Source organism: Cavia porcellus, unplaced genomic scaffold, assembly GCF_034190915.1.
Source record: "Cavia porcellus strain 051 isolate PalLab524CR breed Dunkin Hartley unplaced genomic scaffold, mCavPor4.1 scaffold_23, whole genome shotgun sequence".
In the NCBI taxonomy this organism is placed as follows: Eukaryota; Metazoa; Chordata; class Mammalia; order Rodentia; family Caviidae; genus Cavia; species Cavia porcellus.
The window spans coordinates 26602753-26669393 of NW_026947506.1; the positions used below are offsets into that span (position 1 = coordinate 26602753).

Here is a 66641-nt window from a genome sequence, read left to right on the forward strand (position 1 = left end):
TCATGGCCATATTGAGAAGCTTAGCCTCAGCCAAGGTCTCAGTCTCCCTCCTTAACTTGGAATATTTTATCCTCTTGCGATGAGACCCCTAGAGGACAGAGAAGGAAGGAGGCCACGCACTCTCAATTCCTTATAAGGATTACAGAATCAATAAATGAAACCATGTGTAACTGAGTTCAAAATACAGTATTGTAGAAGTCAGGACCAAGCCAAGAACCCACCTTTAGTCTTGGCTTCAAATCTTTGTTGTCTGGGTAACCCCTTCCCTGGCTCTGAGCCTTAGCACCTGCCTCATGTCCTGTGAAAGGCATGCCAGTCTTTGATGTAACAGGAAAGGAGCAGACAGTCACCAGCTGTGTCCCCATGATGCCAGTTCCTAGATCCACAGTGGCATTATGCAGTTTCCTTCTGATCCTGGTTTCTGTGTGGGAACTGTGGAGAACATGCTGAGTGAATCAGGCACCGTCAGTATTTAGATAGAAACCTCTAAAACTGTGGGTGCCATGTATATAATCCAGAGTTTTTCAGTAAAGGGAGGGTATGCTGGGTCCTTGAAAGGGTGACTCTGCCTTGCATGCTTGTTACCACATACACATATGTATGCACACGTCCTCTTGCATACACACAATCCACACCTGCTGGGCTCTCAAGGTCTAGGGTGAAGCATCTGGCAGCAATAGCAATACAGAGGATCTGGGGAGTTCCAACTTGGCTGTGGCAGCTCCCAGCGCCCCACTGGCTGCTCTGACTCTCTCAGGCAGTGGCCTCGGCCAGTGTCTCTCTTTTCCTCTCTTGATACCTTGAACATGCACCAGTGAGGGAGAGGAGAGAGTCTTTCTAGTGGTGATCATGCCAGGGTTCTTCTGTCTGCTGGATCCACCTCCTCTGCCTTCAGCTTTTCAGTGTTGAATACCTAGACACCATATTTACTGGAAGCAACGGAAAGCAGAGAAGCAGGCTTAGAAGAAAAACCCAGCCCTCTGACCTAGCCTTTTCCTGTCCTCTCTCCTGCAAAGAGCCCAGCCAGTCTGGCACACCTTCCCCAAAACTGTGGCACAGGGCTGGATACAAGGTCAGTGAACCATTCTTAAGGAGCTCAAGAGATCTGATGCACCCTGGATGCAGAAAAAACGATACTGAAATAAAGGGATCCAAGTGAAGAAGCTTGACTAAAGAAAGAACAGAGGAGGACAGCTTCTTAATGTGGAAAGGGAAACAGACCAGTAAGCACATTGGACTGATTCTCTTTAACCTTACTCAAGTCACTATTTCCATACAGATACCAAAACATTTTAACAAGAAACCTGGGGGAAAATGAAAAGTTGACTAGAGAGAGGAATTACTTTTTAAACATGTGGTGGTAGCAGCAATATGTTAATAATCACTAAAAATGTACTATGTTACAAGACTATTCTAGCTTTGCTTAGTTCATTACTGTGGGATGAAATTTCTATGTAGTTATTCCTTTGATAGTTAAACAAGAACCTTTAGGCATAAAGTGGTAAAGAATTTTGTTCAAGGTCAGGGAGCTTCCAAGATACAGGTTAAAAGCTGCAGAAATAAAAAAATATGGCACTGTGGGAACTTGCTCAGAACATAAAGTGAATAACACACTGTGCCTACACATATTTTGGAAGTGATGTTATTTTCCATGTATCTGCAAACGAAAAATCTACAAGTTCACACAGCATAATGATGAAGGAAGGCTTTTCGTCTTGGTTACTTGATTGTGAATATTTTTAATTTGCCTTTGTGCAATTTCTCTGAGTTTTCATTTTGACCATCGTGTTTGAAAACATACATTCAATTTCTTAATATTTTATTTTTTATTTGCATAAGTTTGTTCATTGTGATGATCAAAAAGTTGAAAAATAGAAAAAGCCTAATCTATAGAAAATTCTTATTAATATTTGCTGTTGTACAGGTTGTAATTATAAAACATGCTGGAAAAAAAAGCTGAGAGACCTTTCCATAGAAGGTAGGCACCTTTCTGACCTCCTCACATTCCTGCCAATAACACTCTGGGGAGCACAGCCCTATCCTCCTATGTGCAGAGCTGTCTGAAGCCTGAAATGAAGACTTTGGTCACCCAATCCTCACTTACTTCCTCTGCTACTTCTGGCCACACCCTCCTGTCACTGTCCTAAGGAGTGCCGCAAACAGCTCCCCACTATTCTGCCTGCTCTTCAGGGACACGGTCAGATATTCAGGATGTCACTGCTGCAAACAGTCACCTTCTTCTCCTTCTGGGCTTGTGAGTCATTTTCTGCCCACTCCTCATGAGTTACCAAAGCAATTTTTCTATCATTTCTTCTTACAGGCTTAGAAATTCATTGAGAATTTTCCTCTTGTATTTGCAGTGGGACTTGGAGTGACAAAACTGGAGCAGTCCCAGGTATCTGTTTCCACACAGGTAACAAAAAGTGTGGACATACACTGCAGGATATCAAGCTCCCAGTTTGAACCTGAAACCATTCACTGGTACCTGCAGAAACCAAATCAAACTTTGGAGCATCTGATTCAAATAACCTCCACAAGAGCTCCAGCTCAAACAAAGGAAAGAGTGATGGCAAAGAAAGATGCTTCAACTGTCTCCTCAATCCTTACCATAAATCGCATACAAAAAGAAGATGAGGCTGTTTACTACTGTGCCGGGTGGGGCGCACAGTGTCTGGATTGTGCAGTGGAGCCACACAAGATCCTCTCTCTGGATCTGTGCCCACCCACATCCTTTACAACACAGGTGCCCAGCCAGCTCCCCAGCTGGGCTCCCAGACTCAGGCCCCTCCTCACAGTTTCCCTGGGCTGTCCAGGAACCCATCATGACTGGTGCTGTCACCCCTGCATGTGATTCCAGAGCTCCATCTGATGCTCCTGTCTACTGAGATGCAGCCCTGTCTGTGAGTTGAGAGGGCATTGGCTGTGACACTCTAGCATCCAGAGATGCTGGGTAAGTGATCAGGGGCAGCACAGAGAGGGACTCATGACCACATAACATACACAATGAGTACATCACACACAATTCCTTTGCAGTACAAGTATCTCTGGTCAAGGATACAAATAAAGACATTAAAGCTAAGAGAAGAGAAGCTTGGTGAGAAGAAGTTATGCCTTGCCAAGAGGACTGTGTGGGAACATTGAAAAGTTCCCAGATTTCAAGTCTGTGAGTGCTAGGATATGTGGAGCACACTGAGGACAAAACAGGCACCATTTCCGTGGACCAGTAGGGGAGGAGGATTCTTTCAGCATGAGGTCATCAGAACAGAAGTGATTGGAGCCATTGAGACCATTGCCCCAAACCCTGGAATAATCCTTAATTCTGACTTTCAACAAATGAAAGAATCTGGCCAAGCAAGGAGAGTTAAGTGTGTGTTTGTGAGAAAACGAGGGGAGGAAGGGAAAATAGGAGAGCCAGAGAGAGAGAGAGAGAGAGAGAGAGAGAGAGAGAGAGAGAATATGGAGGAAAGAGTTCCTCTGAACTCATAATATAAATATTTCCTCCAAAGTTCTCTAGGTTAAAATGGTAGAAGAGGATATACAATTGTCTTTGGTCCTTAAAAATAAGGTTTGCATAAGTTATTCAATAACTCACACCAGTGCAAGCATTAAGATAGCAGAGATGTATCTTATAGGAGATAATATAATATAATAATATATTATATATTAATATATTAAGATATCTTATATTAATATTAATATTAATATAAGATAATAAAAAGTCAAATGTGAAATCCCACTCAAAAATTTATGTATGTAAATAATATCAGAAGTCCTATTTCTTTTTTAATTTTTTTATTTTAAAAGAAAACAAAATAGAATAAAGAAAATCAGAACAGAACAATGCAAGCAACATAGCCCTTCACAACAAGACAACAGGACATCAACAGTGGCTACCATAACATCTCTTGTTTTCTTCAAAATAGCTGTCCATACCTTCACACACAATAATAGAAAACATACCAAAATAGTATAAAACCATTCAAAAGAATGAAGGCATTACAGGACTTCAAAACCACATAACAGGAAATGAACAATGGGTACTACAATGTCTCATTTTCCTCAAAAAAGTTGTCTATATCATAACACATGATAAAATCAAATAAAACACAACAGGATACAATCAATCTATCTATCAAAATAGAAGAACAAAAGCATGATAGGACTTCAAAGCAAGATGATAGGAAATCAGTAATGGCTACTATAATGTGTTTTTCTTCAAAATAGCTGTTCATATCATCATACAAAATAAAATTAAAACAGAATAAAACCAATTAAACAAATGAATGAAAGCATTATAAGACTTTAAAGCAATATAATAGAAAACCAAGATTCCCACTCTATATCCCATTATATTCAAAATAGCTGCCCTTACCATCAGACAGAGTAAAATCTAACAAAACAAGACAGAACAAAGCCAAATCTAACAAAATTGTGAAACCAATACAAGAGTTCAAGACAACACAATAAGAAATTAACAGTAATTACCACTTTCCCTCCTGGATGTTTTCTCCTCTATCACTGTTACAATAACTATTTTGCTTTTGGATCCCATTAACTTTCTGTTTCTTATGTTAGGGCTCACACATATGAGTCTGAACTGTTTCATCCATGAACATGATCTCCAGTTGGGTCCATTTAACAACTGCAGGAGACTTGAGATTATTCTACTGTATAGCTGGGTAGCTTTCCACTGCATGAAAATACCATATCTTCCTTATCCATTCTGCAGTTGATGGATAAGTTACTCTTGCTTTTTTTTTCTGGTCTCCTGTCCCATGGAATAATTGTTTTTCTTCTTTGATTTTCAGTTTATGAATTTTCTTTTTAGTTAAATGTGTTTCTTGTACACAGTATATCAATGGATCTTGTTTCTTGATCCACTCTCCCTGTGTTTCTTTTTATTGCTGAATTTAAGCTATTTACATTGATGGTTACAACCAGCATACATTGGTTTGTCTCTGCCCTGCTATCATTCTGTTGTTGGCCCTCCACTTTTTGCCTTCATTCAGGTGCCTGTTTTGTTTGGTGATCCTCCTCTGCTGCTGTTCCTGGAACCATGATCATCTTTGTCTCTCTCTAGAATATCCTTTAGCACTCTCTGTAGGGTTGGTTTGGTGGTCATGAATTCCTTTAGTTGTTCTTTATCATGGAAGTGCCTTATTTTTCCATCAATTTTGAAAGATAATTTTTCAGGGTACATCAATCTGGGTTGGAAGTTGTGTTCTTTAAGGGTTTGAAACATTTTACTCCAAAGTCTTCTTGACTTGATGGTTTGTATTGATAAGTCTGCTGTGATTCTGATTGGTCTTCCTTTAGAGGTGATCTGTTTCTTTTCTCTAACAGCTTTTAATATTCCATTCTTGTGCTGAATTTCTGTGATCCTGACTACCATATGTCTGGGTGTGGATTTACTTTAGTTATGGCTAGTTGGAGTCTTATATGCCACATTTACCTGCATGCCAGATCCATTTCCCATGTTTGGGAATTTTTTTTTACTTCTATAAATATCCTTTTCATTTCATTTGGGTTGACCCCTGCTTCTTCCCACCTATCACTCTTAAATTATGCTTCTTTGTATCGTCTCAGAGCTATTGAGTTATTTCCTGATTCCATGTTGTTTTTAAGAGATCTTTCCTTTCACGATCACTAGCTGCAATCCTGTATTCAAGGTCTGAAAGTCTATCTTCAGTCTCTTTCAAATTTTTTTTGCCAGCTTTTGATTGACCTTTTAATTTCCTGCGTCTCTTTGAATCTGTTTTGTGCATTGTAATTCCTTTCTACATCCATTCAAGGTTTCCATCATTTTCCTATGCTCCTCTTTCTATGTCTTCTTTAGACCTGCTGAGCAATTCTTTCAGTCTGTTTGTGATTTCTTCTTTTACCTGAGACATTAGTTCTGATTTGACTGCTTTAACAATCTCATGAAGTTGTTTCCTTACTTCAGTGGCTATCCTCTCAGATTTCAGGTGTGTGACTTCCATTTTGTTCCATGACTGTATCTCCCAGACTTGTTCTATGTGGGCTCGTGGTCTGCAATTGCCTTTTGCTCCTTCATCTTGACACTCTCTTGGGTTCCTCCAAACAAGCTGGTTGTGGAGCCCCAGGCACTTCCCAAGTTGGCTTCCTGTCCATAGTGTAGGAGGATGAGACAGGCACCCAGGTACCTATAACCCCAAATTTACAGGGAGGAAGCAGGGCATAAAGCAGGCTTCTCCAGATCTTTTGCAGCTACACCGAGGCTTCCCTAATGATCTGAGATGCACAGAGATGGGGCTGCATCTCTCAGCCTGGGACTCTCATGATGGTGGCAGACACACAGGGGTGTATTTGTCTGAATCTATTATTGGCTGATGGCTGCCTGAAGGAACCAAGGGCCTCCAATGGTGTTTTACAGGTGGACAAAGATTACCTGGTGGGTGTGTCCCTGTTCCTACTGGCCACTTGTAGGAAGGAGCCTTCAGATGGGAGCTCTCTGCATTCAGGGACAGATCTACTGGTTTTCTCTGCCTGCACTGGCCATCCTGGGAAAGGGCCTTCTGGTGGTGGCACCTGGCAGGCAGAGGCAGATTTGTCTGACTCTCTCTGCCTGTGCTTAAGGAGTCCTATTTCTATTCATAGATATATTGAATAATTCATGGACTCTTTCAGTTAACCTCTGCCATGAACCTATGTTACAAAATGAGGATGATCATTATGCACACCGGAAACGTTGTTGAGAGGGCTAAATGAGATTATCTAAGTAAACATCTTGAAGAACTCTCAGAAATAGCAAGTCCTCAATAGCTATTGGAAGCTTGGCTACTCTTACAGCTATCCTTTCATATGAAACATAGCATTGATTTGAGCTCACTTTCCCATGTGACATATGTTCATGAGATGATCCCATGTTCATGAGATGGTCCAGGATGAGTAGAAAACAATTTCCAACCTTGCTTAGTCTCATCTGCTTTCAACTACAGTCTAGTTTTTCATTCAGTGGAACTCTCATTATACATGAATTATAATTTCTCTGAGTCACAATCTGCGTTGTAATACTTGACTTAAAAAACAGAAACAATTCCAGTAGCATGCATTGGGAATGTTAAATGATATCAATAAATATTTCAGCATCTGACTTGTTAAAGTATTATGAAAAAATGAAGCCCAGACTTCTTATCCAAGATCTGAATCAACAGCAATTCACAGAGAGATAACCATGGGGACGAAACACAGCTGGTGTGTATTCACAGTTCCAAAGCAAAATTTCTGTGGTATGAAATTGCAAGAGGAAATGATGAGTGAGTCATAGCACTATGCCTGCCACACCTCGGATGTACTGTGCATTCCAGGAATATATGTGCAGACAGTTAATCCACTAACCTGACTTGCCCAGCTCCCATGGGGCAGGAAACCTCAAACTATTCCTTACTGCAGTGGATCAAAAAGAACCCCAGGAAATCACGTGACACCCCTTCCTCATTTTTGTCTGCACTCCAGGCCAGCTCTACCTTCCTGCCACCAATCTGAGAAAACATTCAAAATCATTCTTCCAGCTTTTTGAAATCAGCTATACGTATTTATTATCTATACATAGCTTGCTGCAAACTATATTAAAAGTACTGGGTACCAGTACACTGCCTTTTTTAGAATATGCAAATAAAGCATTTCTTCTTCTGTTTGTTTAGTTCCATAATCCCTGTATTCCCCTGAAAGTACCAACCAACTCCAAACACTATCATTAGAGATGTAGATGCTCTGTCTGTACAGACTTGGAAATTGTCCCTGCCACGCCATCTTTGCTGCTCCATGCAATATGAAGCAGTTGAATGAACTGAGTCTGAATCTTCCAAACTTGAACTCAATTCCCCCCTCAATCTGAATTTTGTAACACAATTTCCTGTTTAATCATCAATGATTATACAAATTTATAGGTGGAGTTGAGAGACAAATATATAGGAGGTATCTCATTCGTGGTAGATCCTCTAGTATAAATTTTCTTCCCTTTCATATGCAGGAAGTCTTAGCTTAGGGCTTGTCATCCTGGTACAGGGAGAAAAGAAATGGGAAAGAGATTTTAGAGTAAAGGGCAGTGTGGTAATTCCTTAAGAGAGATTCTTCACTCAGAAGTGCCTGTATCTCTGTTCTTATTTGCCAAAAAAAACCATGAGCCCCACCAGGCATAATTTGCTTGTGGGTGCTGCATAAATCAAGAAGTATTTGTAACACTTGTAAAGACATGTCAAGCACCCGAAGTGCAGAAGTCCCTTGAAACTAGAATATTGTCAAATTCAGAACAGATGATAAAATAACTGAAGAGAAAAGCCTACTTGGAAGTTAACTTTCCTGGCTACTGTCATATACTGCTCTTCTGTTTTTACAAGCAGATAAATGGTACTTTCCAATAACCCATGATACCAGTTGCGGCAAAAACACGGCACATATTCTGCAGCAGACATACAAAGTCATCTCTGTGGGCACACAACGGAAGCCCTCCCTGCAGCCGTGCATCGGATAACAGTTGTTTTCTTCTAAACTAAAACATCATTATTCAGATTTAATTACAGTGTTGATACTTTATGATAGAAAATTGGGTTTGGGGTTGCAGTTAATGCACGCAGTCTAAAAAAGGTTTGCTATCACTGCACTATAGTATGAAAAATTATATCTGATATTATTTAAGGAATAGCACTGTAAATCAAAATTAAGCCAGGTTGGGAATGCGATCTGTTTATAGAAGTATATGAGTTTCATATCGTTAGTATGTTAATGTTTTTATTTTCTTTACAACGATGTCTGCTGACATTATTTACTGGAGTTATCTGTAAGTTATGTACAGGATTTCATTAAAATCCATCAGTATTTCCAGAATACAAGGTAAGATAAAAAAGATTGCATTACTATTTTGTTTCAAGATGTTAAGCTAACCTTCAAATGAGCAATACCTTCAGACATTTTGATAATCTAACACTTTTGGTTGAATTTTTTATTAATGAAAATGTTAGAAGAAAAGGGAGGGGCTGGGGATTTAGCTCAGCGGCATAAGCACCTGCCCTGCAAGTGTGCAGTCATGAGTTCAATTCCTGGTACCGATAAAAACGAAGAAGACAAAAAAAAAGAAAGAAAAGAAAAGAAAATGTTATGATAGGGCTGGGGATTTAGCTCAGTGACATAGGTACCAGCTTGGCAAGCACAAGGTCCTGAGTTTGATCCCTGGTACAAAAAAAATCATCATCAAGCTTGAAAAAGTGTTGTAGAACTCCACACAATCAGTTCCACACTTGTGCTATAAGTCATTTGACCTTGTCTTCTATGCAATTTTTATGAAATCCTCCCATTTGTAGTAGAATTTACTTGCTGATGCTGGGCATCTCAGGACTTGCTGATTGGGATGTGTATGTTTATTACTACAAAAAACCTGGTGAGAATTGAAATTACTAATTTTTATACACATTGCTATGATTCTCTCATTCTTACCTAAAATGCCAATCCTCTGTGTTTGAATTTTTATATTAATTATTATCTTAGACTTTCCTTGTCACTGGGACTCAATACCCAAAATCCATAAATTGAAGAAAGCTTTAGTTTGGCTCACATTTCTGAAGTTTTCAGTCCATGTTCTATAGGCTCAACTGCAGAAGCCATATAGCAGAACTCTTAGATGGAGGAGAGCATCTTACATCATGGTGGGTCAGGAAGCAGAGAAAGAAGGGAAGCTGTGCCCTTTCATATCAGCCTCCAGTGACCCACCTGTAACCATGCTGCATCTCTTAAATACACATCACTTGTAGTACTTCCATAACTCAACCCCCTTCAAGAAACCTGCCTCTGAGTGCGTGAGACTCTTACAGGATGACCAGTACTATCACTTCTGCACCCAGGTCTCAAAAGAATCATGTACGCCTCTTTTTACAAAATGCTTTTGGTCCACCCCTAAGAGTCACCAAAGTCTTAATAGTTTCAGCATTGCTGAAAAGTCCAGTTCCAAAGATTCCTCTGAGACTCAAGACAAATTCTTAACTCAGAGTCCCTGTAAACAAACTAAAACAACAACAACAAAAAATAGAAACAAACAAAAAAATCAAAAGTAAAGTTGGACACTTCTAAAAGGTACAGGATGAACATTCTTATTCCAGAAGGGAGGAAGATGAGATACTATGGACTAGGACCAGACCAAGTGCAAAACCTAGTAAGCAAACAATAAATTCTATGGCTCTGTGTCGAGCACTCAGGGAAAGTTATGGCAAAATGAATATTCCAAAGGTTTGGCTGTCCCTGCCTCATGACACTGCCTGCTGCAACCTTCCTGGTTTCTCTTCTGGGTCAGACTCCACTCACTGTGTGTGGTCTTTCTCAGCAGATTCTATGTTCTTGGCTTCTACCATTTCCTGAGGTCTCCGCTGTCCTTTTGGCTTCAGTCTCTTAGAGGCACGCTGCCTGGCTTCCCAGGTGTTGTTCTATTTGATGGAAAGCCTGCTTGGATTCCACAGCTCTTGCAGTCTGTGTGCATGTAAAGTGAGTATCACATGGCTAATGCCAAAGATTGACACCAGCTGGAGACACAGCTAGGCCCACGTGGATTACAGTTGCAGAGGAATTCAAAGCGCTGGAATGGCTAATCTCTGGTAAACTCTTTACTGCATGAGCTGGACTTCCCAGAGCTCTCTTTTCAAATGAAAGTGATGGATTCTGCCCATATGAAGGGCCACTAGGTTTAGCATGGCGCTTGCCCAACATGGTGCTGGATACTGCCTGCCTTCAACACTGACTTCTGCATTCTTTTTCCAAACCTAAAAATTGAACTCCCAGATTTTTGTGCAATCACCAGCATTCCCCCCAATCAGCTGTCATTACATCCTTCTGCCTGCCCGTTCAAAGTCCACCCCTTGTCAAAGCAAATAAATTTTTCACCCCTCCCATGCTCACAATAAAAGCCTTTTTCTTTTTTCCTTTCTTTGCTTTTATTTTCCTATCATGCTGAGGAAAAACCCATCTGAAATCTTTATAGCTTTGTACTCAGTTTGGAGAGGTCTTAATTTCTGCATGTCTGACAAGGCATCTTTCCTGTTGTCTTTATGCAAAGTACTTGCCTTCTTTTTATTCCAAACTTTTCAGCAATCAAGTTTTTCTTGGTCAAAACTTTATAGGCCCTATCTTTACAGGTGAGTTCTTTATCATGAAACACAAACCCTATTAAATGGGCATTTTGATCTTATTTCTTAATGCAGATCTCATTTAAAGCAACAAGTAGTACAGATACTGTAACCTGAACATTGGGTTGCCTTGAAATTTCCCTCATCAGATTAATTAGTCCAACTTCTTTAATCTGAGTCTCTTGCAAGTCTTAGGAAATAACAAAATACAGACGAATTTTCTGCTAGGGTACAACACATATAGTCTGTAGTCTGATTGTTATTGGAGTCTTTTTTCTTAGCTGAAATCTCCCCTGCCTAGTCTTTCCTCTGTGTATTTTTATCAGCCTTCTGATTATCTGAGCTCTGACCAGGCTTTCTATATAATTTAGCTTACAGCATTCTAGGGTTTCTGTAAACCTTTCCAGCTCTTCACAGAAATCAGTTTCAAAAGCTTCTAAATCCCACAGTCAGGTAACAGTCACAGCCATGAGTACACTCTCTGGTACCAAATTCTTTACCACTTTTGTTGTTTCTGGGACTCAATAGTCAACATAAGCAAGTTAGAGGATAGGATTATTTTAGCTCACCTTTGAGAAATCTCTGTTCATGTTTGATAGGGTCAAACATTGGTACTCATGATGAAAAGTTCTGGGTAGAAGAAAGTTCTCTACATCATAGTGGTCAGTAAGCATATTTTGAATATTCACATATACTGGGAACATATTTTCTGGAAGATTTGATTGATGTATATCACTCTTACATCATCATTATGCCAGTAGCACTTAATAGGTTTTAAAATTTATGATGAATGTCTATTTGCTACTGTATTTATCTTTTTAATTTTATTTTATTAGTTCATGTTTGTAGTGCATGCTTTTCCCATTATACCACATTTATGCATCCTTATAATCAGTTCACTGTGAACTTTCCTACTCTATAACTGAAAACTACAATGTTATGATAACTCTGGAATTATAATCAATCCACATATGAACTTAAGGAGTATTTGTTACTTTATGATGATAGCTTTTTATTTTTGAATATGTTTCTCTATGTATTCAGATTTTATTATAGGTCTTTAGTAAAATCTTATAATGTGGCCTTCACTAAGTTATAGTTTCTTTTAAATGGAATAAAGGATTTTATAATTCATCACTTTTTCTTCCACTTTATTATTGAAGCCCTTTGTGGTTCTGGAATATAGGTAATTTGCAAAGCTTCTGATGATTCTCTTCCTGGTTTTGGAATAAGGAAAAATATTGTATAAAAAGGGATTCAGTGTGTTTAAGTCACATGAACCAAAGGGTAATCCACAGCTTCAACTAACACAAAATAGAATCCTTCATTTAAAACAACCTTCTACAATCAATCAACTAATCAATCAATTAAAGTTTAAAAACACTTTCTGACATACTTTTTATCTAATCCTCTTTTCTCCCCATTAGGCTGGTAGCTCTGAGTTGCTATGATTGTTCCATTGTCCAAAATCACCACGTTCTTCCCCTCATTCTGCAAGTGCAAAAGCTGTATCTATCTGCTCTTGGAAATGTGGTGACGATAGGCTATGTCTGGAGCGGGCATAGGGATTGTCAGGATCTGTCCTCCTTGGTCTTTATTCTGGGTACAACATTTGTAGTCAGATGAGGACTTGAGCATCCAGAAACTTCCTTCTCTTACTAGAGAACTAGAATTTCCCTCACTTTATCATTTAAACACAGTCTACAATTTCATGGTAGACAGAATTCTGTAATTTTATTCTTTTATTCCAGGAAAAGAATAAATCATCACAGGAGCTACCCATTTGTCACTTTCCTGTAATGATGCTAAATTGTATGTACAGATTTACTGGAAGGGAAGAGGTGAGTTCACATTTCTTAACTGTCTTAGCACAGTTTATTTAGTCAACAACCAGCTTCCTTTACTTACTGTGTTGGCATAATTTGTTTCAGATATCAAAGAGCTTTCTAGTCTGAGAACAATTTTCCCAAGTTGGTGAGAAGAGGCTGTGACATTTGTGAGAACAGGAAGCCTGTTCTTTGATGTAATCTCTAAGCAGTTTCAACATATCAGAGCACCTGGCAATTAAATATGACTTAATCCACAGAATACTTTTTCTGTAATTTAGCAAAGAAGTCAGTTAATTCATTGACCTGACTCTCTTCGTTAATTTTCTTTCTGTTACATTTGCCATTTTCTCTGGCATTTTCTAATGATTACTGCTTCCGGGAAAAACAGACAATTTATGGATTAATTTATAAGGAAACTTACAAATTAGCAGATCTCACAAAAATGATATTCAAAGAATTACAAAGGAACTCAGAAGATCTTCGTGACAGGACAAAGTTGTCAAATTGCTGCTCACATCATGATATTTGCAGGCGACCAAAATTTATGTAGAAGCTATGACCAGTGTGATAACCAGGGCATGATCAGGAAGATATTTGGAGAAGGAACTAAGCTCATTGTAATTCCCTCTGGTAAGTAATGTTTTATAATTATTGCTAACCTAGCAATGAAAAGATGCTTCTTAGAAAAACAACTTGTGATCAACTTTATCTGTCTTTACCATGTTATTGGCCTTTATCTAAGTAAGAAAAGCAATTACTATGCAGATACCGGCTATTGGATGGGAAAGAGATTTACTTTGTAAATTGTTTTTTCTCATCAGGGAACAGATTAAAATTCTGCATTTGAAATGCACATACCCACAGGGTAGACTAGGGCTAAAAAAGGAACAGTTTTTGAGTTTTATGCCTATAAACTACTCTGTGTTATCACTTTATGATCACTGTTGTTCAAAATATTTTAGGGAGAGTTCTCAAAATGGAATTTTGTTACTTGCCTCTTGTCTATCTTTTAAGATATGACATAGTGCTACCTTCTCCTGATAAGCCACAAAGTGTCTGGTCTCTTGTTTGTTTGGTCTCATTGCCAATAACGTGAAAAGAATTAACACAGTAATTGGCTATAGAGCATCAATGAGTTCCACTTCTGACCATGTAGGCTGTAAACAGTCAAAATTTGTGTAACTGTTCTCTGATTGTATCACTTGGAGAAGGTCCGGTTTACTGGAATTTTCAAGTTCCACAAATCATTTCTATTCAAGATCCAGAAAAAGACAATTCACGATTCAAACCCTCATTTGCTCATTCATTCTCTCAGCACATAACTCAAGATTGAAGATTTTTTGTGTGTGCTGCATGCTGGAGATGAAAGAGTAGACAAGTCACAGGCTCAACACTATAAATTTTCTATTCCAATAGATAAGTTTTCTCAATTCTGGTTTCACTGGGCTGACAGTATTCTTAGTCTTCTCCTTGCCAGAGAAGCAGGAGTTTCTAGGTCCATGAGCTGTTTTTCTTTCTAATTTGCATAGTAGTTACTGCTTATAAAAATCCATGCACAGATTGAGCATCCCTGAAAAGAGGATCATGGAAGTCAGATTGAATATTTGCCTATTGAATGCCCAACATAGGATTCCTAGGGTAATTCTACAGAATGACAAGTCATATTGACCCTATTCCACTCTATTGCATTTTTGTGTTGGCCTCAGTTTGCCGGACTGAAAGATTAAGGCTGCTGAAGAAGCTCTGGCAGCTCTATTAAGTTGCACCTCTCCATACAGAACCCAGAGCTGCCTCAACTTCATGAGGCAAGATAGCTGCAGAAATACACACTGGTTAGGCACCTTCTGATGAGTAGCCCAAGACTAAAATTCTATGCGCAGTGAACTGCAGGGGAGTTTTCAAATCAAAAGGGCAATCATTCAGCAATAATTAGCTTAAGAGATGATCATTAAGAATTTGCATTCTAGAACAATTCAACCCTACTATCAATGGGAATTATGTTCTAAGAAGAAATTAAATCAACCCAGATACTCATACCTCCATTCATATGAATTCCAAAACACCCATAAATCTTACTGAACATATATTTTAAATACTAAGTATATGATTATTATGTTTATAGTTGAAAATTAAGGAAATATTAATTAAACTACAACCTGGGGCTAAGGACTGACTTTATACCTAAAAAGTCTTCAAGGAAGGAGATTTAAACGCTTCTAGAAAAGTCAGGAGATGGATGTAATTATCCATCTTTCTCAGGTATATGACACACAAGAACAGAACAAACTCATACTTCCTAGGCAGAATGGGCTAAGTCTGATTATACTCTTTAATGTGATTTTATATGAGCTGTGTCTTCAACACCAAGGCAAACAATTTACATGTTTTAATATAAATACTGCATAAATTAAAATGAGAGAAGAGGGAGGGTTTTTCATAAATAATGACTAAAGATTGGAGCAATTTAAAGGAGAACATAAAGGGGTATTTTTATAAAGACTTTCTATGTAATAGGTGACCAGTGGCAATAAAATCAAAGTGGAATGAAGTTGCCATGGGCTCTAGAAATAGCAAACAGGAAAACATGACAAAGAATTCTGCTACACTTATCACTGATCACAGAAGGATTAAGTGTTTGATGATTTAGCCATAAGATGATTAATATCAGATTAAAATACGTTCCTCTGTAGTAATATTCAGGAATGATATAAACTGCCATTTTAAAAAAATTAGTTTAAATATTCTGTTCCTTCTTCATCATTCACAGAGATGCAGCTTTGCCTGGATTAGGAAGACAATCTCCCAAAGATACTTGTAGCCTCCTGGATCCACTAAGGTGGAGGTTTTCCGGGGCATCCTACAAAGTTAATAAACCATTGAAAAAAATATTAAGGATGGTACTTGGGGTTATTTGGTGGTTGAGATTGTATAAAGAAATTCAATCATTAACTGGAAATCTATTTTTGTTCCTCTTTTTTCCCAGTGGACTCAGTATGGATTCTCACAATAAAATTAAATAATTATTCCACAGTCATAATTCATGATTTCCCTGTGAAGTGATTTTTAGGAGCATATAGAACAAGGAAAAATAAAGCTTTGATTCTGGTGTGTGACTTCTGGGGAAACCATTTTCTATGTACCCACATTGTATCAAGTAATTTGGATTCACCAGTTATTTATAAATGATAAAAAGTTTTGCTGTTTACAGAAAAATCAAGAAGTACGTAGGCATTTATATGGAACTTGTAATTGCTATTTTCTTACACCCATTCAGTCAGTTTTTATCTGTGCACTTTTGGTTTTGTTTTACAAGATTGGGATCATACTATTTAAAGATTAATAGAGCTGGCTTCATTTTGCTTCACATGATTTCACGAACATTTTTCTCAAATGACTTATAATTTTTTACCAAAGCAAGTTATAAAACTCCTGATTCCTTATTAACCTATATGAAGATGTTGACATTTATCTGTACAGTATATGACAGCAATTAAATAATATTAAGTATGGAATTATACCTTACAATAGATAATACTTCGTGACATAAATATTAATTTTTTCCAGAACTCAAATTATAACTCATAAGTGTTCTATACAAATTTAAGAATACAGACCATCCACTTAATAGCTCACTTCAGAGCAAATGCTCAGTATTATTTTTAAAAACTTCTCTTTATCTCTGAGATTAAGAGAAGTGGCTTCTAAAAATGACTAGCAGGTGATAAGCATTTTGTCAAAAACCATGTGCGTGAATACAAAAATAATTTCTAATTTCCGTATCTATCAAAATGAAAATTTTAAAACTTTTTCCAAGTTGGGTATATAAACTTATAGGTAGAACAACTGTGTATTTATGCTTATTTTTTTTTTGTCTTTTTTCATTTTTATCGGTACCAGGGATCGAACTCACGACTGCCTGCTTGCAAAGCAGGTGCTTATGCCACTGAGCTAAATCCCCAGCCCCCTATGCTTAATTTTTTTTTTTTTTTTGCCTTTTTCATTTTTATCGGTACCAGGGATCGAACTCACGACCGCCTGCTTGCAAGGCAGGCGCTTATGCCACTGAGCTAAATCCCCAGCCCCTATGCTTAATTTTTTACAAAGTTAAAAATTATATCAACCCAAACAGCTGCTGAAAAATACAGCTATGTCTTTTCCTTAACTTTCAGAAGAAAATTCAACCAGGCTTCACCTACATCTTTAACATCCACTTTGTCCAACTTCCTAAGAGATGTCAAATCCACTTGTGTATTTGGAACTTTGTGTGGTGTTGCCACTGCATGTTTTAGCCCCTCCAGGCAATTGTCCACTCAATTAAATGAAAAGAAAGCATTTTCCATTCATTATTATTCTATTCATGGATTAACTGCGGTAGAGACCTTAGTCCTAAGTAATAATTGCCAAATCCTTATTAAACTTCTTTGCCTTTTCTCTTTTACTATTGCTGTTCCAAGACTACTAACGAGTTGATATTAGACCGATGTCCTGATGAAGTCATAGTTTTGGACTGTGTGGCTGGAAAAGCATCTTTTCATTTCAGAGTCTACACATAAACTGTGCTGCAGGCAGCTCTTGTATCATAAGGGATAATTTTGGGAAAGAAAGTCTCATGCACTTATGCTCCTATGCTGTTTGTTTAAAATCAGTATTTCTGTGATTTCATCACAGAATTAGGGTTTGTAAGCATAGTCTCCATTTCTTACACCTTATTTGAGCTTGACCTTACAAAACAATCAGGCACTGAGGCCAAAGGGCAAACATGGAATGAACAAACCAGTGTATTTAAATTGCCTACTTCCAAATCTAATTGAGAAGATCTAAAATAAAATTTACAAGTACATTTAGGCCAGTAAATAAAAATAGTCTCCTGAGAAGTCTGAGGAAAGGAAAGCAAAAAGGCAAGTAATTATCTAGTAGGAAGTCCAGAAGAGAACTTTACTCTGAAAGGTAAAAGAGAAGAGCATTGGAAAATGTACTTACTATTATTTGGTTAATAGAAACACACTGATTTCTATTACAAGGTTAGAAAAGCCTCTCAATGGGGAAGTCCTTCAGGAGGAACTTGAAGCGCAGAGCACACATTGCCTTCAACTAAATGGTCCTTAAGCCCATTGCACGCTGCGAGCTTTCATGATGCCGGGAACCTAATATTTCATATCTGGAGATTTCTGCACACAGTGCCAGGCAGATAGCATTTGGTGGCCCAGATGGTTTTGAGGACCAGATCTTCTGCCATTTCTCTAGTGATTATACTTGCAAGGGTCAGGCTGGGAGTGTCAAGCTGGGCTTTGTAGCATGAGATGATAGAAAATAGTTTAGGCTGAACATTCTGGAGAAAGTCTGGAATTTATATGCATTGCACAAAGCCATTTGTGTTGTTAGCACAAGTGAACCATCTCAACACACAGCCTCACAGGCAAGCCGGAGCTGGGGCTCCCTTTGATTGTCCAATGGCAGCAAGTAAGACAGGTAAGAGCCTTTAGAAGTTCAGGAGTATGCAAAGCTTGCTTTCTGAGATGATAACTTTGCAAATTCCACGTATATTAGAGCACAGGGAGGACAGAAGACAGCTCTTCCCTGTTAATTGCCATTGGTTCATTGCATTCCCCAAATGCTGAATTTCTATGAGTAAGTTAAGGCTTGATGTTATGAGATTAAAATGTCGTGCTAGAGCACAATCAGACTCAACAAGTTGCTAACAGATATCAACGATGATGATTGTTATAATAACAACTTGTTTATCATAACTTATTATAATTCTATAATGTTTTCAGTCAAGTTACTATTTCATATTTTGATTCATTTTGTTCTCACTTCAATGCTGATGCTAATGTTGAATTGCTTTGTACTATCAATATTTTGGGTTTTTTTGGGGGGGGGGGGATCACCAAAACTTTAAAGTCATTTAATTTGCTCAGTCATGGAACTTATTATGAGCAAAATGGATGGGACCAGATCCCTGATCTCCCCAGAATTCGAGGCCATTGGGTTGTCCTTAGAATTTGCAAAACACAGGGATATTAAAGTAGATAAAAGTTTTTGATATGGATGAAATCACTGTGGAGTAACCTTGGGAAAATATTTGGTGGAGGAACAAAACTTATTGTCATAGGTAAGTAAAAACATATGGCATTTCCACGGTAGAAGGGGGCAGATGACAAGTGAATTTATTGGAATAAAATTAATGATTTTCAGAAAAAAGTAGAGGTATGTGATGGAGATTTCATGGAGAAATCTGAGGAGAGATCTTAATACAATACTAAAGGAGAAAATATACAAGATTGTGGAAGTAAATATTCTAATAGGATTTGGTTTTGTATATAAATGAGCTTTTATAAGTATAGAATATATGGAATAATGTTACAGAGGTGTTTGAGCATAGGACAAATTATGCTACAGATAGAGTCTGTAGTAGACTCTATAGAAAGGACACGTTCTCCTATCTCATGGTCAAGTGTGCTATGGAAGACTGGGCTTTTCAGGGAGTCAGACCAGAGCCACGGTTCTACCCTTCACTGCTTGGGGACTGAGAGCAATGAATCTTTGGCTTTTAACCCATTGAACGGCATAACAGCACTAACCCAGAAAGGTAATAGGAGCATTCCTTGGAAAGCGAGTGAATTAGTGTCAGTGAAGTTCTTGAAACATTGTGTCAATGTAGTAGGTACCTAGTATGGTTCTTGTCACTAGAATTTTTTTGTTTTTATTTTGAGGAAGAGTCTTGTTCTGTAGTTCAGGCTGACCTTGAACTCACTATGTAGTATTCCAGGCTGGATGTGAACTCATTGCAATCCTCTTGCCTTGTCCAGTTAGGTTTTGTTCAAATGTAAAGGGAATATCATTTCCACTTGGCAGAATTGTTTCTGGCCCATAACATCTGCAGAGAAGAACTTCTCCAGGGGATTCAGCCTTACGTTTAAGTGCACAGATGGAAGCTTTCCTTAACTTCTAATCATACAAGAATTTGAATCTAGGGGCATTTGTTTCCCTTTTGTGAACTTCTGCATCACTCAGAAAAAACCTAAAATGAATTTTCAAAAAATCCATTTTTGTATTACGTTGCTTTGAATAATAATTCTTTACTTTAATTTACAATCTTTCTAAAATCAGTAATAAAATTTATAACCTGTAAATTTAGACTTTTGCACATATTTACCTAAAAAGAACTATAAATTTATATTGAAAATGCACAAAAATAAAATCAATTAAATACACTAAGAAATTAATCATAAATATGAAATATATCTTGAATATTAAAAGTGGCTATAATTATTTTATGATAGGAAAAACAAAAAAAAAATGGAAAACACTTTTAAATACAATATGCAGAGCCAAGGATTTAGCTCTGCGGCGTAAGCGTCTGCCTGGCAACTGCAAGATTACAAGTTTGATACCCTTCAAAAAACATATATAATGTACTTATTTAAATTATATCTCAAACAGAAAATACAAGATCTGAACAATTTATATAGCGTTTATCTTGTTGCATCTTAAAATATAGAAACGTAAGAAATTTAAGTGAAATGTATTATTTCATTATTCAAAAGAATGCACATAAATGAATTGAATATATTTACTTATTTTTTCCAATAAATGAAATATATAGTAGCCACTTCATACATTATTTACATGAAATGGGATGACTCCCATTCGACATATCATGAAACTATGTCAACCATGGACATCACTTAAACTATGCATTTAAAAGTAAATCTTTAAAAGAACTTATAGGAATCCAAAATATATGTACTAACTATAAATAATCAAGTATATACTTCTGATTAGTTAACGATTATACTGAGGAAGTTGTGGGAGTTCAAGATTCATTTCATCCTTGAAAGAAGGAAATTTAAGAATCTAGCTGAGGAAAACAGGAAATGCAGTGAAGGCTGTGCTACCACACGGGAATTTTTCCAAAAAACCTTTGATTTTTCAAATCAAAATAAATCAGAAATATTACTAAAAGGTATACAAGTATTTAAGATGAAAATTAGAGTTTTCAAATATTTGGACTAGAAAAACCAACATATATATGTGTGTGTGTGTGTGTATATGTATGATGTACAATTAAAAATTGATCTTATTTTACAACTTGCTTTTTTAATTAAAAATAAAGCATGAAGCTGTAGACAGATAGTATCTTGCTATGTGCAATAAAATAAGATCCATTAAATTAAAATAAACACATGATTGCCTAATTATATTTCTATCATGTTAAGATATTAATATTATCTGTTTACTGATTCTGTATGAAACTCAAGGGTCTCGCTACAACAGGCTGAAATAATCAGGAATGCTTTACCTTTTCTTATGTGAGAAATCTACTTCTTTACTTTTAATGAGAAATTAACTATTGAATGATTATATATACTTCAAGCTAACCTAAAGAAAATATTGGCAAAATTTTCAACTTTTAATTGGAAATCAAATTAGAAAGAATTCAAGCATTCGTAATTTCAGGATTTACATTAAATATAAATTAATAACTGGCTAAGAGACACATAATAGGCAAACAGATGATGCTGTATCTTTTATTTTGGTGTTCTCTTTGCAAGAAATTCTGCAAATAGATATAGATTTAATCAATAGTTTAAAATGAAGAGAATTACCAAGCTCCAAAGACTAATAAAGTATATACTAATTAATTTTGGAAGTGATAGTGAGATTCAAAATATAATTACGCAGTTATGTGTGACTTCTCTGCTGAATAAAGTCAATATTAACTATGAAATGAAAAACACCTCTAGTGAATCCTCAGTGATGTTGAATATAAAATGAAATACCAAAATAAAACATACTTTTGGTGAACATTTTCAAAGTTAAGCAAAATTTTGATAAACATAGTATTTGATTAGGTTAACATAACATTTTTGAAAATGTCAATTCTTTAACAGAAGGTGTGGCAGTGTTGCCATTTTGTTTCTAAATTCAAAGCACTGTAAATAATTTGAAAGTGCAGCTTTAAATATTGCTGCTTCCAAAAAGTTAAAGTAGTTCAAGTGAAAAAATGAGATTTTGTATAATGATAGATTAGCAAGGAGAACTCCAGGAACCTTAGAAATGGACACGGAATAGATATTGAAGCTCAGAGGTCAACTGGGCAGACTGCAAGTACACATGTAAGCAACACATATTGTTACTAAAAAAAATTAAAATTCTCCTTGCAGCACTTATCTCCATGAGAAAAAAGATGCCTAGAGGGCATCCTTAACTAGAGCGAGTTGCACAGCAAGGCAGACAGAGCAGGAGAACGTGAGTTACTTGGCCAGAAAGCATAAATGACAAACGATGGGAAAGGCAAGCTCTCCACGAGGGACCTCAGATTTCCTCTGCAGAGAGATTATGAAGTGACTTAATCTCCTCCTTGTCCTTTGACTACACCATGAAGATGCAATCCACTGTGGAGCAAAAAAGTGGTGTAAAAAAAAATGAATGGGTTCATGAATATTGGAAGCCTTGGTTTTGACATTCATAGTCATACCTTATCTTGACATGCGGAGAAAAAACAAAGGCAAGGTGTTTGTTGCAGTTTTGCCTTTTAATAGTGATGATTTGGGCACCTTGTTAAACTTAACTGCTCTTCGTTTCTTATCTATAAAGTAAGGATAATAATCAGAGTCATGCAGCAGTGGTAGATGAAAGGCCATGATCGGCATTCATTTAATGGCAGCTCGTCTTCCGATTACTGTGAACAGGTACAGTACTTACAAACCACACAAGGTTTGTGTTTTTCTAATAGCTCTTTTCACTGATGCTCCACTTCCTCCACAGATAAAGTGTTTGATGAAGACATTTCCCCCAAGCCCTCCATGTTTCTTCCTTCAGTGAGTGAAACACACACTGATAAGGCTGGAACGTATCTGTGTCTCCTGGAGGAATTTTTCCCTGAAAATATTAAGGTACATTGGAAGGAAAGGGATAATGATGGCGATCTGGAATCCCGGCAAAGTGATACGGTGAAGGTTAACAGCACCTACATGAAGTTTAGCTGGTTAACAGTGACTGGAGACTCAATGTCGAAAGAGCACACGTTTATTGTCAAACATGAGAATAATAAAGGAAACGTTGATCAGAAGATTGTCTTCCCTCCAATTAAGAAAGGTATGCATATATCAATGTAAATACGACCTTCCGGAAAATTTATTTGAAAGAGAACATTATCTGTCAAATATTAATGAAAACAAATATTTGAAGTGATATCACAAAATATAGTGAATGTTTAAATTCCTATAAAATTATTACATTAAAATGTACATTGCCACTAACCCTCCCTCTAAGGTCACTTAACCCATAGTTCCTGCCCCCTTCTAAAGAGGTCTGGAAATCCTCTTCCATGAGTGTCTATTTGAACAGTCATGGCTGCCTGAATGTTTGGGTTGACTCGAAACTTTAACTTTTCATAGTCACTTTGATTTTGGGTAAGAGCCAGAAGTGGCATGGTACCAGATTCAGTGGATTAGGTGGGTAAAGACACGTGGTAATGTTTTTATAAGCCTGCCATTCCATTGGATGGCACTTGGGAAGAACATTCACCACATTTTTAATTAAAAACACTTATGAAAGAAGACTTCCAGAACTGCTGTCGAAAATGGCAAGAAAAACAAGAAAACTGTGTTCAAAGTGAGAGGGAGTATTAAGAGGGATTAATATCTTTTAGTGTAATTTTGTTTAAATGCACACCATAATTTTTGATCAACCCAGGGAAATCTTTCTTGCATTAGCTTGCACTTAATTGTAGCAGAATTATTTTATATTTTTGACTAATATGACAACTATGAAAAGTTTTGTGTGATCTTAATATTTTGATATTGACACTGAGACTGAGAAAGTATATGTGGATATTGGTGTGTGTGTTCTCCAAAGCCTCTGCCATTTTAATTATTCTATGGGATAATGCCAAAGAATTTGTGCTAGTCCTAGAATTTATATATTTGATTAAGTGAAACAACATACAGGACAACACGTACTTTATTACATGTTACATGCTGAAAGGAATTTCCATTTTTGATGACTTTCTTTGATTATGAGTGAGAACAATTAGATATGTTTCAGGAATTTTCTGCTTCGCAAGAAATACCACCCACTTCAATGTTGCTATGCATGAAGTTCATTCTACAAACAAGTTGTTAATGAAAAAAAAAAAATGGTGCTCAGACAAAAGAGCCAAATTCCAGCTCAATAAAACACAGGATAACTTTAGCTGAAGCAGTTTTAGGTGGCCTTGTGTTTTTCTGACTTTTACTTATGCGTTACTGTTAGTAAAATTTCATAATTTAAGGGTGGGTGAGGCTAATGTATGTGAACCTATTTCCCTTCTCCATCATAGATGTATTTCTTGCCCTTGTAAAAGGCCAGAAACACAAACATTTCCTGAACCACTGGCTGATGGCAGCCCTGGGTAGGAATGTGGGTAAAGAGTCTGGAGGGTCTAGTTGGTGTCCTATGGTGAATTTGCAGCAGTGAAGACTGGAGACTCTTTTCCCAATTACCCAAGGTCATGCATGATTCAGGCCCACGTTCAAAAGGAATCCGTGTGATGCAGTGAGGTGCATGTCTACCCCAGGCAGGCAGAGATGAATATGTAGAGGGCCTGGAAGTGGTCCAGGGTGTGTCAAAGGCTCAAGTGTTAAACACTAATCCAGTGACTCCAGACTGGCCTTGGAAAAGAATCACTTTGTTATACTTTTCCCTGTGGCCAAGGAGTTCTTCTGAACCTATAGGCTCACAAACAAATCAGAGTGTGTGAGACTTCTCCGTGAACCATCCAGATTTCTAAATACAGCTTTATCTGCTGGGATCCTTAGTTTCAATGGTGACCTGTGAGTTCTCAACAGCTGTATGGATTTCCCTGGCACTATAAGGTAGTACAAATGAAATAATGCAGGTGAAAATTTTGGTTTTCAAAAATATAGCATATATATATATAGTACTTATGCTACCCCATATTTATAATCATTCCTAAAACAAATTAATGTAAGATAACAGGAAGAATCCCCATTTTTTATTTCTATTGCTTAGAAGCTAAGGAGGGAATTATACAAAGTGCTAACATAAGCAATGTGCCTAAGTATCCAATTATTCTTAGACATTTTCTTGTGATCAGAGGAAAATAAAATATATACTAATTTCTATGACAATTATCGTACTAGCGTGAAGTTCTAATTTTATGATGTTTTACTTGGGTCTGAATTCTAAATCACGCCTTTTGGGGGCGTCTCAGGGCAACAAAGCTCAGGGCACTACCGTTAGTGCCCTCCATCGACATTTCTAATGAAGCTTCTTAATTTTTTGTAAAATCTAAAAACAAAGAACTGGGAGAAAGACCAACTAATGAAGTGATACTGAGGGAAAAGAAAACTAATCTAGCTGGGATAAAGCTCAGCAGCACAGCACGTGCCTGGAAGTACGAGATTGTGAGTTCGATCTCTGACCAAAGACAAAGAACAAAAACCTAATCTATGCCAAGTTTGTGATCAACCTTAACTGAGGGAGAGAATTTAGAGTAGGCATACAGATTGTATTATCAGGAACTGTATTCTTTTGATATCTCCAATGCTTAGTGATAAGGGATCTTTATCTTTTACTGAATAACATCATCATAAGAAAAAAAGAGACATTTATAAAGTCAGTTTATGAAGATATTTTATTATCCAGACATGAGCATACTAGCATTTTCATTTTTGATACTTACCCAAAGAATGTATGCTTTAATCCATTGCTTAATTCATAAACAATAAGACATCACCATGAATATGTAAAAAGGCAGAGTCAAGTCCATAAAGACAAGAACGCGTCTAGCGGAAAAAGAATAAACCAAAACAACTATTGTGATGCTGCTTCTCCATCCATTTTTAAAATATTTTCATCTTTGCGAGGATATTTGCATGTTTTCCTTTTTTTTTTTTTTTTTTTTTTTTTTTTTGTCTTTTTCCTTTTTTTTTATCGGTACCGGGGATCGAACTCACGACTGCCTGCTTGCAAGGCAGGCGATAATGCCGCTGAGCTAAATCCCCAGCCCCTGCATGTTTTCCTTTTAACCACAGATAAATACAGCTCTCATTTCAATATTTATTCAGAGAACTAGAAGGTGACTTGAGATATCTTTCTACTCTTGAACTACTGCACTAAAATGCTACACTCTGATATTAAAAAGGTTCATCAGCTAAAAGTAATTAACATACTATAAGAGATTTTTTTCAGCGTCCACACTAGTGATTTTATGTTGCTTCTCTATGATCATTTTCTATATATTTCTGTAGATTATTTTTACTGAGCACTCTCCATGTGTCCTATGTCCTTTAATCTTCCACAATATCTTTTAAATATTGGTCATGCTGTTTACTGTTATGACTCTTAGCAAATTATCTACACTCCATAAACATTTTCCTCATCCATGATGTGGGCCTGTCCAGAATACAGCTCATTTATGTTTTATTAGTATATTAAAATAATGCAGGTACAGTATTAAACCCTGGTGGAGCCATGATCTCTGATTAGGCATTAGCTTTCAATAATATGGACGTTCTCATGTCCACAAATTCCAGACCTCTCCCAAATCATGTGCATGAGTTGGGACAATGCTTATGTGTGAATAGGTCTGGCTGTCTTTCTCTGTTTAGATGATACATTTCTCAAAGTTAACCTCCTTTAAATGTGTATAATTCTGCTATTCGCTCTAGAATAGAATCGATTTGTTCTCGGTGTTTATAAACCAGTGAATCTCACTTTATTTTTCCATTAGAAAAGCATCTGTGGATTACTTGCTTTGGGCCATACACTGTGACAAGTTACCAATACAGAGGAAAACTACATAGTCTTGAATGTTATATAAAGTTTTAAGAAATTATGTGTCCTTCATGAATTTAAAGATATATGGATGATATCTACTGAAATTCATGGAGTAAGAAATATTACTTTTGGAATTGTGAAGATTGTATTGCTAATGATTGTTCCTGTCTGTCAATAGACTATATATTTATACAAATATATTTATGCTCACGTACTTTCTTATGAAAGAATAATTGACCAATATTTGCCCTTATTTTTTCTAGTCACTTCTGACCCAGAAGCTTGCCTAAAATACGAAAATGGTAAGTTTTATTTTTGTGTCACGTGATGCCATTTTTTTCCTGATCATCTTAACTTTGAACTTCCCTGGCTTAAAGTAAAACAATCAGAATTCTGGATGTTCCAGAATAGCCTTTCAAATTAATCCATCATCTCCTAGACATCAGCAAAATAAGCAACCAGTTTTCATAGGAGACTATAGGAGAAATAATCCCCCTTCTTTTTTATAGGTTGTTACAAGAATTAATTAAGACTAAAGCTTTACATGTAAAACTGTAAATATCATTTGCCATTTGGCTCGTGGTTAATGTATACTGTCTCTGATTATTATTTAGAGATGTGATTGGAGTGAACAAATGTTACGACTTAGTTACTATAAATTCTTTTGCCCCTATTGAAATTCGTCATTGAAAGTGAAACATTATTTTTTTTTTAATGTTAACAATGCTTTAAGTGAATTTGTCCCAGGTAGTTAAGAATTTGAGTTGCGAACTGAATGTTGCCCTCAGTCGTCCTGGTGGGATGGTAGATACTGACCTTTGGGTGTGTGAGTGATGTCGTTTCAGTACAGATCATCAGAAATCTGTGACACCTCCTCATGATGTGTCCCACGCTGTCACACGTGCAACTGAAACTCATGACCTGATCTCTCTTAGGTTTGCGGAATCTGCAGCTCGCTAACACCTCTGCCTACTACATCTACCTCCTGCTGTTGCTCAAGAGCGCCCTCCATGGAGCCTTCATCACCTTTCGTCTGTGCAGATGGTCAGCTCTTTGCGTGGACAGGAAAAGCTTCTGACAGGTGGAGGCGTGCAGGGCCATGGTGTCTCCACTGTTTCCTGTCTCCAGCAGCGTCTGGCTCTGGCTCTGAAAGACCACGTGCACATTGTTCTGTGATTATCACATAAAGGTTTCCCAACCTGACTGTTTTCCAGCAAGGCTTAGCTCACAGCACGCCGAGTCCCCTTCCCTCTACGGTCCCACAGCCCCTCCGGCTGGCCCAGGTTCTCACAACCTCACTGTGCACAGCTCACCACTTCTGGTCAGGTGCGCAGTGCCCTTGAACCAGGTCACCTCTAGAAACTTCCATCCTATTCACTCTGACACAGCCTTCTTGGCTATTGAATGCATGCTTTGTTTTCCATAGTAGACAGGGTAAATAAAAGCTATCAAAATAGTTCTTTGGATATGAGTACTTCAATTTGATGACACTGAATTGACAACAAGATGAGAACAGCGTGACAACTGAGGCCTGGCCTTCAGAGCTGAAGAACACCAAGGGTCCAACACCACATTTGTATTTCTGTCCCTGGGATGGTGATTTATGTCTCTTTCCTTTGGAAACTGACTGTAGGAAGCCACTTACAAATGACTGTGTCACTGTTCTCTTCAGTGTCTCCAGGTTCAGGTTCATTTAGTTTGAGACATTCAGTGGCCGTGGGGAAATATTCAGTGTGCTTCGTGCCCTAAATGCTCAGCTCTACACTAGTGTTCACAGCATTGTGTGCCCTGAGCCTTACAAGGTTCCCCTAAGAAAGAGACACAGTCCAAGCATGGTACCAGCCCCAGGCAGCTTGGCGAGGTGCTGAGCACATGGATTCTGGACCCAGAGAGCCTGGGTTTCAGTCTCAAGTCTTGAATTTAGTATTTGGGTGACTTCAGAGGTTCAGCCCCTCTATGCCTTAATTTGTTGCTGGAAGATGAAGTTAGCATGCCCTCACTCCTGGAGTTGGATGGATGGGGTAATTAATGATGGTGGGCACAAGCAAGTCCTCCTTGTCACTATAGAAGGGATTGATCTTACATGTGCAAAAGCACCAATGACATTTTCATAGTTATTTCTGTGCAAAAAGAATGAGTCTGATAGAGCAGGAACTGAGATTCTGCTTTTCCAGACAATTCATGACCATCTAAGGGCTCTTTCAGAAAGATACAATTATCTACAGTTCATAGATTGGTAATAGTAAGAAACTACAGTTTAATAGCCATAATATAAATCTAGAATGTTCTGAACCTGGGAACACATAACAGAAACAAATCTGGATTGGTCCCAACCTGAAGGCATCCTCTGTCCTCTATGGAATCCATGAGATTTTCCTTCAGGATTTTGAGTGTGTCTGTTTTTTCCACAAACACACATCAGGTCACTGGCTTGTCACTAATTTCTCATTTGTTTTCCTCTTTGCCTACAACTGTGACCTTCCCTGGTATCACTGTAGTTGGTCCCACTTTTTAGAGTGACAGTCTGCCTGCCTTTGTGAGTGTGCATCACTGATGTGTGTCTGCTCTCCTGGGGACAGGTGAGCAAGGTTACCGTGAGCCTCAGACATAGGAGGATGGGTAATCCTGCTCCCTTGATGTGTACAGCGTTCTGTACACCTGGCTCCTCCTAGAGATGGTGTGGGCTGGAAGTCCTCAGAATCACATTCTGTGGAATATTCTGAGGTGCCCAGGTGTGTTTCTGAGGCAGGAGGAGGATTTTATATCCTTCTTATCCCTGAACTTCTTCAACACAGTGCAGCATAGCTGCCCCATGTAGGGAAGTCACATAGTGTGGGCAAAGACCCCGGACCAGAAGCTGCATCTCACAGCTAGCTGGAGTCCTGGCTACATGATCTGCCATGAACTAGTTGCATCACTTTCCATGTTAAAAAATGACATATAACATTTTTGCATCTTCATGGAGTTGCTTGTGAGGCTTTAATGCTTGTTACACTGTGAATGCTTAAATCAGGGTGAGCATTCTGTCTCTTCAAACATTCAGGTCTTTGTCATGAAAACATTCAGAAACCTTACTCTTAGGTCTTCGATGGATATGGTGTCTTATTGTTATCTGTGACATATTCCCATGTTGCCTATGTTTATCCATTTTAGAAGAATGCATTCAAATAAATAATTTCAGATTCCATGCAAAATATAGGGACATACATCCTTAAAAATGAACAATAGCAATGAGTTGTATAATGTTCACTATGTACCAGGACCAGTTCAAGGATGTATTACGTCCTTTAATTCTCATAAGCATACTGAGATACATTCAGTTATCTCTCTCTATTGAAGGGGAAACCGAGGAAACAAGGGATAAATAACTTTATGATAGCTATTATAGCCAACAAGCATAATAAGTTCGTGTTTTACTGCCTTCTTTAATGAATCCTTTCAAAGTTGAAATATTACGTGTTTTGGAATTAAGACAATGTCATATTGGCGTTAGGAAGGTTTGTTTGGTAGTGTTTTTCAGTTGCTACAAAACAGATTCTTCCAGATGTCAAATGGAGATTCTTATTTGGAAATAATATAAGACCACCTACGCTGAAGAAACAGCAAACGTAACTGAGAATGAGTCCCTGAGGCTTGTGAACTGATCAGACTCGGTAGACAGGCAGTGCTGGTGTGGCTGGTGGGGCTTCACTTTCTTGTGTGGGGCTTGTTCTGTTTCTGCACTCTGTCAAATGTGGTTGATTCTTGGAAGAGGCTCAAAGTCAAACCGGTCCCTACTGGTTGGGACAGCGCACGGGGCGGTAAGGGTGTTAGAAAGGAAACAGAGGGTAGTTAAACCACAGCCAGCCTAGCTCACTTTCAAAAGGTCACAGCTAATGAATGCAAAGAAAATATCTGTCCACACGTATCACTGCCATCAACCTTCCTCCCACACTGTGGGTGGCTGGGCACCTACATGGGACACAGGAAGGACATTAACTGATGTAGGAGTTGGGAACCTGTTGCACAGAAGTGTGTGGACACTCCTCCTTCTATCATGCCTCAACCTTGTGGTAGAGGAAGGAAAAGTCTGTACCCAAGTTTATCCAGAACGTTCCATCAAAGGTCTGTGCCTGGTCCAGGTGTTTGATGTAAGGTTTCTATTCCTTTTAGTTTGATGTTCTCATTGTCAAAAAAGTGTTACATGGTCTGTGTCCATGAACCCACTGGCATAGGCAGATGTCAGATATGTGCAGGAACCATGTGCATCAGGAGCCCAAAGATGTGGAAGCCCTTGCTTCAACTGTGTAACCAGAAGATATGTACACTGAATAATCCAGAGTCCCTTTACAGGGACAAATGACTTCTGACTCTACCTGAACATGGAGTAATAGAGAACATTAACATGAGGTGAATGGGAGGTTGACATCAGTCATCAGGGGGTTGTTCAACAACGTGATTCTATAGAACAATTGTTCCACACCTCCCACACATACACTCTGCCTGGGGCAGGTGCAGAATATGACTTTAATTCAAATTACATTAGACTGGAAGGAAAAATAGTAACAATGGTTAGTTTTGTATGTCCCAAATAAGAGTCAGAATACTTCATAGATGCATATCAAAGAAAGATATGACTGTGATAAAAATAACCCAAAATGAAAATAACTATTACAAATTGTAGGTTAAATATCTTAGATGGATCCAGAACCCCTCATTTTTCCCTTTATGTTATTCTAATACTTTTGGCCAAATAAGCAGTGCAAATCACCAAAATAAAACTAATTATCTTGCCTTTTTTATTACTGTTAAAACTGTGCAAGGCTTACACATGCATGATTTCAACAACACAACGGAAATGCAGGGTGCTAAAACAGAAGTAGCAAAGGAGTCTGAATAAGTGAGACAGAAATATTGTATTCTGTGAATTAAAAAGAGTATTACTAAAAATATTATTTCAAAATATAAGGCAGGCTTTGGCTTGTATCTATCACAACATCCCTCAGACTCAGTCTTCCTGAAGAAAGGAGAAATCAGGATATAATCTGATCTGCCATAGACCGATGACTGAATGAATTCAGACACATGGAATCCTGCCCTTGACATGTTACCATAAATTCTTCATAATCTGTTTAACAAGGCCACCAGGGAATGTGATCATTTCACCTATCGAAAGTGAAGCTTCCATCTACCCTGTAATTCTGTTGCCTTTCTGTTCTTTAAACTAACAAAGTGATATGGTAATTATAAAAATACATAGCCATCTTTACAAGTGATCAAAACTTTCCGTCCATAGGTCATTTCTTTGATGGTCTGCATTTTCTTTCGTTAGTCAAACAAACCAAAAAACCCAGAAAATATAATTATCTGGAAAACTATATTAACTATCCTAAGATAAGCATCCAGAATCCATTCTGAAAGAGCCCTACTCTGTATGAAGCTAAATCACACAGCAAAATCTGAGAAGAGCAAATAATGATACCTCTTGTTTCCGAAGTCCCCCTAATGTGCCATATTATAGTTAACAACCTACATATTTATATCATCCAATTTCAAAGCCAATTCACAGAGCTATAGAGATACATAGTGTCATTGTAAAACATAGTGAAGATTTAAATTAAAAGATGTATTATAGTAAGAGACATCTTTCCACTAATCCCTCACAAAATGCTCTTCCTTATGTTAAGCACACTTAGCCCATCATTCTAGTCACTTTCTGAAGCAGTTCTGGAAGTTCCCTTGTGAGTGTCTTTACAAGGTGTGATCAAAACTATAATGAATGTTGCTTCTGAATGCCATCCACGGAAAGGCCATTACAGGGTGTCCCCATCTACCTCATCCATTGACTCTGGTACCATATGACTTCTGACTCTCCTCCAAAGTCAAAATGACCAAGAGAGGCAAATGTTTTGGGAGCAGCCATTGTTACAGCTAAAGATACTCACAAAAGAGGACCACCAGGACGGCTTCAGAACATGGCAAGAAATACAGCAGGAGTATGTTGAAAGAAAAATGGGAAGGGAATTTGCAGAGGGAATAATGACAACATGTTTTTGTTTTAACTATTTTTAATTAAATATTTGCCGGATATTTATTACAGCTGATCTTATCAATTTTATTATTTCAATTTTATGGATTTTCCAGAAAATTGCACTCGTTTGAAACTTTGATAAACTGACTTGACACAGGTATTTGACACCTGTTCTGTTTGATTACACACGTGATTGTCTTTTGACAGACTAATGACACAAACTAAACATCACCTTTCAGATTAACATTTTGGGCAGAAAATGGAATTCAGCTGTCATCTATTGATTAGTTTTCATAGGGCCATTTGTCCTTTAAATTTAGATTTAAACTGAGTGCTGACTTAGAAGCAATCTCCAGAGAGGGTTTTATTTTGCAATCAGTTATTTTTGGACATCCGGGTTCTAAGGACAGGAATCCTTTGAAGGGATTAAAGGTATGCTAAAATTGTTTATGAAGTAAGAGAAAGCAATCAAAATGGAATGTAAAGACATACCCTTGGTTACCACACTCCTTGCTGCACTTTCTACTCTGACCAAGCAGGGTCACAAAACATTACCCATGGTAAACTGGAAAGAAACTTTAGAGCACAATCAAATGGCAGTTTTGATGGGCATGCTCTGCTCTGCGTCCTGTGTGGCTTTCTAGGGAGGAAATGTTACAGACTAAGGTCCCCGTAGGTGTCAGACCTTGAATAGTGCCTGGTTTTTCTGACGTGTTATCACCCTCTCAGTGGGCATGGGGCTCAGAAGGACTCTGCAGCACCAAAGATCAGACAGCTATTGCTAGCAAAAGGCAACAAATTTACAGCCAAGTCTGACTGCTAAGAGCACACCATGTTAAATCCCAAAAGAACTAGAGTAAAGGACAAGGAAGAGGACACAGGGTCTCCGTGTACTCACAAAGATTCAGAGAGCATTTCTGTGAATGTAGCCAAGTAGAAAATTTGATCCTATAATGAGAAGTGTCACAACAGAGAAAACTCTATCTTATTAGATGAAATACAGTAATTTAAATTTATGAATATTTGCATAAATAATGACAGGAATAGCTCTATGTCATTTGCTGTGTATTTTGAAGAAAATAAAGAGTAAAACTAATGATCTCTTCATTTCATAATATGTACAAGTGTTCTGGGAAGACACAAATTAACAGTTTGTTGGCAAGGAATCAAAAGATTTAATAAACATTTGATGAAATAAAAAATACACAAAGTCCAACTATTTCTCACAGGCTCATTGAAACAGTAAGGAGGATTAATTAAGATTCTGTCTCTTCAAATTTTCTAATCCTGGAAAGACATATTTTGGGAAATTAATATCTCAAGTTTTCAAACATGCTTTTACTTAGTGAATGCTAATATTTGTGACATACTCATTTCTAAGAGGAATGCATGGACCCTATAGCATAATATTCTCAACATACCGTTGTTCAAGTCTTTGTGTGAAATTTCTCATATCATGTGCAGAAGGTTACTGCCCATTAGCAATGCTGAATCTTCATAAAAACAGACCACAAGAGAATCTGTTTTACTAGCTTTTCAAGATGATTCATAGAAAAGAATGTAATAAAGTCAAAGATGAGCAACAAGAAAAGAGGCTATTAGTTGTGTTTCTTTCAAATGAGAGAATATATATGCACTTTAGAAATCACATTTTTTAGGATTTGCTTATTAAAGTACAATAATCAAATAAAAGAACACATAAAGTGTGAATTCTATACATCACTTTTCATGAGGATAAGTGTCTATATAGATAGAAGGAACAAAATGGAAGGAATCATTTACCATAGCCTTTTCCCTGATTGCGTAGTTTATTTTTTTATACTTTTACTGATTATACATTATCTAAAATAAGGAAAACAAGAATTTTCACAACTAAATTATTATTTGAAACTGTAATTTTCACTTGTTTTTCAATAATAAAATACAACTTAAATGCATCTTGAAGTGCTCTCATGCATCAGCTATTTTTATCTATACTATTAGAGCTCAGATCCAGAGTTGCAAGGTCTCAGAAAAGGACCTGATTAAACTGCCCACTAGAGGGAGCAAAGTCCTGGCAACTCCTTACTAATTAATTCCCAGCTAACAAAAATACTAAATCTACAAACAATGCCAACAGCGTATAAAATGATTTTCAAATATGTAGGTGGCTATCTACAATTGGTCAGTGCACAAACAAGGAGACAACTGTCTCTTCTTGCAGTGGAAAAAGCGACACAGAGATACCAATCCCCAGTGGACATGGGTGCATGAATGGCAAAGACTTCAGAGCAGCCATCGAGACTCATGACTGTGGGGAGACAAGGAAAAAAGTCAGAGACAGAAAGTAAAATAAGTACGACAGATCCCAATTAAGAAGAGAAAAAGAGGGAGTGAAAGTTGAAGTTGAAAAGGGAGATGTAGAAAAAATTTAAACAGTCATATACAGCAATGGGAAACAGGGCAAAAGATGGCAAAGCAGACCATGAGCTTCTGATCCAGGAAGGACTTTCTTGGCTCCAGGTAGCCATGCACGAGGACCCGCGAGACCATGCTGTGTGGCCCTGGCTCCTGCTCTCTGGCTGCTCCTGAGAATGAACAACCCCAGTCGCTTATCTGTCTGACATCCCAGAGATCACTGTCCAAAACATGAATTACCTGCGAGAAGCCAAAACCATGACTATCAGCAATGGGCTTTTCATATTCCATTATGGATCTGTTAAACACATATTGCAATGTATTAAAAATGTGGTGGGAGAAAATCTGGGCAATCACCTTTAAGGGATACCATTATTATTTAATACTACTTTGATCATCTGTCTTTCTGCCATTGAATCCAAATGAAATACAGAAATTAGTACACTTTCTGAGGGAACAGGGCAAAGGTAGGATAGGTGTGCTCAACATATGTGCCTTGACCACCTCCCCAAATGTGAAACTAGAGGAGACACAGATGTGGGTAATGGAGAGAAATAAACTGATCAAAATATGTCAGATGCATGTACGCATCCGTCACGATGAATTGTTTCAGTGTGTATTAACAATATACCCTGACCCCCCCCCCAAAAAAAAAAAGATGTGAGAAAAACAAACACGTGTTGCCTAGGTACATTTATATTTTGTGCAACCAATAAGTATATGTCAACTATTTTTAATATTTTTAAACTATTTTAAATATTTCTACACTATTTTAAATATTTTTAAACTAAATCTTGAAAGTCTCCCTGAAGATCGTTTGGACTTGAGAATAAAGAAAACTTCCAGAAATTGATTTGTGTGCAGGCATAGATGTCCGCTACACTTTGAGCAGTGTCACATACATCATCATTATTATGCTACTTTCTTTTAATAAAATGAATAGAGAGATCACCTGATTTATGGTTGGTCACTGCCCTAACCTCTACTCAAATGTGACAGCAGGTTAAATAAGAATTTTCATCTCATGATGAGGACGCAGCAGCAGCATTAACATAGGAAACTCTGCCCCGTAATGAAGGAACAGGCCCGCATGACTCAGTCTCTGTCTCACACCAGGTTCCCACACAGTCAGCCTCAGTCCTGAGCTCTCAGGGCCCCTGGTTTCTCTTCTTCTGGTGAGGACTTGCACCTGCAGGCCACACGGGGGCGCTGCAGGAGCGCACAGAGGCAAAGAGACAGGGGCTGCTCCCAGGCACCGCCCCTTGTGGTCAGCAACTGAGCTGTCTACACGGACAGACCCTCATCTACCGCGCCTGACTGTCATTCAGTCAGACCAGCACGGACTCACTGTCGTAGGGGTCCCTTCATGTTGAGTAGGTTTTCAGTTTAGAGAGGGTTTTCTGCCTTGTTCTCATCTGGTCCCTTTCCTTGTGTGGCCCAGGAGAAGCAGCCATGCTGTGGGCTGTGTCTCTGCTCAATTTCCTGCCTCTTGGTAAGTGAGTGACATAGGTGCTCTCATGGTGCTTTTCCCCCCAAACATGCCAAAGAATGCCATTAACTTTTCTCAATATTTTGTGATCTTTCCACAGCAGTCAGTCAAACATCTTCCAACATGGACATGGGAATCATCTCCATCACCAGGACACCTGGGTCCACTGTGACCATCACCTGTAATTTGCATATTGGAAAGAGTTACGTCCACTGGTACCGATTTCTGGAGGGCCAGGTCCCACAACGCCTTCTTTACTATGACTTCACCAGTTCCAGGGCTGTGCTGGATTCTGGATTCATATCAAGGAAATACAGTGCTCATCAGGCCACACAGGATAGCAATAAAATTGTGGTATGGAACGTGGAAGAGAGCGACTCTGCCGTGTATTACTGTGCAGTGTGGGCAGGCACAGTGCTTCACACCTGCTCAGCGCTGCACTGAAAAGTCCGCTTGTGGCTGCTCCTGGTGCACAGGACGGATCAGCCTCCAGCTCACTTCCTGCCCTGATTTCCTCTGTGTGGTGACTGACTTCAATTTATGAGTAGACTGTCTAATTGTATATCCCTTTGCCAGAAGTGCAGTGTTTTTATTATAATCACTTCATAAGAATTCCAATAAGAAATGAAATTTTTAGACATAGTGTAATTCAACAGTGTTACAGAGAGCTGGGGGTATAGCTTGGTGGCATGGTGCCTGTCTGGTGAGCTCAAGGTCCTGAGTTCCATTCCCTGTACTCAAACAAGCAAAAACATTGTTATACAGGCATAAATTGAAAATAAAAGATTTTATCCATATAGTTTTATAAATATTCATGAATATCTATAAGGGAACATACTGTTTTTGCTTTGTAGGCTTGTCTGTGTCATTAATAATCTTCTTCTTGTGTACACTAATTAGTTGTAAAAGAGACAGAGTCAGATTAGGCTCTTTCTCAGATTCTAGGATAGACAAGAACCTGCTGTCAAGCAGGTGGTCGTGAGTTCGATCCCTGGTACTGATAAAAAAGAAAAATAAATAAATAAATATCAGGCAAGAGAGGTCTCCCCTAGAGAACATGCTCTCCCCTTACCCTAAAACTTATGTTGCTTCCTTAGACCAGAAGGGCTTGCATTTGAATCCTCCAAACCCCAGCATAGAGAGCTGAGAGGTCATGACCTCTTGTTGATGGACTATTTTGATCTAGAACTTCACCTACCTTTGTTTTAAATGTGTCTAATGTAGGCTAAATACAACTTATAGCATCACTTGGAGAAGAACAGAGACAGCCTACAAAGAGAAATAGAAGAAAAGAGAGTAGATGTCACATAAAGGAGTGTGTGGCACTAGGAATAGGCTGATTTCACTGAAAAATATGGTTGGTTGTTGCCAGCAATTGTGAGTTCTTTAATGAGGAATCACTCAGTAAGATCTTAATAATAAACAGGAGAGATGATTGTGAATATTGATGACATACAATACAATTCCTGTCCATAACACAAAGAGGCAGTCACTGGTTTTCTTCCCCAAAAGTAACATTTTGTTAATGTCGAGCTTCTAAAAAGTAGAGGAAAAGAGGAAAATTAGAGGTAAAACAATCCCCCATCTTCCTATCTGTCCATTGCTCAGCATCTATCCAATCTATTTCCAGCCAGGGTTGTACCCTGTAGACTTTGGCAAGGCTCTCACTTCCTAAAACATGAAAACGATAAAGAAGAATAGTCCTTTACGGACAAATTCTATTTCTTTTTTTTTTTTTAATGATCCCGAGACTAAACCTGGAAATTTCCCACTGAGCTGCATTCATAGTCTTTAAAATATGTGTGTGTGTGTGTATAAATATATATATATATATATATATATATACACACACACACATATATATATATATATATATATATATATATATATATATATATTAAAATTTTGAGACAGTCTACCTAATTCTTAAATTACTCAGACTGGGGCTCCAGATTTTCCTCTTCCCGCCTCGGACACTCAGCGTGCTGAGATTACCGGTGTGTCCCACTGTGTCCATTCATATGAGGGCCTCTTATATGTCTTCTGGGTTGGCCACTTTCCTCCTTCTCAGGAGCTGGACTGGCCCATGCACTGATGCTCTACTTGAGATGCCTGGACAGTTCTCAAGCCCCACCTGGGCTCTTGTGTTTAATGTTGAGGAGAAGTTTAGTGGTGAGGGTTGGTGTTGGCACACCCTGCTCGGGAACGGGCTCTGAGCAGACAAGGGACTTGTGGAATTCACAGAATTCTCACTGCTGTCTCAGAAGCAACTGCATAGGTCTAGTGGCCACCATAAGTTCAGAGCAGAAGGACATGGCAGATTTGACCTGGGTCATGCAGGTCTGCTGGCACAGAGACCCGTGATGGTGCCCACCTGGGGAAAACCACAAGGGGACAGGGAACCATGGCAAACTGTGCACTTCGCTAACTCTCTCTTGAAAGCAATTAAATGATCTTCATGAAATAACAATAATAGAAAAGGATCTCCCTAAAGATTCTAAGGACAATAAGACAATAAGGTGTATAATTTTTCCTTGGCCAAATGGACTGGTGATTGTGGGGTCATATACATCTGTGCAAAGCCCTGTGTTCTGATGACCAATCTGAAATGCCAGGAATGGCTAACATGGGTGCAGGGCCTGAGATGCCATCAGTCTGTGGACCTCCAGGAGCCCCCTTTCCATCTTGGCCTGGCACCTCCCGAGGTTCCCTTACCTGAAGGTCTCGGCTTTCTGCCTGGGTACTCATTCTGGGGATATGAGACTTTAAACCTACAAATCTTCATCAGCCTTCATCTTGGGAATGGGAAATTGTCCTCCATTCATCAAGTTAATTGAAGAATTCTTTCAAAAGAAACTGGCTTTCATTTTGATATTTTTGTACCAGTTAATCTTAACTTTCAACTTGAAATTCGAGACTCTTGGAGAAGTGATTGAGGCATGGGGTGCAATGCTCATTCTTGGACTAATACAATGATTTCACAAAGGAATATCTGTTAGATGCAGGGGTCCACTTGGAGCCTGTGGGTCCCTGGTTTTGGCCTTTGGAGGGTGTGTCACTTGCTGCCTTCTTCCCCTCTGCTCTGCCTCCTGGTCATCATAAAGGGAGCAACTTGGTGGCATCTTTTGCTTCTACCATGATGTTCCTGTCTTGGAACCAGCTGACCATGCACTTAAATATTCTGCGAAAAAAAGTCATTTTCTTACTTAAGTAATACGTATCAGATGTTTGTCTCAGTGACAGAAAAGTTGACCAATATACTACTGTTTTGTTTTTAGTTGAAATTAGTTAACTATAATTAAAGCAAAGGTTAATATTATTTCAGTAGTAGAAAAGGAGATATATATATTTCAGTAGTAGAAAATGACATATATATATATGCACATTCTTGTGATGCACACTGCTGTGTATATACACAGCAGTGTGCATCACAAGAATGCTTTTCATGCATATTTAAGTATAGAAAAACACACACCAGACTTTTGGGGATCGATATCCATTATGACAAAAACAAATCATTGTTTAAAGTGATTTACAAAGAAATTGTTAAAGCCACGAGGTCTATAAAACAAAGAGACACTACCCTCATAATGGCCTGTATAATCTATGTTTTGTGTAGTTCACAGACGGGGAAGTTCATTGAAATGGTGAGTTTTTGTTCTCTACTTATGCAAAGCTTGAGGAAAGGAGTTTACATGTTTTCTGCAAGAATTCAAGGTCCTGCTGGGATTTCTAAGCTTAGTTGGCGTAGCCCTGTGGTTGTCCTGCACCTAATGGGAAGTGACCTGGACATTCAGGCTTTCATTTTTCCCTTTACATTGCAGTAGGTGACATCCTTGACTAAAGCAACTCAGAAACACAGATACGCTTCCCAGATAAAGCTGCAGCAGGAGCAGCATCTGCTGGCACTTGTACCAGGAGAGGCTGAGGACTGGACAACGGCAGCACTGAGTTGGTAAACAACAATTACCACAGTAGTAGAAATAATCTCAAAGGATCACAAATAGAGGGTATCTTTCTCTGATAATTACTGTGCCAGCAGTCTATTGTCTCATTTGGTCTTAACAAACACTGTTTGAGGGTTCAAGTACTACTGAGCTTAACAGAGGAGAAATTGAGGGTGTTGGGATGAGTTGATTTTGCCAAGGGTAGAAAATCTGAAGCGATAGAGAGTCTCCCCCAGCACTGTGACCTTAAAGTGAAATGTGTTAATTCAACTTGCATTTTCTTATCTACAGTGAGGGCTAATGTAATCTCGCAAATGTGACTGTTATCTGTATTTCCTGTTGAAAGAATATCCCCCTTTTCCACCATTGCCCATTTTTTTTAACTGGAATATTCATTTTTTTTAGCTTATAACAGGTCTCAAACAACATTTTAGAGATGTTAGTCACTGAGTCAATATGTAGAAAATACATTACCTCATTATCTATTTTTTGCATTGTTTAGGGACTAGACATTTGCATGGCTTTTCTCATAAAATCTATCACTATCTCCTTACAGCCCCTGTTCTTGATGGTCTATCTCACCTGTAATTTGCAAGCAATTTATGAGTGATAAATTTGAATGCTCTGTGCTTTCAGTTTTATTCCACCTAAGTGCTATTTGCAAGTGGTGAAGTGTTGATTCAAGAGTATTTGTTGTCATATGAGTAGCCAATTACCAGAGGAGAATTTATGGAATATTCAATCCGGCCTCGCTGCTCTGAATGGACAGCTTCACATTATGTTAAAGTCATACACCTGTGAATCTATCTGGATTTTCAGGTGGCCCCCAAATCTTTCTCCTCTGGCACCAATGTTGGCTTCTTTTCAGTGTTTAGCTTTTATACTCTCATGGCAGCAGCCTCTTATTTGACATTTTGGTTGTTTGTCTTGACTTGTTTCTTCAGTGTTTTAATTTAAATGTTTTTGACATTTGGTTTTGTCACAGTCTAGTCTGAGCAATCCTCTGCTCCCTCATTTTCAAACCATGAGTCTCTGTTCTAGGCAGGACCTTCCTGGGTTCGGCGAGGAGCACATGAGGACCCTTGAGAGCATCCTGCATGTGGCCTGGGCCTCTGCTCTCTGGCTGCTCTTGTGTTTGTCTCCTGCCCTTAAATACATGGTCACTGCAAGAAGAGGATGAACATCCCAAATTCCTTCCCTGTCTAGTTTCCAGAACACACTGCAGGAAAGATGAATGATCTAGAAGGGAGACAAAAGTATGACTGTTAGAAATAGTTTTTCCACATTCCATTATGGAACTTTTAAGTGTATCCTTAATTTATTAAGAATTGTGGTGGGAGAAAATCTGAATGATCACATTGAAGTAGGATCACTATTTTGCTATACTACTTGGATCATCTATTTTTCCATCAATGAATCCAAATGAAATACAGAAGTCAGAAGTCAGGAACACTTGCTGAGGGCACAGGACAATGGGAGGTGGAAGTGATTACAACACAGTCTAGAGCCAGACCTAAGTGAAGGTGTTTCGGGTCAACAGTGAAGAGCTTTCATCTCAGGACAAGAGCATGGATTCAGGATTCACAAGGGAGAGGGAACAGCAGCCTCACAAGGGACAGGATTGTGCTATCCAGGTTCAGCCTCCACCATGAACACACCCAGCCAGCCTCAGTCCAGAGCTCTCAGGTCCCCTGGCTTCTCTTCCTCTGGAGAAGACTTGCTCCCGATGGCCACATGGGGGCGCTGCAGGACATTTAAAGGCCAAGAAGCTGGGGGTTCCTTCCAGGCACCTCCCCTTCTGGTCCCCAACTGGGCTGTCTCTTCAGACCCTCTGATATTACCTCTGTCTCCTGCTCAGGAAGACAGACAAGGGCCAGTTCACTGCTTTAGGAGACTGAGTTTGCACTGGGTTTTCTCTTCCTCCTGTCTTCTGGTCCTGCTCCTTGAAAGGCCCAGGAGAAGCAGCCATGCTGTGGGCTGTACCTCTGCTTCTGGCTTTCCTGCCTCCTGGTAAGTGAGTGGCATGGATGCTCTTGATGTAATTTTTTTCCCAGCCGTGCCAAGGAATGCAACTAACTCTCCTTTGTTATTTTGTCCTGTTTCCACAGCAGGCAGTCAAACATCTTCCAACATGGATGAGGGAATGACAGTAATGACCAGGTCACGAGGGTCATATGTGGAAATCACTTGCAGTGTGTACACAGGAAGCAGGTACACGCACTGGTACCAGTTCCGAGAGGGGCAGGTCCCACAACGTCTGCTGTATTATGACTCCTCCAGATCGAAAGCTGTGTTGGATTCGGGAGTGAGCGCAGCCAAATATGATGCTTATAGTGGCTCAGGAAAGAGCAATAAATTCGTGGTACGGAATGTGGAAGAAAGCGACTCTGCCGTGTATTACTGTGCCGCCTGGACAAGCCACAGTGCTTCACACCTGCTCAGTGCTGCACTGAAAAGTCTGCTTGTGACTGCACCGGGTGCACAGGACGGACCAGCCCCCAAGTAACTTCCTGCTTTGACATTCACTAGGGTGTTATTGAATTCTGCCTCATGTTTCAACTGAGTATTTTTTGCCAAAGAGCACTGCTTTTATTAAAATAAATTTGGAGTAATTCTAGTAAGTGATGAGTTTTTTTTTTATAAACAAATTTATTTCACAATATTATAGAGGCTTAGATTGAAAGTAATATAGATATATATGTGTATATAATTCATAAATTTCTATCAAGGGCCATACTCTTTCTGATCTTCCAGTCTCTTCTGGGTCTGGGCCACTAACCATGGTCATGTCATGCACATGCAGGTTATTCCATATTGTTGAATTCACAAGTCAGCCTAGGCTCATTCTTAGTTCCCTGAACCGCTAGCACACTGCTGGTCCAGGCCAGAGTCACTCCTTGCAGCCCCAGATGTCATGTTGCCAGATTTTGACTCTCATATCTGCACTCAAGGTGACCTAGATCCAGTTCTGCCCTTCCCAGCATCTGCATGGTCATGCCAGGGGTGCTGAGGTCTGGACTCCTGGAACAGCTTCCTCTAGGTTAGGAAGAGGAGGACATAGGTGGAGAGGCCTGCTTCCCCTCTCCCAAATTTATGTCTCTTCTGCAGACCAGAAGGCTCTGGATTTGAATTCTGCAAACCCCTCATGAGGGCTAGAAGTTCAGGAACTTCTCGTATTGAGTATGTCTGGATGAAGGATATACCCTAATATTGTTTGCAGTTTAACTAATGTAGACTAACGTGATTTACAGCACCATGGAGAGAAATTTCCAGGTTTCTCTCATAAAATCTACTTGTTTTGCATTACAGCTCATGTTCTCAGTAATCTCACTCACCTGTAGCTTATATGCAATTTATGAATGATAAATTTGAATGATTTGTACTTATATTTTGATTATACTTCAGTACTATTAGAAAGTGGTGAAATACTGATTCAACTGTATTTGTTCCCATATCAATTACTAAAGAAAAATTTTTTGAATATTTAATCCAGTCTAGCTGCTCTGTACAGCTTAACCCTATATTGAAGTTGCATGCACCTGTGAATCTTTCTGGTTCGCACTGTGTCCCACAAATCTTTCTCCTCTGGCACCAGTGTGGCTTCTATTCAGTGTTTAGCTCTCATTCTCTGGTAGATGCAGCTTCCTACTTGACCTTTTGGTTGGTTGTTTGGAATGTTTTGACATTTTTGTTTAAATATTTTTGATATTTTATTTTGTCACAGTCTTGTGTGACAACAGTTCTCTCATCTCATTTTCAAATCATGAGCCCCTGGCTCAGGAAAGACCTTCCTAGGTCCAGCAGTGCATGAGGACCAGGAGACCAGGGCCTTGGTCTCTGCTCGCTGGCTTCTCCTGTGTTTGCTGCCTGTCCCTGAATACATGGTCCCTTGAGGCAGAGGACTAAGCTCCCAAGTTCCTCACTTCTGTGATTTTCTTGGGGTCACCCGAACAATAGATGAATTACCTGGGAGAGGTCAAACCTGGAGCTATCAGGTAAACTTTTTCCACATTTCATTATGCATCCTTTAAACATATGTCGTCATATATTAACAAATGTCATAGAAGAAAATCTGTATAATCTCCTTGAAGTGGTACCATTATTTTGTCATACTACTTTGATCATCTGTCTTTTCATTATTGAATCCAAATGAAATGCTGAAGTCAGTAGACTTTCTGAGGGTTCAGGGCAAAGACAGGATGGATGTGTTCAACATATGTGCTTTGATCACCTCTCCAAATGAGGAAGTACAGGTGCTGTAATGTGGGTAATGGTAGAGAATTAAATGACTAAATGCGTCAGATGCTTATAAGAATCTGTGAAAATGAAATGTATTAATGTGTATAAACAATATATGTAAATATAAAGTTGAAAAAATAAACACATGATGCATAGTTACATTTGTATTTTGTACAAAAATAGAGTATGTACCAAATATTTCCTGAAATGATCCCCTTCATATTCTTTAAGTCTGGAAGCCTATCTGAATATCATTTGACTTAATGATAAAGAAAACTTCTAATACAGTGATTTGTGTGAATTCCCACATGGAAACTTCACTTCAAACAGTGTTGCATGCATCAGCATCATCAATCCTCGCTTCTTTTAATAAGATGGATACTGGGATTGTCCAATTTGTGGATGGTGATGGTGCCATACTCTACTCAAATGTGAAGCTAGGTCAGGGTAAAGAAGAACTGTCATTGCACAACAACATAGCAGTGGCATTAACACAGGAAACTACACTGTAGTGAGATCACTGCACGCAAGGGATAGGCACATGCAATTCAGGCTCTCCCTCCCACCATGTTCACTCTCAGCCAGGCTGAATCCTGAGTTCTTAAGGCTCTTGGCCTGCTTATTGCTCCTGGAAGCCACAGGGGGCGCTACAGGATGTCCCAAAGGCAAAAATGAGGGGCTCCTCCCAGGCACCGCCCTTTCTGGTCACTAACTGGGATGTCTTCTCAAACAGACCCTTGTCTGCTGCAGCTGCCTGTCATTCAGTCAGGAAGATCAACACCAGCTAGCTCTCCTAGGGAGCCCTTCATGTTGAGTAGGGTTTGAGTTTGGAGAGAGCTTTCTGGTCTTCTCATCTGCTCCCTCTCCTTGGAAGGCCCAGGAGAAGCAGCCGTGCTGTGGGCTGTGCCTCTGCTTCTGGCTTTCCTGCATCCTGGTAAGTGAGTGGCATGGGTGCTCTTATGGTCTTCTTTCCCAAACAGGCCAAACGATTTCATTAACTTTTCTTCATTGTTCGTGGTGTTTCCACAGCTGGCAGTCAAACATCTTCCAATGTAGAATCGGGAATGATCACACTCATCAGGAAACCTGGGTCCATGCTGACCATCGACTGTGATGTGCCTGCGGGAAAGAGCCACGTCCACTGGTACCAATTTCAGGAGGGCCAGGCCCCACACCGCCTTCTCTACTATGACTCCTCCAGCTCCAAGGCTGTGCTGGATGCAGGAGTCAGATCAGGGAAATACAGTGCTTACCAAGTCACACAGCATAGCAGCAAATTCGTAGTCCTGGGTGTGGAAGAAAGCGACTCCGCCGTGTATTACTGTGCAGTGTGGGCAGGCACAGTGCTTCACACCTGCTCAGTGCTGCACTGAAACATTAGCTTGTGGCTGCTCCTGGTGCACAGGACGGATCAGCCTCCAGCTCACTTCCTGCCCTGATTTCCTCTGTGTGGTGATTGACTTCAGTGTATGAGTAGACCGAGTGTCTAATTGGATATCCCTTTGTCAGAGGTGCAGTTTTTGTTTTAATCACTTCATAGTGATTCCAAGAAGAGTTACATACTTAGAAATAGTTTAATTCTAAGTCATAGTGGAATAAACTGACAGTGAACCTTTTTTCCTTATGTTTTCATGAATATGTGTATGCAAGTGTTTTGTTTCTGGTCTTCTCTGATGGCCTAAAGCCTGCTCTGTTACTCAGAAACAACATGTTGTACCCAAGGTTCACATGATAGGGTCTCACCTTCAGGTCCCAGATGTACACTAAGGATCTGCCTGACCCACATCTGCTACTCCATCTTAAGCATGGACTTCTCCAAGGGCCTGAGGCTGGCTCCTCCAGATTGGTTTCCCCTGGAAGAACATGCTGCTCACTTACCCAAACTTCATATCTCCTCCATAGATCATACAGGTCTGGGTTTGAATCCTCAAGCCCCTTCTGAGGACGGAGGGCTCATAACCTCCTGTCTATGGAGCGTTTTAATCTAACACATTTAAAGACATCTAATGTACACCAAACAAAGTACAGCCTCACCGGGAGAAGATCAGAAACAGCATCTCAGAGACAAATACAAGGGAATAAACAGAAATCAGCACAAATGTGTATAGCATTAGAAACGGGCAGACTGTATTAAAATATATGTCTGATTGTGTCCAGCAGTTGTGCAATGTTAATGAGGATCCCTCAATAATAAGACCAGGATGGCAATGGGGAGAAACACTAGTGAACGCTGATCACACAAAATACAATGTATTTTCATGTCACAATTGGTAGTTATTGTATTTTCTCCAAATTAAGGTTTTCTTATTCCTGAGCACCTAAGAAGTAGAGGAAAATAAGAGACAAAGAATCCCCCTATTTTCCCAACAGTCCACTCTTCACAGTTATTCAGTCTATTTTCCAATCCAGGAAAAACTGTAGTCATTGGCAAACCTGTCACTGTCTAAAGCATGTAAAAGATAAAGCCGAACAGTCTTTTACTGAAACCTCTAGTTCTCCTTCTTTTTTTTTTTTCCATGACCTTAGAACTAAACCTGAAACCTTCCCACTGAGCTACATTCATAGTGTTTAAATACATATTTTTTTAAACTCTAAGACAGAGACTTGTGAATTCTCTATTGACTGAGGCTAATGCTCCAAATTTTCATCCTCCTGCCTCAGCCACCAGGAATGCTGAGATCACAATTGGCCCACGTTCCCACTCACATGAGAGCTTCTTGTGTGCTCTGCCCTGTTGCCTTTTCTTGCTCCTTGGGTCCTGGACTGATCCACTGCTTTGCTGCTCTACATGAGACACCTGGGGTCTCAAAGGCCACCTGGGCCCTTGTGTGTCAGTATGACAAGTTTGTCAGTGTAGGGAATGACGTTTGCACAGCCTGTTCTGAGCAGACAAAAGTCTTGAGGAATCTACAGACTTCTGGCCTCCACATCCAAAGGGATTCCACAGGTCCAGCAGCCATCACAGATCTAAAACAGAAGGTCACGCAGGTTGACCATGTGTCCTGGAGGCCTGGTGGCACAGAGACCAGAGATGGTGCTCACCTCAAAAATATCTCAGAGAAACAGGAAATCATGGCAGGCTGACAACTTCACCAGCTCTCTTTGGAAGTTAAGGAAATGAACATCCTGAAACAGTAATAAAAAAGGTATCTTTCTAAAGATTTTAAGAACAAATGAGACAACAAAGTGTGTAACTTTTACTAGGGTCAATAGATTGATGATCATGGTATCATGTAGATGTGGGCAAAGCTTGTTATGTGGCTGAGCAATCTGAAACTTCAGAGATGCCTACCCTTGTGAAGGGGTGAGATACTGTCGCACTGTGGACCTCCCAGCACGCCCCTCTGGAGGAGGGCATATCATTTGCCACATTTTTCCTTCTGCCCTGCCTCCTGCATGTCACAAAATGAGAAACTTTGCTGTTTCACCTGCTTCCTCCATCATCTCTCTGCCTTGGGACCACCTGATCATGGACTGAAACCTTGTGTGAAATAAAACCTTTTTCCTCCTTAAGTAATAAACATCGAGTGTTTTGTTCCAGTGACAGAAAACTTAAAGAACACATGAATGTTTTGTTTTTTAGTTGAAATTAAATAACTAATTAAAGCAAAAAGAAATAGTACTTTAATTGCAGAAAAGGAGATATATTCCTAGTGTTGTGTATCCAATCACAGTTTTTCATGCACATTGTGGTATAAAACAGCACAAATCCAGTTTCTGAGCATGTGATATTTACATTAGCAAAATAGAAATCGTCATTTGAAATGAAATAATTGAAATCACGAAGGAAATAAAATGAAGAGACGCTAACCTCATTAAGGCCTGCCAAATCTGTGTCCCGGGTAGCATACGGAGTGCAAAGTTTATTGAGATAGTGAACTTTTGTGCTCTCTTAATTCACAGCTTGAGGCCTGGAGTTTACATGTTTTCTGAAAGAGTTCAGAGTCCTTCTGGGATTTGTTGGCTTAGTTTGCATAGCCCTGTGGCTGTCCTGCACCTGAGGGCAGTGAGTTCAGTATCCAGGCTTTCCCTGTCTCCTTGTGGTGGGGGAGGTGACATCCTTGGCTGAAGCAACTCACAAGCACAGAGGGAGGCCCTTGGGGTGAGCTGCAGCAGGAGCAGAATAGCCTGGACTTGTCCCCAAAGAGGCTGAGGGACTAGGAAAGACAATGGCAGTGCTCACCTGTGTCTGCTGCAGGGAAGGAAGTGAGGCCTGAGCACACAGCTAGGACCAGGGACAGCAGAACTGACTAATGCGAAGATGTCTGTTTAGTCATTACCAACGTAGAGAACATGACTTCATTAAATATGTTTACAACAAAACCACAGTATGTCATCTGTACAATCATGAACACACATAGAATGCATTAAAACTGTAAATTCTTTCACGGAAGGTTACTTTTAAAAATTTTGAGAGTTAGATCCCCCTTTAAAAAGTCTCCATCAATAGACACACTCTTTATATCACGGTATTTAAATTTTATAGATAAAGGCTACCTATTTAGAAGCATAAATCTCAATAGACATTTTGCTCACTTATGAAGTCCAGGGCTGGGGTTTGGAGCCCCTCCCAATCCCATGCATGACATTTCTTCCTGCAGCAATTTCAGAGTAACAGAGGCATCACCACTGAAGGCCTCCGACACAGAAAGACCTATGTGTTCTTCCTAATTTTTCCTATCCAGGAATGGGAAGGGTCCTGGAACAGGATGTACAGGAAGATTCTCTTCCAGATGAGGAACTCAAGAAGACCTCAGCCCTGGATTCTTGTACCATGTAGTGAGTAGAAATTTACAAGCTTTTCTCATAAAATCTACTGGTTTTACCCTACATATCCACTCATCGATGGTCTAACTCAGATTTATATGCAATTTATGAATGATAAATTTGAATGCTTTAAGTTTTACCACAACTGAATGCTATTTTTAAGTGGTGACATATTAAGATTTTTCATTCCTGTATGATGAGCTGATTTCCAAAGGAGAATTTATTGAATACTTAATCCAGCCTGGCTGCTCTGAATGTACAGCTTCACCCTGTGTTACAGTCTCATGCACCTGTGGGTCCTTCTGGATTTTCCACTGTGTCACAGAGTTGTTTCTCCTCTCTCAGCAGGGTTGGCATCTTTTTAGTGCTTAGCTTTCATGCAGAAGAGAAGGCAGCTTCCTATCTGACATTTTGGTTGTATGTTTGGCATTTTTTGGGCATTTTTGTTTAAATACTTTTGATATTTTCTTTGGCTACACTCTACTGTGATAGGAATACCATGCTGACTCATTTTCAAACCATAAGCCTGTGTTCCAGGAGGACCTTCTTGGCTCCAGACAGCAGTGTATGGGGACCCGTGAGACCATCCTGCACATCACCTGGGCATCTGCTCTCTGGATGCCTCTCTTAGGGCCTTTCCTTGAAATCATGGTTCCCTCGGGGCAGAGGATGCACAGCACAAATCCCTTTCCTGTCTGACTTCCCTGAAGTCACCAAACAAAAAAAAAAAAGATATATGAGAGAAGTCAAAACCGCGACTGTCAGGGACATTTTTTTCACATTCCCTTAAGAATCTGTTAAACCTGTATTTTAATGTTTTAATGACTATGAAGAGAGAAAATCTGAATATTCTCCTATAAGTGGTATCTTTATTTCCTTACAGTAGTTTGGCTCTCTGTCTTCCTGTCAATGAAATATTGAAGTCACCATGTTTTCTGAGGGCACAGGGTCATGAGGGAGGGGATGGATGTGTTCAGTATATATGCCTTGGCCCCCTGTCTCAGAAACAAGAGGCGAGACAGAGCATGGTGAGTTATGGAGGTGGTTAAAATGATGAAAATATGTCAGATGCATGTATGAATCTGTCAAAATGAAATTTATTAATCTGTATAAACAAGATACTCTGATAAAGGGCTGGGGATTTAGCTCAACGGCATAAGCACCTGCCTTGCAAGCAGGTGGTTCTTAGTTCAATCCCCGGTACCAATTAAAAAAAAAAAAAAAGATAGTCTGATAAAAAGAAAAGTGTGAGGAAAATGAACAAAAGTTGACTTGGTATATTTGTATTCTGTACAAACATTAAGTAAATATCATATATTCCCTGCAATGGTACAGTTTGTATGCTAAAACTAAATCTTGCTAGTGTGCCTGAAGATCATTTTGACTTGAGGCTGAAGAAACTTTCTAACAAGTTGATTTGTGCACATGAGTTTGTGACAGCAGCACACGAAGCAATGTCTCCTGTTTCAACATCATCGGTCCCAGTTTCTTTTATTAAGACCAACACAGGGATTATCCAATTGATGGTGGGTGACTGCACACATTCTTCTCACAGATAAGAGTACAGGTCAGGATAATAACGGAGAATTTTCATTGACGACAAGAAAATGGTGGCAGTGTTAACCTAGGACGCTCTACACTGTAATGAAGTCACTGTTACCACAAGGGACAGACCCGCGTGATTGAGGCTCTTCCTCCTACCATGTTCAAGCTTACCAGCCTCAGCTTTGAGCTGTGGAGCATTTTGCTTGGAGGACTTGCTCACAGTACCACACGGGGGCACTGCAGGAGCACACAAAGGCAGAGAAGGGAGACTCCTCCCAGGCACCGCCCACTCTGGTCACCAACTGGGCAGGCTTCTAGAACAGACCCTTACCTACTGTAGCTGCATGTCACTCAGCCAGGAAGATCAGCACCAACTCACTGTTGTGGGGGCCCCTTCATGTGGAGTAGGATTTGAGTTTGAAGGGGGCTTTCTGTTCTCTTCTGCTCCTTCTCTTCCCAGGAGTAGCAGCCATGCTGTGTGCTGTGTCTCTGCTTCTGGCTTTCTTGCATCCTGGTAAGTGTGCGTCATAGGTGTTGTGGTATTTTTTCTATAAACATGCCAGACAATGTCAATAATAATTTTTCTTTATTTTGTGATCTTCCCACAGCAGGCAGTCAAACATCTTCCAACATGGAAATGGGAATGATCTCAGTCACCAGGACACCCGGCTCACATTTGACAATCACTTGTGATTTGCACACAGAAAAGAGCTACGTCCACTGGTACCGATTTCGGGAGGGCCAGGCCCCACAACGCCTTCTCTATTATGACCAGTCTAGCTCCAAGGTTATGCTGGATTCGGGATTCAGACCAGGGAAATACAATGCTTATCAAGCCACATGGAAGAGCAATAAGTTTGTAGCAAGGAATGTGGAAGAAAGCGATTCTGGCGTGTATTACTGTGCAATCTGGGCAGGCACAGTGCTTCACACCTGCTCAGCGCTGCACTGAAAAGTGTGCTTGTGACTGCTCCTGGTGCACAGGAAGGATCAGCCTCCAGCTCACTTCCTGCCCTGATTTCCTCGGTGATGTGATCAAATTCCATTTGACGAGTGGACTGAATGTCTATTTGTCTATAGCTTTACAGAAGTGAGGGCTTTTTCTGTTGTTGTTTTAATCACTTCATAAGAATTCCAGTAAGAGATGAAAATTTTAGGAGCACTTTATTCAGCAGTGTTTTAGAGGTATAAATTGAAAGTAAATCTTTTAAACACATGTAGTCTCTTAAAAATCTGTAAGACAATATCCGATGTTTGGTCTTCTGGGCTTCTCTGGTCACTAACAGTCTTCATCCTGTGTGCACCCAATTTGTTCTAAAACTCACAGTGTCAGTGTAGACTTCTCAGATGCTGGGAATTCCAGGAGTGAGCTGTCTCAGTCAGAAGCAACACTTAGTATCTGCGGATCACATGCAAATGTCCCACACCCAACTCCCAGATCTTCACTAAGCATCTGCCTGACCCACATCTGCTACTCCAACCTCTGCATGGCCCCATCAAGGCTCTGAATCTTGAGTCCTCCATATTGGCCTACCCTAGGGAACATGCTGCTCCTTCCTGCAAAATTTATGCCTCTTCTACTGACCAGAATGTGATGGATTTGAATTTTGCAAACCTCACCTGAGGGGTAAGGACTCAAGACCTCTTGCCTAAGGAGTGTTTTGATCTAGGATTTCCCCTAACATCATATTAAAGAAAAGTGTAGACGAATCCATCGTACAGCATCTTTGAGAGATCAGAGACAGTATCCAAGGGAGAGGAGTGGAAGAGATGAGAGAAGCTGCGAGCCAAAAAGCTAGGAATGGAGAGATCTTATTAAATATATGGCTGATTGTGCCCAGCAGTTGTGAAAATGTCTAATGTCTAGTGAGGTATCACCCAATAATGAGACCAGGATAACAAGTGGGAGAGCATTTGTGAGTGCTGATTGCACCTGATACAATTCATTTGCATAATATAATGGGTAGTTATTGTTTTTTATTTCCCAACGCAATATTTTGTTACTGCTAATCATGTAAAAATTAATGGAAAAGAAAAAGATTCCCCCTTCTTACTATTAGTCTGTTGCTCACAGTCAGTCTATGATTTCCAGTCTAGGATTGCACTGTGTGCAAAGCTCTCACCTCCTAAAGCATATAAAGGATAAAGTGGAGCACTTCTTTATGAAAAAATTGTTTACTTTTTAATTTTAATATTAATTTTTATTTTATGCATGACCCTGGGGCTAAACCTGGAAGCTTTCCACTGAGCTCCATTCATAGTCTTTAAAAATATATATTTTCAAATTTCAAGAGAAGGCCTTGTAAATTCCCTACTTGCTCAGGATGAGGCTCCAAATTTCCATGCTCCTGCCTCCGCTACCAGGAATGCTGAGACCACAGGTTGTCCCAACGTGCCCACCCTCATGAGAGCTTCCTGTGTGTTCTGGTTCTTGTATCTCAGAATTCACTGCTTCTCTGCTATACTTGAGATTTCTGGACAGTTCCTAAACGCCAACATAGGCCCTTGTGTTTCAGCAAGGTAAGAAGCTTGTCATGGATTTGCCTAGTGTTTGCAGAGCTCACTCCGAGCAGACAAGAGTTACGTGGAATCCACAGACTTCTTTTTTCCACATCTAAAGGGACTCCACAGGTCCAGCAGCCCCCATTGATCCAAAGTAGAAGGTCCTGCAGGTTGAACTGTGTCCTGGGGGCCTGGTGACACAGAGCCCAGTGATTGCGCTCATCCACAGAAGACCACAGGGAAACAGGAAATCGTGGCAGTCTGACAATTTAGCCAAATCTCTCTTGAAATGAAGTAAATGATTTTCCTGAAATAGCAATAATACAAAAGAATCTCACTAAAGATTGTAAGACAAGATAAGATAACAAACTAACTTATACTCACGTGAATAGACAGATCTTTATGAAATGATACTGGGCAAAGCATGTGTTTTGCTGAGCAATGTGAGACTTCAGAAATGACTAACCTGGTTGAAGGGCCTGATATGCCATCTCCCTGTGAACTCCCCATATCTGCGCTCTGCATCCTGACCTGGCATCTCCTCAGGTTCCCTCAGCTGAAGGTCACCTCTGCGTTCTTCCTGGACGCTCAGCCTGAAAGAATGAACTTTATTTTGGATGACTGCAAATACTCATCAGGTCTTAATTCTGAGATTGGGAATTTTATTCCCCTATGGATTACATTGATTGAAGGAATTTTTTTCAAGGAAATTTGCTTCAATCTTTATTCATTTGTACCAGTAAATCTTAATTGCTAACTTGAAATTAGAGACTCTTGGAGAAGTGAATGGATCATGTGGTTCTAAGATCATTTTTTTATTTAAAGAAAAAAAAGCAGAAAAAGAGTGGAGATAATACATAATTTCAAAAAAATAAACAATAAGAAATCACGAGTTGATAATTACATATTGTCCTCGTAAAAATAGTTGTTTAAGTTTCAGAAGTGAAGCATACAAAATGGACATTCAAACAGCAAGACTGCAAATAATTCTGTTCAACTATCCAACAAAAAGTAATATGGTTTATCAATCCTATATACTTAAACATACGTGCAGTTACAGATTTAGTTCACTTTCTTTTCTTCTCTTTTTTATAATAGCAATTACACATTTTGAGTTTTATTACTCCTACATTTCTTATTACTTTTTACACTAGAGAAACAATGTGATATTTATAAATATGTTTCTTATTTATATCAATAATGAGGATAGCTTCAAGTTATCTCCATTGAGGACTCCATATGAAGTCCTCAAGTTCACCCTTTTTTATAACTGAATAATAATTCCGTTGTATAAAAATACCACTTCTTTTTCATCCACTCTATAGTTGATAGGCATCTTGGTTGTTTCCAAGATTTACCTATTACAAGTTGTGCTGCTATGAACATGAGTGCACATATGTCACTGTGATATGACCCTTTCAGTTTTTCTGGGAAAATACCCAGGAGGGGACTAGCTGGGTTGAATGGAACTTCCAATCCTAGTCTTCTGGGAATTCTCCCTACTGATTTCCATAGTGGTTGTACCAGTCTACAGTCCGACCAACAGTGGAGTAGTGTACCTTTTTCCCCACAGCCTCGCCAAGATTTCTTACCGGTTGATTTCCTGATGGCAGCCACCCTTTCCAGAGTGAGATAAAAATCTCAGTGCTGTTTTAATTTGCTTTTCTAAATGACCAATGATGGTGAACTTTTCTTCATGTATTTATTTGCCATTTGTATATCTTCATCTGAGAGTTGTGCGTTCATCTTAGATGCCCATTTTTGGAAAGGGTCCTTGAATTTAGGGGGCTCTATGTTTTTGATTCTTTATAAGTTCTGGATATATGTCCTTTGTCTGAGGGGTTGTTGACTAAAATTCTTTCCCATTCTGTGAGTTATCTTTTCACTCTGTTGGCGATTTCTTTGGAAGTGCAGAAATTTTTCAATACATGAGCTTCCAGTAGTTGATTCTTTGTAGTGTTTCCCATGCAGTTTGCATTTTGTTCATGAATTTTGTGCCTACCCCTATGTCTCTGCGATTTCTACCTACCTTGTCTTCCAGTAGATTTAGTGTTTCGGTTTTAATATTTAGATCTTTGATCCATTTAGACTTTAGTTTTGTGCATGATGATAGGCATGGATCTTGTTTCAGTCTTTGGTGTGTGGTAAGCCAATCTTTCCAACACCATTTATTAAAGAGGCTATCCTTCTTCTAGTGGACATGTTTGCCCCTTTGTCAAATACCAGGTGGCTGAGTGTCTTTGTAGTTGTGCTTACATCTTCTAATCTGTTCCACTGATCCTCAGGTCTCTTTCTTTGCCAGTACCTTGCTGATTTTATCACTGTGGCTTTGTAGTATAGTTTCAAGTCAGGAATTCAGATGCCTCCTGCCTTGTTTTTGTTGCCTAGAATTGCCTTTGCTATTCTAGGTTTCTTCTGTTTCTAAATGAATTTTATGACTGTTTTTTCTAGGTCTGGGACGTATGTTAGTGGTATTTTGATTGGGATTGTGTTAAATCTGTATAACAGTTTTAGGAATATGGTCATTTTCACAATGTGGATTCTCTCCAGCCAAGTGGAAGGAGTATCCTTCCATTTTCTAATATCCTCTTCAGTCTCCTTTTTTAGAATAGCATGATTTTCAGCTTATAGATCTTTTACATTTTTAGTTAGGTTGATTCCTAAGTATTTCATTTTTTAGATGCTATTGTGAAAGGCAATAATTTCATAATTTCTCTCTTGGTGAGTTTTTGATTTGTGTATAGGAATGCTATTGATTTTGGAACATTGACTTTGTATCTAGCTACACTGCTGAATTTGTATGTATTCTTGTTGTTTTTTCCCATCCAGCAGTGAGAAGGATTCTGGAACAAAATGTTTAGAAATGTTTTCTTCCCCATGAGGGCCTCAAGAAGACCTAGGCCCTGGCTTCAGGACCTCTACTCAGTTGATCATGATCAGAACTGGGCCAGCCATAATTAGCCAAAATGTCACAGTGCATTTTAACCAATGCCTTCTTAGAAAGCTAACAAACTGTAAAACTGCGTAAAATGACCCCAAAGTCTAATTTAAGTATCATCGACCTTTTTTTTTTCCTAACGAGTTTACAAATCATTTGTAAGCATGAGTTCTTTCTTTTGTGAGAGGGTTTATATGAAATTTTATTATGGTCCCTTGAGAAATGAGCTCAAGGATCATCTAGCAAATTCTCCAGCAATGAAATGGACTTGGGTGGATGGGAATTTCCTTCTTTCCTTCCCAGCACTTTGGTACTGAATTTTTCATAATTATTGGAAATCTCTGGAAATTGACATCGCCTTCTTCCTGGATAGTCACACAACTTGAACCACATATAATTTCAATGGGGACTCAAGTGCACAGGAGACAGAGCCAAATGACACACGTGTGGTACTGTGAGCACAGTTACTGGTATGCTACGTGCAGTTATCCATCAGACTCTCTTTATCATTCTTGACTATACAGAGGCACCACCCTGAGGAGCACAGCATGTTGCAGGCTGCACAGGGGTCCAGAAGACCTGAGGGCTGGAAGAGGTAGCACCTGTAAGGAAGAGTGGGTTCCTAGGCATCTTATGGGAAGCAACTGTTGATTATCTTGGCTCCAGTAGTTGTGAGGCTCTCAGGACAGGGCATGTGTTCTGGACAGAACAAGCCTTACTCCACACAAAGGCTTAAATACCTTATGCTTGATGAGTTCTGAAGAAAAAAAAAGCAGAACTATTTCATGAAAGGATCAGACATTTTAAAGGAAAGGTACCATCTGCTTCCTGAATCTACAGAAAAAACAGAGGTAATGTCACTCCCTCACCATCAAAGAGACAATAATGTTATGGTTTCTTTTTTATTAGTAGGTGGAAAATTGAGAACTGTGGAGGAATAGTGAGACAAAATGTTAAAAGTACAGCTATAAAATTCCTTCCCCATTTACTTTCCAATAAGGTAGAAATGCATGTGGAAAATCCTGACTACAGAATTGTTTCAATCTCACAACTTTGGTAGCATGGACCTCTTTCCACCTAGCAGCCGTGTACACAGTGCACTTGATAAAGACCCGGCAAAACTGCAGTACACTGGATGAATAGGCTTTGGGGTTTTTGTTTCATTGCAGATAAAGATCACTCATTGCAAATTGCAGCTCATTGATGTCAATAGACATGTGTGTTAAGTGTCAGTGGTTCCAGCTTGTCGGTGTTCTAGCTCAAAGCTTTGAGTGACACCATCTCTCAGTGCCCAGAATTGCATCTCTTACTGTGACATACTAAGTTTTGAATGTGAATACCTTCCAAGAGCGCTCAGTCTTTTCAATGCACACTTCAGTAGCTAAATCCAGAAGTTCCTTTGGTGGCTTTCTGGAGCTCTTCTTGTGCCTTTTCTCTTCCTCTCTGGTGGTCTTCTGTGGGTACCCACAGTTCTCAGACAGTTGCTAACCTTGGCTCTTTGTTGCTCTGCTGCTGTTTGGAGCTACAGGACTGGGTCATAAGTGTCTGATCTATGTCTGACACTTATGATGTATGTCTGCAGGGAGCCAACTACAGGTATCTCTTTGAGGGACAGAGGATGTGTGGCTGAAACACACATGCCCTGTCTCCTGCTTTGCTTGGGTTTTATCTGTGTGTTCAGGCCCCAGTTCCTCCCTGCAGCAGACACAGGTGAGCACTGCCATTGTGTGTCACTCCTCAGCTTCTCCTGGGACAGTAGCTGGCAGTTGCCTTCCTGCTGCAGCTCAGCCTGGGGCCTCCCTCTGCACTTGTGCATTCCTTCAAACAGAGTTGTCGTCTCCCTCACTGCCATAATTGCAAATGAAACCTTGGAAAGCAAAGTCACTGTCCATCAGCACGTTTCCCCAAATGAGGATGCTGTGCATGAGTTAGGGCTTAGGGAGGAGAGGTACAAAGACATGAAGTGGCCAAGGGACTTATTCTCAGCATCAAGATACATCACATGGCCAAGGAAGATGCAGGGGTCTACTGCTGTGCCTGGTGGGATGTACTGTGTCAAATGCTATGCTGTCTCCCAACAGAAAAGTTACTAGCTAGGGTCACCTGTGCAGGAGCACACCTCCTCTGGTCCTCCTTGTTGGGGATCTGACCATGTCCACAGGGTGATTTTCTCTTCCTCATGTGTAATGGGTCAAAAACTGGAGATCAACTTAACACCAGCTGAATTAAACTGGCATGGTGCTGAGTGTAGATGGTCCACCTGAGGAAAGTTGTCAGCATAAAAAGAGACATGGAGAGGAACAAAGAGGCACTGTGTGTTCTCCTAGGTATTGTTGTTTGGAGCTGTTGATTCTTCTGAATGAGTTTGTCATGCTGGCTTCCCTGATATGAATTCAGCCATTTTTCATCAGAGCAGCTCGGAACCTTGTCACTGAGGATGACTGCAGATCACTTTGGAAAGCTGTGATCCTTATTCTGATCATTGTCTCCTGGCTCCCAAAGGGAAGATGTATGCTGTTCAATCTCCAGGAGTTGTCATGCTGGCTTCCTGATGTGTACTCAACTGTTCTCATGGAACTTGGGACTCGTTGTCATTGAAGATGGTTATGGTACTTTCCAGGCTAACCCTGGTTCTCATGTTGAGCGTTGCTTCTTGGCTCCACTGTAGAATCCTCAACCCACCAACACAGATCTTTCATCCCTCTGGAATAGACTTTCTACCTTCCACCACTGCCCTTTGGGCCTTCTCCATCAGATTCATAAAACAGACTTGCATAAGTCATTGTCGTGAGCTCTAGGCCTGCAGTTGGACTCAAGTGAAACATGGTAATAGGCTCTAGGTTTTCAGCTAGACCCATGCAGAACCTTGCTGTTAGATTCAGGCCCTTAGCTGGATTTTATAGGTCTTTAGTGTTGTGGATGGATTTCCTGCATTTTCTTGTATTTAACTCTGGGTGACCATCATAAAATACTGTTATAAATTCTGTATGTATGTAATTGTTCTGTAGCCTGTATGTAATTGTTCTCCTTGCAACCTCTGACTACAATATCATTTGTGCTAAGAGAGGTGGCAGCTAAATACCATGGGCCCAGTCTTTCTTTCAGAGTCACAACCTGTCTTGACAAAGTCTTCTAGTGTCTGAGAATTGCTTTACACAAGGAGCATGATGAAATAGTGATATGGCAGATCTCAATGTGCTGGACCTTCACTGCCTCAGAAACAAGCCTTTCTCTCTCCTGGCCCTCCTTCTCAGCACGAGACCATTCACTGCATCCTAGTCATCCTCCTTTTGGGGATCTCTTCTAACCCGTCACTGGAAAGGCAAACTTAGTGATTTTACTTGAGTCTTTGACTTGCAGTAATAGGTCAATATCACTCTTTCCATTTTTTTTTTTTTGCACTCAGCAGCTACTGGCTTAATATCTCTAGCTTTTCTTCTTTGATTTTCATATGGAGAGACCAAAATGACAATATTTTACAATCAACCTTCTTTAACCTAAAGATCAGACGGGAGAGTACACATGTGTTGCAAACTCTCTGGGGTCCCCTCCAGAAGACCATTGTGCTCTGGGTCCAGGTGGGCGAAAAAGAGTCCCTGAAAAGTGAATGGAAATGAGAGAGACAGAGACAGAGACAGAGATACACACACACACACACACACACACACAGAGAGAGAGAGAGAGAGAGAGAGAGAGAGAGATTCAGTTATGGCCGTGTGACATTTGGTATTGCAAGACATCATTCACTTATCAAATTAAAATTTATCAGAAACATTTGCAGAACACTCACAAAACAAGTTGCTTGCAATCCAAGGTTTCACTATGTATTTATTCTACATGTAGAATTTCATTTGCTACTCAAAGGAAGAAAAGAAATGACTTACAAGGTTGTCTCATTTCCATCTCAGGAATCCTCAGGTCTGTAAAATTATTATTCATATTCTGAGGCCAATAAATGACAATCAACTCAGGTGATTGCAAAAAAATTTTTCTTCAGAAGCACTTCTTTTATTGATTTTTGGGACAAAGGCAGCAAAAAATTATTTACCTAGATCATTTCTATACGTTTAGTGGTATCTTCTGCAACTGTCTTGTTCCAGCTTGTCCCATCACACAGCTCACAATGTCACTGTAGCTCCGTCTTTTCCCAGGCTTTGTGGGATGACCAGCAGCAATTAGCTTGAAATCACAATCTTCTGGACTTTGGGAAATTCCTTGAATTTAGAGTTTATGGCTTCTCACTACCTGTAAGATTTCTCATAAATTGATTCATAGAGTGGCACTAAAGCATTACAAGAATAGGAAAAGCCAGGGATATAGCTCAGTGACACAGTGCCTGCCTGGCAAGCCCAAGGCCCTGAGTTTGATTCATGGTACAAAATGGGGGGGGGGGGTAAGAGAAAGCAGAGAGACGGATAGCTGCCTACTTTTGTAAGTTGCCAGGAAAAAAAATCTCTAGTTAATCTTTCTTTCTTTCTTTCTTTCTTTCTTTCTTTCTTTCTTTCTTTCTTTCTTTCTTTCTCTCTTTCTGTCTTCCTTCTTTCCTTCCTTCCTTCCTTCCTTCCTCCCTTCCTTCCTTTCTTCCTTTCTTTTTCTCTCCTCCACCTCCTTCTCCACCTCCTCTTACTCATTCTTAATTTGCATTTGCTCACTAGCGCAAAACTGCTCAGAGAGTACACGAAAGGCCAGGCTTTCTGTTTGCACACACACAGGAAGCCTCTCCTTAGCACTCTGAGAAAGCATTTCTGATAAAACTGAAGCTCTGTAGTGCTGAAAATTCAAATGTGCCAACATATTTAGGAAATGTGGACCAAAGTTACATTTCAACCCAACCACATTTTACCATTTGGCATCAAGCTTCATTATCAGGGCTAATGTCAAGTGGAAAAATAACTTCTCTGATGACATTTTGTTTGTCCTACAATGAAATAAAATTGTAGAATTCTAGCTCCTATGAAATTATAGAACCATTCTAAATTAAGAGGTGGGAAAACTCTACTCCTCTAATAAGTTAAGAGCAGAAATCTCTTGGACTCTATTCTGTAATCTTACAAGAACTGACCGATACATGGGACAGGAAGAAGACACTGCTATTATAAAGTGGCTAGTGTCCTCTGAATTCATACATACATTGACCAATTTCAGCCAGACTTACTGTGAGTTTTTCTGCTCTGCAATATGAATGTTAGAGATGGGCTGTGTAAATTAATTTCAGATTTTAGAGGATAAGTAATCATTAAGTGATGATTATTTAAAATTATTATTTTAAAATATTTAAATTATTTAAAAATAATTTAAATATTTAAATTATTTAAATTATTTAAAAATAATGAACACATATTTGGCATAGAGGATTTTAATACCCGTTACAAAGACAATGATGAAATATGCTAATGAGTTGTCATTAATGAAAAAAAAACCAGAAATCCTTCACAAGATCCTCAAGATAGGTGGCTGTTTAAAACATGATGCAGCATTTTTTACTTGTAGATATGTAATTGTTTTAGAACTGGTATTATCTGTTGGAAAGATAACAATGTCTCTCTAACTTCTCCACATTAAAAAAAAGGCCTAAATAGATTAATACTAAAATTTGGAAGGCACTTTTGTGGTAGAGAAAACACATACTATTACTTTGGGAGAACAGTACAGGGTGGGAAAAGATAGGGCGTTTCATTTAGTATATTACATTTCAAGCAAAAACATGGAGAATTTTCACTTTCCAATAAATCTACTTTCAAGTAATCCTTTCAAAAAGAATAGACAAGGAGGATTTAACGCAAGTCTCTATAGAGGAAAGGACCATCACCTGATCTGTGCTGTAAGTAAGATAAATGCGTGAGTGGAAATGTTGGCAGTGACACTCGGGAGCAGTTTGAGGGTACAGACGTGTCTCACAGGGCTCCCCTTAAGCCACAAAGACCTACTTTACTGTTATGACAATGCAGTGCTGCTGTACTGGGCATTTAAAGGCTCCTAGGAAAGAAGCCAAGGTAACTGTTTTAGACAGTTGAGCGAAAAGAAACAGATTCTCTAAAATCAGAAAGATTAGGTTTGGATCCCAGACCCAGAAACTGCCAGTGGGATGAACTTGAGAGCCCACACTTCTCAGAGCCTTGGTCCCCTCATCTGTGCCACAGAGGTGATGAGAGACTCATATCTGAATATTTTAGCCAAAAACTTCACTTATCCATGTGTTCATTATTTGTGTTATGGAATGCATGATATAATCTAATCCAGTTGGCTTTTTAATCACAGACACAAATCTCACTAGTTTTACCCAGAGAACCTGCTATGGGTCTCAGCTTACCTTCCTATTCGCAGAGAGAATTGCACTTCTATAACATAAAGAGCCATTTTCTGAAAGCACCAAAGTACTAGGAGATTTTAATAGTCATCACAGCTGTTCTCTCTCCAAAGTATTTCTATATTGTAACAAAATACAAATTCCCACTCTTCTTGCTTTCTTTGTGGCACAACCTGTGCTAGGAGTTATGAGTACCAAAGAAAATTACAGGATGTTTGGTATAACTTCAGTTTTGACAAAAAAGAAAATACTTGTCCTTTATACAATTCAGTATTTTCTAATGATTAAACTTCATAGAAGATCGAAATTCACTGAATTATATGGAGTAAGAACAACTATATTAGGAATTGCAGGGCTCCGATTTTGAATATTTGTCTTGGACTGTAAATATGGGTCAGTGGCAAAGTGCCTGCTTAATGTGTAAGTGCCGCTGGGTTCTATTTGCACTAATGCAAAAATAATAAAAAGATTTAAAATACACTGTCTTCCTGTCTCTGTGGATGCAAAGTGTATATACTTATTTAAAAATATAATACATATATATATGCAAACTCACATGCACTTTTAAATAACAAGCAATATTCTCTTAATTTTTAAGTTGTTACTAACATTAATCCCTGAAGAACCAATTTTTTTTGTACCAGGTATCAAACTCACGACCTTGCACTTGCCAAGCAGATGTTTATGCCACTGAATTAAATCCCAGCCCAGAAAAATCCTTTTGGAAGATCACAATGGTAAGATTTAGTGTGTTTCTTATATTATCTCATGATGTAACATTCTCACTCCTGATCAAAATAGCTGTTGAAATGTTTTGGCTACAGGTACAAAAGCCAGAGCCTGAATGTTGCAGAATAGATTGGAGGACTTTTAAAATTCAAACCTTTTTTACAGCTCATCACAAATAAATAGAACTCCTACTACATTCTATTCAGAGAACTAGAAATGAGACAGTATTTATTTCTATCATAGAAAGTACTGCACAAAAATTCTCTGTCTTAAGCACAAAAAAATGTCATTTACTAAAAATGATTAAGGTATTAGAAGACGTCCTATTGCAGTGTATAAAATGTTTTCTACTTGGACTTCATGGAGTTGTCCAGAACACATCTCACTCAGGTGATATATAGGGATTTAAGTAAGACAATGCCCAGTAAGCGTTTCACATAGTACCTGGCACAGAATGATCATACAATGTATTATTAAACAATGACTATCTTGGTCTGGGGGTTTAGCTCAGCAGGCCAAGTGCCTGTCTGGCAAGTGCTAGCTCCTGAGTTTGATCCCCGGTTTAAAAAAAAAAAAAAAAAACAACTATCTTTTCTGTGTCTCTTCTGAAGATAAGACACATACAAACATATACAAAATTCAAATAATAAATAGAAAATCCACTCATATCAAAAGTGTGTCTCTTACATTATAACCTGCTTATTTTTTTTCTCATTTACTTGCAACCTTTTACAACCAACTTGACTGTAACTCCTTGGATTTTAAGGTTTTCTATATTTTCCCACTTGTTTTCTTTTTTATCAGATGGTTAATTTACAAATTTGACCTATTGCCAATGGACATGTGAGTAACTTTAAATCAGTGTTCTTATCTTAAGCTAACAGAAAGCAAACCAAAGAACAAATTAACCATGTAATTGCGATGTAAGAATTTGCAATGTACAAGAAATAATTTATGTACAGCAGCTCAAACTGAGAACCAAACATACTTTTACCAGTTAACTAAAATTTGTAATTTGATTTCTCCTCTAAACCCAACACTTTGGCCATTCATCCCAAGGCTGTAGCTTAAAAGTTTTAGCTTTCAGACAGCTACAGATGGTGTTAGACTGGCAACTCTGTGCAAAAACTGGCCTTGGCGCTCCCCAAGCCAGGAGAAGACCCCAGAGTCTATGTCATTCTATGCTCACCTTGAAATGAAAAGACAGCCCCTGTTTCATTCCCTCCATCTTTAAGCCACAGCTGGCCCTGTTTGTTGGCCCTCTCAGGATTATTTCTTTTTGTCTTGGTCCCCATCCAAGGTGGCTGTTCATCCATGGTCAAGCAATGCTCCTTTTTTTCTCTATCGTCCTGCCTGGCGAGCACTGCCTTTATAGCCTGGCACAGCTGGCACCTAAAGCTCATTAGGTTATTGTGTCTGCCTGTTTTAGCACAATTCATTTATTAAGTTAATTTCTCTTGCAGACTGATTAGACAACCTGTTTCCCTAGTCCCTGGCTGAGCCCAGGTGATCTCTGATTCATGTATTTCATTTCATTCACACACACACACACACACACACACACGTATCTCCCTTTTCCCGTTGTTTTCATCCAGATATCAGGTTCTCTAATCTCTCCCATTGCAGGACACTTTGCAAATCCAGCATTCTCTGAGACCTTTTAATGCTGTGGGTCACTCCTGCACCCCGCTTTGCAGTCTTGGTGCAAGAGTGTGCTGGGAACTGTTTGAAAGTTTCCTAGGAGTGCTCTCAGGATGGGCCTGCCCCCAAATAGAGACCAGTTCTCACTGTAGTTTGTGTGTTTCATCTGACCCAATTCACATCAAATGACTAGGTACTCACTGGGAGGTGATCAGGTCTCCTTTCTGTCCTAATGGGAAGGATTTTTCCCCTTTGAACCCCAAAATCTTATCACAGTCCTGTAACACACTGTTGTTCCAACATTGTCCTTAATCCCCTCAGGTTCCATTTGTGCTCACAGGGAGAGGTCTCTGGGCTGTGGGAAGTCCAATTTCGTCTTCTCACTAAAGTTTCTTCCAGTGGATACAGGGGTCTCAGGACACCCACAGCTTGGGCTCTTTCATGCCTACAGGCAAAGCCAGCAACAAATCTATCTTCTCTGGTCCCTCTGTGGTCACCAGAGAAATTACAAAAAACAAGTGATCAGAGAGCAATATGGAGAAAGGATTTAATTCCAGGATTTTAGAGGCACACAGATCCAGCTGAACTCACATCCAAATTCTGAGTGTTAGAAAGGGCAAAGGATCCAGTTTTATATATTTAGCTGAGGGAGCTCATCTTTAGAAACTTACTCCCCAGTCCCAAAACTCCACAACCACCCAAGCGCTCCACTCCCAGCCCCCAGTAACTCTTTCTGTTCCCTGTTTTGTGCACACAGATGCTCCTTCAAATCCATCATTTTGCCCACCTCCCAAACTCCTCCCCCAGCTAAACCTGATATCAATAGTTGCATTTCTTTATTCTCACCCAGGGTGGTTGCATCTCTTGTACAGCCCTCCCATGCTCCCAACAAAGGCTTCTTGTCTCCTTTTCTTGTTTTGTCTCTATCATGCCAAAATCTTATTACTAACAAGGCCCCTTAAATCATCTTTAACACAAAGTGTCCCAATAAAACAATTTCAGATTCTTATGCAACATGTAAGCCTAGTGATTGATGCCCTGATGATCTGAAAGTAAACACTTGTGTAGTGCATACTGTGTGCCAGGTCCCACTTCAAGTTAACTCACTTAAGTGTCATGAACACACTGTGAGTCCTGTATACTGTTTCTGTTTTATAAGAGGAAAAACTGACCTGAGGAATTCCCGCAGCTACACAGTTAATAAAAAATAGTGTTGGGATGTAAATTCAAGCAGGCTGGCTGCAGGATCTTTGCTCTTGCCTTATACATTATTGTCTCCTAGATTTGAAATGGATTATTCTTAAAGGAGATCATTTTCCTCATTAGGCTCAGGCTGGTGAAGAGAATCATTCTGTTATCTGTCTGAATTCCTTCTCCGGGTTCC

At 39.4% G+C, this 66641-nt stretch overlaps 4 gene segments (V, D, J or C); all 4 read left to right on the top strand.

The window, feature by feature from the left end:
* The first annotated feature begins 13159 nt into the window (after window positions 1–13159).
* Window positions 13160–28202, top strand: LOC106027716 (T-cell receptor gamma chain C region DFL12-like). The segment is given in 4 exon segments: window positions 13160–13588; window positions 22730–23059; window positions 27010–27048; window positions 27682–28202. Coding segments are annotated over 4 exon segments (624 nt in total).
* An 8237-nt stretch (window positions 28203–36439) lies between these two features.
* LOC106027733 (T cell receptor gamma variable 8-like) lies at window positions 36440–37428 on the top strand. The segment is given in 2 exon segments: window positions 36440–36645; window positions 36743–37428. Coding segments are annotated over 2 exon segments (384 nt in total).
* A 4991-nt stretch (window positions 37429–42419) lies between these two features.
* LOC134472464 (T cell receptor gamma variable 8-like) lies at window positions 42420–43226 on the top strand. The segment is given in 2 exon segments: window positions 42420–42599; window positions 42698–43226. Coding segments are annotated over 2 exon segments (441 nt in total).
* An 8162-nt stretch (window positions 43227–51388) lies between these two features.
* LOC134472465 (T cell receptor gamma variable 8-like) lies at window positions 51389–52291 on the top strand. The segment is given in 2 exon segments: window positions 51389–51654; window positions 51752–52291. Coding segments are annotated over 2 exon segments (384 nt in total).
* Window positions 52292–66641: the final 14350 nt, after the last annotated feature.